The sequence below is a fragment of the Coturnix japonica genome, chromosome 2, assembly GCF_001577835.2.
Source record: "Coturnix japonica isolate 7356 chromosome 2, Coturnix japonica 2.1, whole genome shotgun sequence".
Taxonomy (NCBI): domain Eukaryota; kingdom Metazoa; phylum Chordata; class Aves; order Galliformes; family Phasianidae; genus Coturnix; species Coturnix japonica.
Window position 1 is genome coordinate 99,667,425 of NC_029517.1, and position 60,948 is coordinate 99,728,372.

Genomic DNA, 60,948 nt, shown 5'->3' on the forward strand with positions numbered 1-60,948 from the left:
AACATGAGATGTTTGGAATAAGAGGCTCTGTAACACTACTCATAGCACTTTGGTGTACTACAGCACCTTTTGAGACATTCACATTGACTTTCCATCATTATAAGTTATTGCATAATCGCATCTGGGGGGCTGTGAGCTACAATGGCCATTCAAATGACCTGGAAGGCTTCACCCAGCAGAAGAAACAAATGAAAATGCAGAGAGAAAGAGGCAGAACACAGAGGCTGTGTTGTTCCCAGCAGTCACATCACAGAAGTGCTAATTATGATAATTTGATGTTGTCCAGATTGTAGCACTCTGACAAGTTAATGAATATTAGCATAGTGACAAATTGGTTTTGTTTTTAATTAGGCCACACAGCGTTCTACTTTTCAGTGGAATAATTTTAGAGTATTTCAGAATGTTTGGTTGCTTTTGCTGTGGGTTTTCTCTTGTTGTTTTCTTTTTTTCATTTGAAGCAAATGATTACTTTGAGAGAACTTTCCCATTTTTCATCTGTCTATTTAAAAGCACTCGCAGTTAATTTTTGTTAACTAGTCCTGCTGTTCATAATCATGCCTAAATCACTCACATCACATCATTCTTTACATATCTGTAGATCATTCATAGCTCCAGATTGTGCAAAACACGGTTTTAAGAGTCAAGAAGGTACTCAGACTTGAAAGTGTAATTTCTGTATTTCCATACTGCAAAAATGCTGATGAATCAACAGCCTCACAGCTGTAGGAATAGATGGTGCTTTTCTCCCTGATTGCCTCCACTAGCATCCTCACAGAGGACTTAGGCACTCTTTCTTTGGAATTACTGAAACACTTTGCGTCTAGAGCCATATGTGTATTGATGCTCTGTTGCTACCAGATGCTTACAGAGTGGAAATTCTAATTACAGGATTGAACACAGCTTAAATGATGATAGTCTGTGAAATCAATAAATTATAACTAATATAACTCAGTTATTGCTGGCTCCACAAAGTTTTTAAAATGATTTTGATTTGGAGCAGAAAGAAATTAATGACTGCCTCACAGAAACAAGTGATATTACGTCAGAAAAGGGCATATAGACAGATTTATAATACATTCAAAGGCTAACACACAGTGTTCTTCTTTTAGGCATTGTTCAAGTATTCTTCCTTTCCATTTTGGCCTGCTTGGAGTAGAAATGACCAAAACAAAACAGTAGGAGACAAATGGCTAAATTTCTTGGAGGACACAGGCCTGAGTCATTAATTACAACCACTGTGATCAAGGCACATAAGGTGCTGAGTGCTCCTTGTAGTAGACATCCAGCACTCTGCTGGATGGTTTCCACTCAAAGCAGTGACTAGAGTAGAATCATTAAACTACTGAGGTTGGAAAAGGCCTTCAAGATCATCAAAGCTAACCACCAAAATAACCTATGTTATGATGGGAGTTGTCCCATCATAAAACCACATTATTTAGTCCCATGTTCACAAGTCCCTTAAACAATTCTAGAGATGCCACTACTTTCCTGGGCAGCTCATTCCATTGCTTGACCAATCTTTCTGTGAACAAATACTATTTTGCAAAATAGGTCCAATCTAAGCTTCCTTTAGTGAAGCTCAACACTATGATCTCTGCTGACAGTAAATAACTGTATATTATTGCCATGTTTGTGGGAAATAAAATTAATGCAGTTCAAATCCTAATCTACTTGAAGTTCTTTCATCTTTTCATAGCAAACAAAAATATGAATCCTCTCCCCCACTAGTGGGGAAAAGATTTTATATTTGATCTCATTAGATTTTTCCACTGCAGCTGATAAGTACTTTTTATGAAAGTTCTGAATTAATTACCTTGAAGGAAATAATTGCACCACCATCATCTGTGTTTAATATTAGCAAGGAAGAGAGGGAAAAAAAATCTTCTAATATAAGGCACAGAGATTAGATGGATAGATTGATCTTCAAATTAACAAGCTAGGAGCTAACAATCATTAAATACAAGACCAAATAATCTTCCTGCATTTTTGATATGATGATGATGATGATGGATCTATGTACCAAAACCTCAATGGACATTTGGATTCCCACAGGCACAGGCAAGAGCTTTTCAATGCCCCAGGCTGGTTCCCTGAATGCCTGCATGTGCCTCTAAGAACTGACACCAGCACAAGCTTTATAACATTCTGATCCTCTTTCAGATTATCTATTGCTTGGAGTAGCAAAACATAAAACAATTATCCCTCTGATGTTATTGCTGAATCAATTTTTCCTCATGGGTGTTTAATTCTTGATCATGAACATGCAGTAGAAGAATACAGTATATCCAGAAGTGTCAGCATTGAACTCCGTGCAATTCCTTTGGCTCACAATTTTATAAACAGATGAGTGCTTAGAACTACTGTCAATATCATAAATATTTAATTTACATATTGCTGACAGGTCGAAGAAACAAATTAAGAAGAGATTTAACACGTTAACAATAATCAGATACAACTGAATCTTCCCAGTACAATATAATAATTTAGTTTTGCAGAGATGCCTGCATATCTCATGTAATGTCTGCTGCACTTTATTGCTGTAGCAGCTGGAGCACTTCTTCAGAGCCTTGCAGAGCTGCAGTGCCAGAGCTGGAGAATTCATTGCAGCATTCAGCCCTGGTTGCACAATTGTGCTCCTGGACCCTGGTTTTAATTTAAGCCACTGGGGCACTTACCTAGAGATGCTCCTAGACCTCACAGCGATGGAGAAAATAGTGCAAAGTTAGATTACTAAATGCCTTGAGAGCTTCTCCTAAAACAAGGTCATTACCATTATTTTGATACTTATTTTTTTTCAATTGCCTATGAAAGGAAGACGGAAAGCTCATCATGCTTTTTAATTCCTGTAATACACAATTAGACTTTGCCCTATGCATTTCAGTTGCAACACTGTCTATATACTGCAGGATTCCACACTAAAAAAAAACACCACAGTTCAGAAAGGTGTATGTAATCTGTGTTTTTCTTCAGTGCCTGTGACCTTTAAAAATATTCAGGTTGGTGTCTGACTTAACATTTCAACAGCAAATATATTTTAATGCGCTGAGAACTGTTATCAAAGTTCACAAAACTGTTTGCATAGCTGAAAAAAAAAAAAAAAAAGAAAAAAAAAAGCAGCTAAAAGAACTGTAAAAAGAAAAAAAGAAAAAAGAAAAAAAGAAAAAGAGAAAGAAAAAAGCTTCAGGCTCCTTTCAAGTATAGAATAACCTGATGCCAGCAAATTTTATCATATACTCTGACACTGTACACATCTGAACACTCTCAGCTCCAGACCAACATTTATCAACAGTTCAGCTCAAAGTTCACGTATATAACCAGGAAAATTTTTGCTATTTTAGTGGAATTGGAACAAGTCTTTCCCACTTCAGTACAGCATTTTCCTGAAAACATGTCACAAAGCAGGATCAGATTTTACAGAAAGAACAGACCTCTCACAAGAAAAGGATTTGAAGACACCAGAAGAAGTTTACACCATCACCCTCCCTGTCTCCTGCCCTCAGACAACAGTATGTTTATTGCACTGATCTCAGTTGCGAAAATGCAAGTGGGAGATGGTACAAGATTAACAGAGAAGGTGTCTGGTGGTCTATCTATCCACAAGTGAACATGAAGGTATTAGACTTATTTTGAGCGTTCATGGATCATCAATGCACGTGGACTTGGGGAAACAAGCTGGCATGCCAGCAAGCCACTTCTTCCCCATGGGAGGCTATGAATTTACCCAAGTATTTTCTTTACAGTGGCATACTCTTTGTAGTTACAGCTAGGCAGAGAAGGTTTTTTTTCCTTGCAGGCAGCAGTATTTTCAAGCCCATAACATCCAGCTGGCATATACATATTCACTGAATGTTTAACTCTATGAGGCTTTAGTTTTTTCGGGTTTTTCAGGATCAGAGGAGGGAAATCTGCTTTTTTGTTACAGTTATTTTGTTTTTCAATTCCTATATCACTATTATTTTTTCTGTAGAGTGCATAGATTATTATTAAGACAAACTGCTTTAAAAATGCACTCAGCACAACGTGCTCTTTTCTATTTCATTTCCACTTCCCTTAGCCACCATCCTTACCAGACCATGGGGTTCTTGCTGATACAAGCAATCCTTTACATCCACTGGAGCTGTACTTGTGGCAAAGCTGTCAGATGAATCTATCAGCTTTAACTTTAGGGGGTAAAAGAATGAATAAATAAATAAATAATGTCTGTGCTTACAAAACGTTTATAGAATGCAAATTCTTCTTGATGTACAATCTGATGCGTTTGCTTGTATGTTGGACACTGCCAAGCCTGTGGATGCTCAGTCGGAACACCCCATATTTTCCAGCCTATTCAAGCTCAGGCACGGCCTGGGAGCTGCTCACTGAGGCACACGCAGCGTGCCAATGCTGAACATGTCTGTCCCTCAAGTGTCAGACGACTGCACCTGCACATTTGGTGCTACTGGCCATTGGACATTAGTAAGCTCCAGGTCTCAGACAGACCCAGAGGGGATGAACTCCTTTCAGTCACCCACACAGTGCAAAGCAAGACCACTCCTTCAGAAAATAGAATCACAGAATCTTAGCATATCCCAAGTTGGAAGGGACCCATAAGGAACCCAACTCCTGGCTCCACACAGCTACCCAAAAAGCACCTACGGTCTTCTCAGTGCAGAGCAGAGCAAGACAGTCACTTCCACCAACTGGCTAGGAAAGCTAAAGGTGTATGAGGAGAATGGTCTGTACTAAATCATCTCCATTTGGGGATTTGTTTCTCCCTTTGCCTAGAATAATGTATATATGTTATTAAAAATGAATAAATAATAAATAAAAATCACAAGCTCCTTCCTCTTTTGAGAGGAAAAGTTGATCTTTTTCCCTAAGTATAGTGGCAAGACATTGCTTTTATTTTTCCAGCTGGGCAACTGCTGTTTTCATGGCTGTTGTTTATCTTTTTCTGCTGTTACATTATTTAAACATTCTGTCGCAGACAGTGGCACTGAGGCTTCATATTTTAAAAATCAATAAAACAAAAGCCTTTCAAAATATTACTTGGCGGTGGGTAGGATTGTTTTACCATGACTGTACTGGATTTCACTTTTATAGCAGCCAACACTACTGGCACAGTGTTTATGCTCACAGACATTTGCAGTTAAGAGTGAGCTTCAAGAAAATAATGCTAATGAAATGTTGGCAATTATAATGCAAATTATTCAGTGTCCTGCTCTGCTTTGAAAATATATCTTGGAAAATTCAGAAGCAGCAACAGAGAATGCAAGGAAAATGAGATGATAGAATCCAATTCATCCTTGGACAGATAGTCCCCTATCCTGCTCTCTAGGAGAGCTAACAGGCAGCTTAAGACCAGTTTTTACTTATGGGTCAAATGGAGCTCTCCTTCTTTACATGAAACACTGTATTTCTAGTTAGAGATTTCAACTAGTAGCATATCTCAAGACCTAAAAACCAATAAATTTACATGGTTTTAAAGATGTTATGGTTCATTACAAGGTTTTACACAATGACCAACACAGCTGTGTTTTCACTCAGTCCAGGAAGATTTCAGAGCTAGAAAGGAAAACACCTCGAGTCTTTGCTTTCATCCTTACAAAAGGGCAGCGAATGTGTGATATCTTTCCAACTAAATGCTAACAGATCAAAGACAAAATGAAAAAGCTGTTCTCTGGAAGACTGATTTGAATGACTGTAGTCTTTCATGCACTACAAAATAATATTGCCACCTTGCCATGCGTTTTTGGAGGCTCCATGTCAATATCTGTCCTGAATACAATGCTACAAATATAAAGATAGCCCCTAAGGAGAACAAAAGGTCTGTGTTTACATGGCACTAATGATTTTGGAGATAAACAAAAATAACACCCCCCCTACATTTACAGTTCCTTAAGTGCAAAAGGTGATTAGAGGGCAGTACTCTGCCTTGGGATGCTACGAATGTGAAGAGTTGGGTTCAAAAGGGCACTGAATAAATTTGTGCAAAATAAATTAACCCTGGAAATTACTAGAGAAAGGTTTTATTCTAAACAAATACTAACTCCCTCAGGTTCCAGAAGTCCCCAAACTTTGCTGGATTCCACCAGCACACTTCAAGAAATTATCAGGACTATATTGCCCTCCCACTGAGTCTGCTATTCTGGAGCTGCCTGCTCTTACTGTGCCAAATGAACTTTTAGCCTCAGCATGTACAGAGCTTCTGCTGGTGCCATAGACAATATCCCTGTGTTACTATTCCAGTAACCTACTACTACACTGGGAAGGCTACTCAATACGGAAAGAGCATTGTGGGAGTAAAATTAGTCACTAAGGGAGCCATAAGACCACAGTTTAGTTATTACACCATAAATTGTCCAAGCAGGCAAGTCAAGTTCCACTGATAAAAAGCTTCACTTCCCAGAAAACACAAAACAAATCCTGCAACACATTTTTCCAAGGGTTGCTACTACCAGGAGCCCTTAGATAAATAATTCCCCAAATTATTCACAGCACAGTAATCTTCCCACAGTTATTGCTCAAAAGAATGGTCTCAAAATACCCACAGAGCTATTCAGTGAGTTACAAACATTTATTGATTTAACTTTCCAACAGACTCAAGTGTTATCTCGGTTGTTATCTAGCTTGAAGTTACATATTCCCTTCTCCAGTCCTGACAGAGAAGTAAAGGATTGCTGCCAAACTAGTTTATTGTTACACTCTTCCCCCCATGGCCATCAATACCACAGAGAATCGAACGTCATCCTTCTGCTCAGGGATTGATTTTACCCCATACTTTGCCATAAACATACTGAAATTGGCAGGTAACTTTCTGATGGAGACAGTTTCCTTCCAGATTAGTATTAAGAAAAAAAAAAGTCATCCTCTTCATCCTAATCCAATATATATGTATATTTATAACCAGCATTCTTCTGCAAACTGCATACATAAAATTTTTATGTGACAGAGCCAGTCGCAACATGGGGAGGTACAATCCAGCAATGCCACCAGATCATTTCCCATACAATTCATCCTACTAATTCCAGCTGATCAGCTCCTGTGTTTGATGCTGGAAGTCTCAATCATCGCCTTCATAACAAAAGCTATTGTCATGTACAACTGCTCTACATGACAAAAGTCAGACACAAATAGATCTCAATAGCAACATTACTTCCTCTGTACAGTGACAAGTCCAAGATGAGCAGATAGCGGGAAAACTTCCTCTGAAACAATTACAGACTCACTAAAATGATTTTGACACACTCACTGCCCATTGTACTCCTGTAGACACTGCAGAGTGCATAAATATAAAGCTGCTATCCGTGTCTGGTGATTACCTGCTATCTGCTTATTAAGCAAAATGATTATGATTCAATCATTGCTGTACTTATGTCACCTTGAACCTTTTACCAACCTCTGAAGTATTGTTGAGCAGAGAAAACTGAAATCTCTTCAAATCTCAATTTTCCTTTTTTCTTAAATAAAACAAAATAAAATAAAGTCAGTTTTGTTAGTGTGCCTTCATTTCATCTTTTAAACAGCTGGCACCTGCTCAATCACAAACACACCTTTCATCATTTAAAAAGCCCATAAGTATCATTGTACTCTCTCTACCGCATAGATGAAGAGCAGCCCAGCAAGCATTCGTTAAACCTATCCTTTGAAGTACCACAGTTCTGATGTCATGGACATTTCTTCGAACCTGACCTCATGAAAAAGATGATATGCTTTTCACTCTCATTTGCACCTAACTTGGAGCCTGTGTGAAACAAGGAAATGAGAAGTTATGCCTCTAAATTTTAAAATACACAGGTTTGGATTGTTGTCCTGTCTGTAACACCGGCTCCTTGCTGCTTTTTGATCACAGCCAATAACTGTACACGTTAAGAGAAAACCTTGTATTATCTAAGCAACAAGAAGGTATGGGCAGCATGCCACTAATTTGCATGCCACTGCCTGGCCCCAGTAATCTACTCTGCTCTCACTTCGCTCCTAACCACGACTCCTTTAGCACAGCCTGCCCTATGCAAATACCTAAGCATTTGTATGTACGTTTTTCAAGTCCCTGAATCTCTAGGTGAGAGTTAAGGGTGCAAAATCCCTCCTGCTGTAAGAAAAAAGCAGATCAAGGCCACCTGTTGAAACTAAACAAGAGCAAGTCTGTAGGGCCCAATGACATTTATCCCAGCGTCCCAAAGGAACTGGTTGATGTAGCTGTCAAACCACTCTATCGTATTTGAAAAGTTATGGCTGTAGAGTGGAAAAAAGGAAATATCACTCCCAGTTTTAAGGAAGAGAGAAAGGAAGATCCAGGGAGCTACATATCAATGAGTCTAACCTCTGTGCCCGGGAAGATCATAGAACAGATCCTCCTGTAAGCTACATTAAGGCACATGCAAAATAAAGTGATCCAAAGCAGTCAACGCAGCTTCACAAGAACAGATAGTATCTGGCCAGTCTGGTGGCTCTCTATGATTGAGCAACTGCTTCAATCAATAAGGAAGGACTAATCAATGTCATCTACATAAATTTCTGTTAGGTCTTTGATGTGGCTTCACACAACTTCCTTATCTCTGATTTAGAAAGATATGGGTGGATAATTCGGTGGATAAGGAATTGGCTGTATGATCACAACCAGAAATTTGTGGTCAGTGTCTCTGTCCAAGTGGAGGCCAGTCATGAATGGCATCTATACTGAGACTGATACTCTTTAACATATTTATCAGTATGATCAAGTGCACTCTCAGCAAGCTTACAGACACCAATCTGAGTGGAACAGTTGATACAGTGGAAGGAAAGGCTTTAAAAACAGGTCCACGAGAACCCATTGAGGCTTAACATAGCCAAGTGCAAGGTTGGGGCAATCCCAAAATGGTTTTAAACTAAACAAGAAGCAATTTGAAACAAATGTTCAGAGGAGATTGAAGGCTTTGCGATCGTTAATGGCTTTACGATCTCTCGCCTCCAACTGAAGCAGTAGTTAGACCAATTACCAAGTGACACCAAGGTGGTAGGGTGGTAAAATGGCGATTTATTGAAGCATACATGACCTTATATAACCTACGTCCATTTCGTCTACTCCCACTGTATTACACGTCAGTAAGATTCTTCCAGAATATGGGAGAGGGCCTGTCACGTCACATCTCGATAAGATCCCCGTATTTCGCCTAATACAACATTTCCCCCTTCCCATGCTAAGAAAGCTTAACCCGTTACAATACGCAACAATATAAACCTATAAACCTATAGACCTATAAACTTGTAACCTTATAAACCTATAAAAGTATTAAATCTATAAACTGTATATATTCTATTTGTGTATAAATCATTTTTCAGCCATATGTTGCAAGCAACCTAGCAAGCATTGAAACACACACGGCACACAAGCCATAAATGCGAGGAATATGAGAAGCCCTATCAGCACTACCTTAAGCAATTGCTTGAACCATGGTGCAATACCACCAAACCAACCCTCCAACCAGTTCCCAGAAGGCCCATCCTGGATGCCAATCCTCCTGGTGTGTTCTTTCAAGCACTCCAACTTCTTGTGCAACGACTCACTATGATCACTCAAGTTAAAACAACACATCCCTTCAAAGTCTTTGCAACCATGACCCTGTGCAAGAAGCAAGAAGTCAATCGCTGCTCTGTTTTGAAGCATAGCATGCCTAATACTGTCAATGTCTACGAGTGGTTCACTCAGCAGTGCAGAAGTCATATTGGCCTGTTTTACGAACCTTTCTATCTCTTTCAGTGCTTGCGCTGCGGCAACTCCTGGGGTAAAAATAGATGAAAAGATCCACGCTGTTGGTTCCCAAAGGCGAACTTTGTCACCGCAGTCCGACGCCAGCGCATGAATGCTCTGTTTCTTCTGAGATTTAGTCATGTTTCCGGTCAAGCGCACCCACTCGAGGGCATGTGGGGACAAGATAGTTAACCATCCCAGATAACAAGGCCCTCCCACTGCATTTGCTGGTATCCCTTGCCATGCACGGTCACCACAAATCAAGAATATACCTGGTGGCAGTGCCTTCGCAGTGGAGTTGTTCCAGATGTATTTTTCTGATCCCTGTCCTTTCGCCCTGGGTTCAAAACAGCAGCCTTTTGCATACTCGCTGCTGAGATCGCAATCTATTCCCCGTTGAGAGCCATCAGGCCTCGACACATTAATGATACCAGGGTTACTCACCCAATGTTCAGGCGGACAATAACTGCTATTTCCCCTTGGTGTGGATATATTTGGAAGGAAGCCACAATATGACCCTCCCCAAGTAAATTGCTCTGTATTGTGTGGATAAATGAGAGTGAATGGATCTGACCTATTTTTCTGTGCATTCCAATAAGGACCTTGAGGTGTGAGAAGGTCTAAAATATTTGAATGGCTCCTCTCGTGGTTAAGTCTTGCAAAGCCAATACATTTAGGAGACCACCAATAGCCTCCCTTTTTATCCCATGTGTCATTGGGTGCCTGTTGTGATCCCAATATCTGCAGCTCTTGGGGGTCCCAGGGGAGAGTGACATTCAGTGTGCAAATGACACATGCCGTCCTTTTGCTGGCAAGGATTACAGTGTTATTCCCTAAACCTCTGAGTGTGATGTTAATAGCTGTTGATGCACAGAATTTTCTGCATGGATCCTGGATGGAATTATATGGTCTTAAGTATCCCTGTAACTCAGAGGAGTTTCCCCATACAGGAATCCCAATTAAGCATGTTTGAAATGCTGAGGTAGTTGATTGCAGGCTAAGACAAAAATCTGTCCTGCCTGTTTGTTTCGCCCAAGTAACCCACAGATTCCCAGGTTGTTGGATCAAGTGAACACCCCCCACCGGCGACCAACATAAAGACAAAAGACATAGCAGCATCAATATGGTGTTTCTCGTTGGCAGCAGGGGTTGTTTCTCTGAGTTCTCCGAGTTCTTGGATTTCTTCGGTATCCAGAAGAAAGCTCTTCTTTTGCTCTCTGTCGATTCAGGATTCCTTGGGCGGCTGATCAAGAGGTCCATGATCAATGCCACTATGAGGTCTGCACCCTTGGCCCAGTTTAAAAGAGTGGGAAGGAGACCTGGGCCATTGGCACCCTCCCGTACCAGTTTCCCTGCGGTGAAACCTCATATTTTTGACACTGATGTGCATCATGTCCAGCCCAACCACACAATTGACAAGGCTCCCCCAGACCCTGTGACCCACTCTGCCCAGCTCTCTCAGGGCATTGTGCTTTAAAATGACCATGCTGCCCACACTTGAAACACGGACCTTTTCCCTTCTCATCCCCGGTGCGAGCTGCCATCATCACTGCAGATCTGATTGCAGAGCTAACCGAAGCAGCCATCCCTTGCACTGAAGCAGCCATTCCCTGCACGGCAGTTGCCAAGCTGTCATTATGTGAGGGCGTATTCTTCTGATGATCTAGCACATATTTAATAATCTCCCCTGGGGTGTTCAGAGTCCCAGGTGCTGCCCTAATTATCTGCTGAACGTCCAGGAGAGACTTTTGCTTGAGACAATCTATCACAACCAAAGGCTGGACCTCCCTGGGGAGGTCAGACCCTTCAATGGCATGAATCAAGCGATTTGCAAAATCAGAAAACGACTCAGAGGGCTCCTGTTTGATGTCAGACCACGGGAGCACAGGCTCCACAATCTTAGCCACCGTCCTCAGAGCCTGAAGGGCTGCCTTTGTAAGCGCAGCTAACTCCCCCGCTCTCAGCCCTCTTGCTTGACCCTCCGGGGACCCCACCATACCATCTGCTAGTCCCTGAAGGCGCAAGAGAGTAGTTCTTTCAACCCTAGCCACACGGCCTTGACCTGTACGTGCATTAGCCGGATGATTGTTATCACGAGTTGCTTCAGCTACAACAGCCTGAAGTAGTCTATTCCATTCATCATACCACAACGTGTACTGCACGGGCTCAAGAATCACCCTCATGAGACTGACCACATCATACGGCAGGAGTCTTGAGGCCATAAGAGCCTCAACTGCTGACATAGTCACCGGAGAACGCAGGCCCTTGTTCTTAACTAACTCTGCAAGGCGAGTAATCGCCTTGGAATCCAGAGGGGTCCAAGCCGGACCATGCTGCTTCACAACTATCGGCAGACGAAAAGCTGTTATTTCCGGGTCAGCTATCCAGAGGTCCTCCCTTGTTTGGGCCCAATCAGTGAGAGTGGGCGGGCTCCACGGGACGGGTGCCATGGGGCCACATCTCCCTTGGGTGGGCCTTTGGGCGTCCCACATTGAATCACCACCCCCACATTCACTTTCACTATCATACGGGGCGGCACGATCCATCCCTTTCTGGGCGTACACACAGCAACAAGCCGGACCCGACAGCAAGGAAGTACCACCCGCCCCTACACTTCTCACCAGTGGCACCACGCCTCCCCCTTTCAGCTCTGGTGGCACCACCACGCCTCCCCCCTTTGGCTCTCCCGCCCCCTCCTTGTCCTTGTTCTTATCAAGTATGCAAGCAACACCACATTCCTCAGGGGGCTTCCCCCTCCCTTCATCTCTGTAAGCGTCCAATGAAGGATACAAGGAGTCAGGATAGGGGGGTGGAGGCAGGGTGTCATCCTGTTCAGGGCGGTCTTCTGGAATGTCCCTCTTCTTCTCCGAAGGTGAAGCAACAGGTGTGGCCGGGGTAGCCGGCGCCATCTTGTCTTCCACTGAATCTGCAGGAGAGACAAGACCCCCCTCGCGGCCTCCCCCCGTTTCCAAACCCAGTATTTCTCTAGCATGTTGGTTCGCTAGCTTCTCCTCCCGCGCTGCTTTCAGCGCTTCTAGGATAAATCCCCATACTTTGAATTCCGACACTTTCCGAGTGGCCAGCGACCTCTGAGATAACGCGGCCGTAATTTCATCCCATCTGCCAGGATTGTATAAATCAGACAGGGTTGTTAAAAGCCCTTCCTTCTCCAACAGCAAGAGAACTGCTGTTACCTCCCTTTTGGAAGGAGCCTGTTTCCCACAGTGAAGTTTACAAGCGTGAAGAATTACCTTGATAACGGCTTCCATGTCGCCTCGGCTGAACGTAAGTCTCCTGGCCGTACCCTGGCGCTTCCCCGAAGATACCTGGGGGTTCCGAGATTCCGAGAGCTCTCTCTCCCACCTGTCAAAGAGTGATGCGCACTCCTCTTCGACCCTGGGCTTCCGCTACTCCGTGATAAGGATTCGCTACCGCAACGGGATCCTGCGGCCGTAACGCAGACAACTACTTTGCTTCAAGTGTCCCAAATCATGCCTAATTACGTCGATCACGTCGGTCGGTCACCATTTGAAGGCTTTACGATCGTTAATGGCTTTACGATCTCTCGCCTCCAACTGAAGCAGTAGTTAGACCAATTACCAAGTGACACCAAGGTGGTAGGGTGGTAAAATGGCGATTTATTGAAGCATACACGACCTTATATAACCTACGTCCATTTCGTCTACTCCCACTGTATTACACATCAGTAAGATTCTTCCAGAATATGGGGGAGGGCCTGTCACGTCACATCTCGATAAGATCCCCGTATTTCGCCTAATACAACAGGAGATTCTTCAGTGGGCTGTGAAACACTGGTACAGGATGCCCAGAGAAGCTGTGGATGTCCCATCCCTGGATGTATTCAAGGCCATGCTGGATGGGACTTTGAGCAACCTGATCTAGTGGATGGCATTCCTCACTCCATTTTTAAGGTTACTTCCAACACAAGCCATACTATGGTTCTATGAAACATCTTTCAAAGCTAAGTGCAACGATGATGCGAACAGCAGATGTGCCATTAAGTGCTGTGCTGCTAAAGACACACACAAAAGTATGAGATGCATCTCCTAGACAGACATCACAACCCATTACCCCCCCTTTGGTGAGCTGCTGGTCAAGCAGATGAGGATGTGCTGTGGAAACACTTCTGGCATATGTTCTGTTGTCAATTCAGTCATCAAACCCTGACCCAAACATTTCTGGCAGGCTCACTGTTGGCCAGCACTCAAGGTCTAAAGCACTGACACCCTATCAGCCACTGCTTTGTGCTTACACAGAAAGCTTGTGCTGTATACAGAGCATCATCTAAGTACTTCAGCTATAACAATGTAAAATTGGTTACAAATTCCTAGTACATCTTGTCTCTCACCTTTGAGGGACTCCTATGTATTCTAAGAGTTTTGCTATGCCTTCATTATGAAACCCTTTAAATCAATATCTCATTTAGTTGATGTTTTTAATCAAAATAATTCTGTTGACTACATGCTCTTTGCTGAATGCTACATACCAAGAACACAACCCTTCTACAGACAGCAGTCCACAGCCAGCAAGTGAAGAATATATGTACTCTCAAGTGGAAAGAACAGTAGAGAGCTGTGCTTTGGGCAACTGTAATTTGAAGGTGTCTTTGACGGCAGGAATGAAAACATACAAAGGACTGGTAACCTGTGCTCTTGCTTTAAATAAGCTTTAAATCACATAGGCAAAGTATTGCACAAAACATGGAGTGTAAATACTTGTTTGATGGTAGCTTGTTTTTGTTTGTTTGTTTTGTGTTGTTGTTGTTTTGCCAAATAATTTTTATAGTGATATATGTTCCTTCCATGGTAGTATTCTCATGTTAGCCTACTTCATTTTTAAAATTCAGATAGCAAAACATCATCATTAGTGTCTGGATAGGGAGCTAGGAGATATGGTTTAGGGGTTTTCTGTAGGTATGGTAAAGGGAAGATGGTTGGACTAGATGATCTTATAGGTCCTTTCCAACCTTGTGATTCTATGATTCTAAATTTATGTGCTGGATACATATTTAAACTTTCCATTAAGTACTTTTTGTTTTTCTTTTTAAAGGTAGAAACAAAGTGAGAGAGAGGAAACAATAGACAAAACTAATTTGTTTGGATATGCAGTTTCTTAGGCAGTTTATTCACGATTGTTCCTCTATCCTCAGTATGCTTAGATCAAGAAAAAGAGCAATATGTTATTCATATCAAAAAACACAATACCTGAGAGCAAACCAGAGAGTGCATCAGCACCCTTTTTTGTCTGATCTTAAGATGACTACCAAAGCAGCAGTCTTTCATCAAATCTCTGCCATCTTGCAAGTCTCTCTTCTTCTTTAGTATCTAAGTGCTCTAGGCTGACTGTCATTTACAAGTTTCAACTTCAGCTAAATCCATAGGAAAACCAAGCTTGAGAAGAACATAATTCAGGAAACAAAATTATGGAGCCTATTATATTAAAAGAGGTTGCTTTCTTACAGATAACTGATCCGCGTTCTTCTCTTATTTCAGCCAGCCTCCACAGAAAGGGAAGGTTTGGAGCACTCATTCATAATAACAAATGATTTTAAAAAATAGAACAACAACAAAACATGAATACACATTTTTCAAAAGGACTGGAACTCCAACAAATAACAGAGCACTTGAAATAAATATTATGCTGTAATAGAGATCATAGAGGAAAACGCTTCAACGAAGAGCCATAGAAAACCTCTGGGTCTGGGGTGTTTTTGTTTGTTTTTGTTTTTATAGAGAACCTAGATAAAAAGAATTAAAACAACCACTGTAGTTGCCCTGAAATAAGCAGATTTTACAGCACATATATGTATGTGGGGGCAAATGCAAATGAAGCCACCACTAAAAAGATGGCAGAGGATTCAATTCCCCTTCTGACCTGAGCTCCTACTTGCAACTGTCTGCCTTTGGATGGCTACTCCTCAAACAGTGAAAAACACCTGCTGTCTCCATAGATGTTAACCTGTCTATGGCCTAACAGCATCTCCGCTCCAACAGCTCTTGCAGAAAATCAGAGGATTTGAGATATTGTAAAGCCACCCATTTTCCTGGGCAGCCATAACTTCTTGCTTTTTGAAAGCCTGCTGCAAATATACCCCAGAAGGATGATTTAAACCAGGCACGGTAAAGCTGGCAGGAAATATATATATATACATATATATATACTTTTTTGCCTTATCTACGAAATTCAGCTCATGAAATGATGTAAATTCTTGAATCAGAAATACAACTGAGAAGCCAAGAAAATGTAACTTACAGAGTCAGTTTATGGGCAAAGACCTCCTCCTCTACAGAGAAGCAGCATTTAGCACCTATGACCTATCTGACCTTCACTGTTGGGTTTGCCTCGGGTAGTGAAGATTCCCAGCAAAGCTCAGGAGTTAAGCATCAAATCGTTATGCTTGAGCCTGAATCCTAGTCAGCCAAAATAGTGGAGAAGTTGCTGTTTCTTAACATAGTATGTGAAAAGAGCAGAAGGAGCTGTCAGCTACTCACAGGTAAAAGGGTGCTGTAACCAAAAATTATCACAAGTGTTCTTCCCTCCTGATACTGAGATCAGCCCCCTGCCTACCAAATCATTGCAAGAAATCCACATGTGTCACCACCCACAACTTCTGGGTGGTGAACCAATTCTGTTTATGCTGTAGTTTAAGTACCTAAAGAAGCAGGTTGTGTAATAATATGACTGTCTTGAATGTAATCACATTTATTTTATGCCTGCTTCCCAGAAAAAGAAAAAAATACTGCACACACTCAAGATATAATTATAAGTAGAAGTAATTAACATTTAAACCACCAAGGCTCTGCAGCTAGTACAGCACATATGGGATGACGGGCCTTCCTTCAGGTCAACAAGTGCAGTGTTGTTAGCACTGCATAGAGAAAAGGGCAACAGCCCCCACTGGGGCAGAGAGAAACTATTGTAATCTAAATAATTTGCAAAAGAAGATTGCATTTCATATCTGAACTCAAAGTAGAGATAAAAGTAGGCCATTGTGTCTAGGGCTGACATTTCAGATAATGCTTAGGCTAAGATAAGTATCCCAGTCCTCTCTGTTTATTACTGCTACCCAAGAGTCAATTCCTTCTCTCCATCCAGTGGTCTCCAGTTCTTCTCCCAGTTACAAAGCTGTTTAGGCTCCAAAAGATATATAAGTGATATGTATCTATGCACTCAATACTGCTCCTACTCATGTGGATGAAATGTTACAGTAAAGTTCAGAGAAGAAACAATAAACCACAACATTAAAAATCAAGACAATATTATATTAGCTATTCTGTGTTCACAAGAGCCACCTCCTATCCAGGTGTTAAGTGGATTAACTTATATTGCCCTATAAGATGAAATCAAGTTTGCCTGGTGGGATTTCATTTCCATTCTATTTATTACATTTCAGAGTTCCCATTAACTCTGAAGCATTTAAGCTATTTAAGGAACTTAGGTCTAAATAGAAAAATCAGCAAGCCTCAAAATAGTGGTTTGATTGCTCAGGTTGCAAATGTTAATGTTCAAATATCTCATCTGCTTAATTTGAAATACCAGTTTGAAACCGGGTATCCATTTCCGCAAGGCTAATGGGAGCACCAGCCTGACCTTCTTAGAAAGCTTCTGCTTTGCTACAGGAGCTTTGTTTTGTACAGATAATTCACTGAGATAGATATAAACTGAGATAGATAAAAAAGAGGACAGCAAAGCCTCTCGGTGAGGTCTTGCTGCATAGCTACATGCATGCAAGAAAAGTCCTTCAGTTCAGGAAAACAGATTGCTGTACTTTTAGGTCTTACCAAGCACAAACAGGAATTAACCTCTTAGCTCTGAAACAAGAGAAAACAGAAGAGCTTCGTCCTCTATGCTAGCAAAACTAGCAATACAAACACATACAAAATATATCCTAGTCTTGCATTCAATAACCTTCTGAAGCATGACAAGCTTTTGCAGGATTATACTAGTTTTCTTCATCAGGAACACAGATGGTGCTCATTTACTGTAATCAAGAATTGAGTTACAGGGGACTGTGTTCTGTGCTGTCAGCCTGCAAAGACCAAACAGAAGGAACAACTGAGATGGGGGAGAGCAAGCAGAACCCACTGTTGCACAGCTGCTATACTTGACGTGAAATGAGTCAGCATAGGAAAGGCGGTGACATCGAGGGCTGTATGATTAATAAGGTAGCACAAGACTATCTCAAATTTAAGCGCACACAGCTTACCAGTTTGGTAACTAAGGCTCTAGTTATTCACCCATTCATTAGTTGCATGCATGCTTCTCAAGCATGGGATTATTGTTGAGGAATATTTGTGTGAGGAAGTATCAGCTCCATTACCGATAACACATACAGCCCATGTCTCATTAAGAACTTCCCTCTAACGCACACGAGTTTCATGCCAGCACTTTCTAGATAATACATCAAATCTATGGTGCACTTAAGTGGTTTTTCTTTTGGCTGGGTTTTTGTTGTTGTTTTCCATCGTGACTTGAGGAAGAAAACAGACTTGTCAATACTTTTAAGTCCCACTGGAAAGAGAAGCTCTTGGTGTTTCTAGGTGATTTTACTCAAAATGGTCTTGAGAGGTGTCTAGTAGGGGCAGTTACTGCTAAAGAAGGGTAAGCAGGTATAGGAAAATATCATCACAAAAATAAATTACAACATCTGCTACTCTCTGCATCCACAAATTCAAGGACCCTCAGCTCACCATGGAAACCTGTTAAGCCCTGGGAAAAATACATGAGGAAACTCAGGGATGCCTTTGTCTCACGGAGCTACATCATCATTATGGACACAAAGGTCTAGTCTTAATCCCACACCTCAAGAGAGGTCACTGCAAGGATCCACCCTTAGGAACAAGATCGTAGAAATATGCTTTATAAGGGATGAAATCAGGAGTAATTCTTATATTGTGGGCAATCCAGCAGTGCAGCAAGACACAGCTGGTCTCTCACAGAGGCCCAAAGTGTGCTGGCATAGTGCTCAGTGTGGTGAGCCCAGGGATCCCCAGCAGTGCCACACACTACTCATGGTGCCCCATCAAAGAGCTGGGCCCTTCCAATGAGCGCTCTGCTGTTCAACAGAAAGCGGTGACTGCTTGTCCAAGAATAAAGGCTTCATGGCCTGCTAACTGGGAACCTTCCTCCTCTAACTAGAATAAAACCAGCTATTTTCATGACAAATCGCATCAGAACACAAATCAATTTGGTATGGCCTTTTTGTCTTATTTTAAATCCTACCCTAAAACAGCAGTGATTCCATAACTTTTCTAAGCATTGGTTTAATTAAGAAGTGTCATTATGTTATACCAGATAGGAACTCCCATTAATATTGTAACCTTCATTTTTTTTTCTCTTTCTTGTACAAAAAAATGATGCTGAGAAAAGCACCATCTGTCCCCTTAATGTTTACCAGACGCATTTCCATTCTGCCTTTTCAACATTTTTAGGGAAAGGACATGTTTTCTTCCATTGTAATGTTTATTGTAAGCAAATTCGAAACATGTGGAGAAGTTTAATGGTGACAGTGAGGGTAGTGAGGCACTGAAGCAAGTTACCTGGTATTGTGGCTCAAGCCCTGTGCTTGGAAACTTCAAGGCAAGGCTGAATAAGGTCCTGGACAACCTGACCTAGCTGTGTATGGTCCTGTTCATTGCAGGAGAGCTAGACTAGATGGCCCTTAGAGGTCCCTTCCAACTCTAAGGATTCTATGACCCCACTTTAAAGGCCTAAAGCTTTCTTTGGCAGTTACCAAATCTAAAGTACCATAGCTAGGAGATAATGAAATACACAGAAGAATTGCTACACAGTTGGGCAGTGTAGTCCCCAAAATACACACAAAGAGAAAAGTCAGCGCAAAAGGCTTTAACCTTTGATCATTGGTAAGGAGTCTGTATGAAAGCGAAACAGAATTGTTATACTTGGTGTTTCAGGTATATAAGGTGTCAGTTAAATTAGTTGAAGTCTGATACCAGGAATTCAACCAGCACATTGGGGCCTCAGAAAGACGGTTTTGTCCCTACAGAGCCCAACCAGCACATCCTGCCCCACATATATGAGATGATGTTCCCTCGGCCCACAGGCAAAAAGACAGGAAGACTATTATAAAGTTGTGAACAAGTCTCAGAAGCAACAGTTTATGAGGTCTGATTCTATTTCACTCCTGCCCCAGGCAATTTGGGTAGGAAATAGTTTGCTTGTCACTTCATAAAATTACATGTTTCATCTGCACTTTCTAATAGCTTTTCATAATAAGACATAACAGCTCCAAAGAAGAAACAACTCTCACCCCCAGAAAAGCTGTATGGAACTACAACAGGAAGAAACATGACTTCTGGCTTGCCTGGTATTTTTGCCTTAGGGGAGAGAATAGGTTTCCCTGTAATCACTTGGAAAAAAAGAAAGAGGAAGCTGTACATCTAAGTACAGAAGGAAGTATATTGACAGCAACAAGGTACACTAAAAACAGGCCATGTAAACCCCTCTTTTTCTTTTCTAGCCTCCTAGAAAGCAAAAAGGCTAAGTGGGGGCAGCAAGCAATTCTTCACCTTCCTAGGAGTCAGCATTTGCCTCAAGACATTGTATGGAAGTATGGTGAAATGCCTTTAGAAGAGCATGAACAGTACAGTGATGCCTCAGCACATATTCCAAGGGAGTTCATTGGTTGTTCCCCTTCCAAAGGGGAGAATCAATTTCAACTACAGAGGTGGAAAAAAGTCATTGATATCAATTCTTTACAACTTATTCCATACAACTTGCAAACAGTCACAGCGCAGCTTGAGCAATCATCCTCCATTTACTGGACATGATGGTCTTTAAGGTCTTTTCCAACCTGAGTAATTCTATGATCTTTTCTGGAATCCACTAACCTGATGAATATTCCCAGTTCAGTTATTTCTGTAGGATCCAAGGCAGTCACAAGGCAGAAGAAAATGGCTTGAGCTGGCACACCACGGGCATTTCAAATGAAATACAGCCCAAGGCACTGAGCAGAGTAGATAGTTTATTTTAACTAAGATTTAACTACTTAGTTTTACTACATATGTTATTAATATCAATAGCCACTACATAAGTGGTAGCAGAGCTCATTTCAGAATGTTTCTTGAGAACTGGTTTACCTTTCACTATTACTGACAAACAGCAAAAAGGGAACTGATGAGAAACAAAATACAAGGAATATTTTTAATTACTTCATTTCATAGTTTTCATTTAATTTGAGGATATGTTACTTAATTCTGCCTGGCTACAGAACCCCACACACACCAATTAGTTCTCAAGTATCACGCTGCTAATACCATGGATTCTGTAGCTTGTGAGCCACAACCACAGAGAATACAAAATACTTCTTTTACAAGCACTGTGAATAAAGGTCTTCAAGAACATGGTCTTCAAAATCATCATCTTCTGACATTCGTTCATCATGTCATCTTGGGGCAGGAGTTATAGAGAATTGTATTAAAAACCTCCTGGTTTCAAGTATCTTATGTATTTATTGTAACAGTATCTGCAGTATCTGAATCAATAAGTCATAACTTGCATTGCCGCAACCCCCAAACCAGTCTTCTTGACCAACATTACAGCTGAGCTGCATGTGTGGGGCTTTATTAAAACAGCTGATGACTGCATTCAAAAAGTTACTAAACTTTTAAGCTTCGTCTCTACACAAAATCCAGCCAAGGCAAACTAACTAAAGAGCCTTCAGGAAAAAGATCATGTATACACAAAGGACACCAAGATAACTCATGAAAAATGGAAACGCTCTTTGTTGCAGATTTAGTTTTCTCTCAGAGAGACTAATTGTGCTCATCTGGGAAAATCCGTGATATTAGCAGGTTAGGAAAACATGGTGCCAACATTTATAGGAAGTGCTTTTGAAAGTTCTCTTCAGTGCAGCAGCAGAGTCCACACGGAGCCAATCCTCCTGGTCAACACTTGTTTCTAGACCAGAATCTGGCTGATTCTTCATCCATCCTACATCCCTAATGGCTTGCAGGAGCAATAAACGTGTACTAAGCATATTAAGGCATACTCCATAGCTCAGCTCCAGATGTCAGTACTGTTCTTCCACATTTCCCTTCTCTCCCTCTCTTCTTTGAACGGTGCCAGGTTCAAGTTCTTTGTATAGTTGTTGCATACTGCAAATATGGACCAAATGTTTAGAGAAAATGATCTGAAAAGGTGTAATGTGAACAGCAGAAATTTTATCACTTTAGTAGTAAGCTAGTCATCTGGTCCATAAAAGCTCAACTTTGGTAATCTCTAAGCCTCCACTCACCAGAGCAAGAGAAGGAAGCCACCGGCACAATGTTTACTTCCCAAAACCAAGCTGTACCCACACTGTCACCACAGGGCCCTGAAGTACTAAATCAGCCACCATAGCATTTACCTACAAGCCATATGCCAGATTTTGGGAGAAGATGAATAATTTAAGTGAGCTGCTAACAGATGGATAACTCTGCTAAGATAGACTGTTCAGTATTAAAAGCTAAAGCTAATTGGAACTTACCAGACTAAAAACTGACATAGTATGAAGTTTCATAACTTAGTTGAAATGTCAAGGCTTTCGAAGTTTAAAACCTATAGGACAACTCTATGGTTTCTGACTGTGAATCCAAGGCCTTCCAGTGCCTACAGTTTTAGGCCTGTCAAAGGACAGAAGGTGGAGAGCCTAAGAACAGGTAGGTTATTGTACCCACAAGTTGCTGCTATCCCAAGGCTCTTCAAGACCTACAGAATGTGGTAACACATTCTTGACTCCTGAAGAAATCCCAACTCCAGCATAGGAATTTCACAGTCCTGGTTCAGATTACAGACTGCACACAAAGCTCTTCCACAGCCAGCCAAGCCCTTCCGCTTCCTACTGTACAATTGATGCCACAGGTTCACTGAAATCACAACTCTTAGGACACGCAAATCAGGGCTGGAAGTGTCAGAGCTCACAGGTTTCACAGGTACCAGGGTATCCATACTTCATCAGGCAGGCTGTAAATGAAACATCACTTTTTAAATGTCTCCCATCAAAAAAATTCTCAGAAAAATGAGGGAAAGTATTCAGCTGAGACAGGGGAGATTTAGGTTAGGTATTATATTAGGAGCAAGTTTTTCATTCAGAGGGTGATGACACACTGGAATGGGTTGCCCAAGGAGGTTGTGGATGCCCCATTCCTGGAGGAATTCAAGGCCAGGCTGGATGTGGCTCTGGGCAGCCTGGTCCAGTGGTTCATGACCCTGCACATGGCAGGAGAATTAAAACTAGATGATCATTGTGGTTCTTTTCAGCCCAGGCCATTCTATGAAAGTGCCAGGTATCACACACTGACTGAATATTTGAGTCATAGAATGGCTTAGGTTGGAGAGTATGAAACAGATTGTCTAGTTCCAGCCCCCTGCCACATGTAGCGTTGCCAACTACTAGACCAAACTGCCCGGGATCTCATCCAGAGTGGCCTTGAATGCCTCCAGAGATGGGTGCATCCACAACTTCACTGGGCAGCCTGTGCCAGCGAGTAAAAAATTTCTTCCTAGCATCTAAACTATGCTGTAATGAGGTCTCCCCAGAACTTTCTCTTCTCCAAGCTAAGTAAGCCCACTCCCTCAGCTTCTCTTCCTAGGAGAGGTACTTCAGCCTTCTTATCATTGTGGCCCACTTCTAGACTTGTACATGATGACAACCACACACTCAACAAACTTCTGCTTTTGCAGGCATGGATATATCCCCTCCCCATCCATGCTCCTTCACTTTGTGCACGACATTACAGCTGTAACCACAGAATTAACTTTTACAGCATCGTCAAAAGAAGTCTTGGGTTCTACTTACATCAGCAAGAAGTGTAACACAAGGATCTTATTTATATTGGCACTAAGAACCCAGACCTCCACTCCGCATGCATTCCAAGAGCCTCATTTCAAACCAATTCTTACCTGGTCCAGATGACTGAAAACTTGCCAAGTAATCAATGCATCCTGCAGTTTAGCTTTCTCAGAGAGCCACATTCATGCCCCAAACACCCATGTGGTGCCAACTCAAGTGTAAAATCAGGGAAGACTGATTTTCAAGAGCACTGACCCACACTCTTTCAGCAGTTTTCTGGACAACCAGTATTCCTAATCACTGTGTGAACATGCAGTACTGAAATAAGATTCATCCAAAGAACCCTGAAATCAGCTGAGTTCTATTCAGACCTTATCATCAGTCCTTATGACAGTAACTTCAGTTATCAACGCCTACATTTCTTATGTATATAAGTAAGCAGTAATCATCCATCTATATAATTCACTTTTAACCCAATAAATCATTATAAATTGCCATCCAGAGAAGCACTCACTCTCTCACCCTTGGTTGCTGGTCAAATTTTAGTTACCTACAGTAAAAATCCAGACCGAGAAAGAAATTTCCTCAATTTGTTTTCCACTGAAGAATCCTATGTTTCCTCAGAAACTTGTACCACATGGCTTTAAGTCACATTCTCTTATTTCTTTCCATTCTACAAGTGAATCATGTGAATGTTAACTGCTTAGTGTTTCAAGTGCCTAGAGCCAAGTTCCTGCATAAGCAACAACACTGTTTTTGTATGCCAAATCAATAATGTTTAATTCGCCAACACTTGCATCATCCACGCCACCTACTAGAAACTTAAAATAAAAACTTGGCAGGCAAATAATTTTACTTAATGTCCAATGAAATACAATGGATTTTAGAATGACATCAAAACTCTAGTTATTGAAAGTATTTGTAAATGCTAACAAAAACACTCAGTGAAATTCCAAGTTCAACTGTTACTGACCATTTTTATTAAAGAGCAAAATCACTGACCTTAAGTCTATAATTCTAACATTGAAGTTCTTTTGCCACATCAGTTTTCATTAGATGAGTTTCCTCCTCTCATCTCCCAGCCCATCTTTTACACTTGAAAAATCCCCCAATCAAAACCGCCCCCAAATATTTGCTCTTATTTACAATATTAACACTATTTTGAGACTCAGTATTTATATAAGGACTGTTAATCATCAGTTTTCATGCTGTCACATTCCCTACAGAACACCAAATCAAAACTCTTTTTATTTCACTGGAGATGACATAAAGGGACCTATATTTGCTTTTCCCAGAAAGTCAAAACACTGATAACCCATTCAAAGAACAGGACATATTTTCTAGGTTAACTGACATGGAATGAAAATAATAATATTCTTTATTATGAGAATAAATACATAAAACAAATGCAATATATTAGCCATATTTACTCAGATATATTCAGAATATAACAAGATAGACATATTCATTTGAACTAGCTGAACAAATTTTTACTAAGCCAACAACACTGGAGGAAAGCTGGAAAGCTTACACACTAGTAGGAGGCGAAGAACATAGATTTCACTATTTTCTTGGTATTAAAAGACAAACATACTCCAGATAGAAGCACAATCTGTAATGCACTGATGCAAGTGCTTAGCTCCGTGCAGTGGCTGTTTGAGGTTGTTCTGACTGCAATTGTTTCCCAAGGTACTCCCTGAAACAAGAAAAAGAAGTTTGAGAAACACTCTAGGAAGGAAGGAGTAGGATGGTAGCGGGGATTACAAAAAGAAAAAACAATTTATATTTAGCATTATTTATATTTAGAGATTTAAATGCATTTTATGCGCTACATTTTGAGCTTTGAATCAAATAGCTTCAGTTGACTATTTAATAAGACTACCTAAGCTTTTTAGGTACATATCATCTAACTCTCTGAAAATAAGGTATGAATTGAACATCACCAAAACTGTCAAGAAAAAGAAAAGGCCCAAGCTTCATGCTTAGTCCTGGGAACTGTTACAGAACACCTGCTAAGCCCACAGATTTTTTTCTTGCTAAGTATGCATACTAAAGTTCATTGCAAACTATTTTAAAAGGATATCTTCCTGTAAACCAGTGACCTAAGAACAGAGAATGCTGGTAGAAATATTGACAGTTTAACCCACAGGCAAGCAAAATCTTCACACAGATGAAAAGACGCTGAGGAGTTTTTCCTCATTGAAAAATATTTTCTTCATCTTGTTTTGAAATCCATTAAATCAATTATTTTGTATGTGCACTCCCAACAATTAAACAAACTCTGACCACTCCTCTCAGCAACAATAAACAAATCCTAAGGAAAACACTGAGCAATTTCATTTAAGTCTTCCCATCTTTCACTGTTTAGCCTACACAAGATAAGCATTAGAAGCAATTCAGAAAACTGTTATTCAAAACCAAGTTCACAAAATATTTAAACCCATAAGAAAAAAAAGAACAGTTTTTACTGAGTATTCTAAAAGCTACCTTTCAGTCTAATGTCTTCTTGAACTGCTATTCCCTATGCATAATAATTTCTACTGCGGAATTGAGCTTGGCAGTTTTAAGACTAAATGGCTAGAAAAGCAAAATTCAATGAAGTACAATCCTAGCTTCAAATTTAACTAGCAATAAAAAAAAAATAATAATTTCTATGCTTGAGCCACGCATCACAATTTAGCATCTTCAAAGTTCCATCAGCTGTTTCTGCAGGATCACAGTATTTTAATGACTTTATCATACTATGTAGTTTTCCATCCTCAAAACAGATACTCCTGATGGCAAAGAAAGAAATCATGACAGAATAGTTCAGGTTGGAAAGGATCACTGCACTCAAAACTGTACTACTAAAGTAATTGAAATATGGCAGCCAACAAAAAACTACAGCCAGCAACTATGAAAGGGCTTCAGAAATCAGATTTCTATCAGCTCTTTCTTCCCCCTGGTCCCCACCCCATACACATCTATGTGCATGTACAAGTTCTAGTATGTCTTTGCTCATACTCAAGCCCTGAAAGCAAAATGCACAGATCTGCCTACAGCACAAGCCTGCCAAGTTATCTATTCTTGAAACACATGTGGATCACTTAGAACATGAATTTCCTGTGAAATTATTCAGAAGCATAAAAATCAATCAAACAATCCTTCACAATACAAATTGCATGATTTATATTGTCTCAGAATTATAGTTGATGCATACTAAAACCCAACCACAGTACACTGTATTCAGCAATAAAATCTCTGTTCAAAAGGCAGAGAAGCATGGTTTAAGCATTCAGACATATTCACCTTCCACCTGCTGTTATAAGCACCAGTTACTCTTCAAGTTGATGATGATTTCTGAAACGCATTTTATTGGTTAACCTAGGAAAAGCTCCTGAAATGGGCTATACCTGGTGATGGGTAGATTGATAAGACACTCTCAGTAAAGATTTAGGCAGCTATGACACTTTCCTGTGAAGCCTTAGGAGGATGAGATGTTACTCTGCCAGGCCTCAGATCATCTCTCACAGACCTTCCACTAAAACTCAAGCTACTCTAGCTTCAGCAGCCACCTGTTTTCCCTGTTAAAATAAAACATGAAGACTCAAGGTGTTTTAAGTGTTCATAGTTGATCACATCATAAAATCAAACACTACTGTAAGCTTCAGTCTTCATCTGAGCTGAGCATGGGTATCCATCTTCATGCTGCTACCCACAAAGCATCTTAGATGTGATTCATCCCACACTGTTATTCAGCTAAAATTTTAAAACACAGGCTGAGGTTTTAGAATTAAATCTTTACACCACAGAATTAAAATTATCCTTAATAACGCAAGCATTCCACACACCATAAAATCACGCAGGATAAAAGATGAATAGATCTTGTCAGCCAGGTAACAAATAGCTCCACAAAATATTTAAAAGAAACATCTGGCTCAGACTAGAAGGTACATACTGCAGTGGAAAGCAATTAGGAATAGCAGTTCTTTATAAAAATAAGCTGCAAACTCACAAATAGGACCACAAATAGGATCTATTTTAAATACAATTTGCCATTTCTTTTTTCCTAATTGCAGGAAAAGACCAACTTCACAGTGATAGAAGCATAACAGACAGTCTTTCAGATGATTAAATTCAGAAGCAAAAGTAGAAACAGTGTGACATACAAATACGGGTACCCACTTATAGGGGTTCATGCATGCCTGGATCAGCTCAATTATACAGACTAAGACAAAACACATTCTGCTACCATTTGACATAGACAAGTTTTGGGCCTTTCTTACCTATTGTCTTCCACTACACAAATTCATAAATAATAGTTTTTCCTTTCTAATCTGGCCAAGCTGATCTTCCTTAACCAACACACATGGGGTTGACGTGCTGAAGGTATACAAAAGTATACTTTACATACACAGTATTCCTATTGACACAAACCCAATCAATAATTCTTCCTACTTGTAAGCCACCTTTTGACTTGAGTAGGCATTGTATTGTTGTAGAGAATACTTCAAGCCAGAAGTAGAAAAGATTCTCTGGTTACACGTACAGCACCTGTCCAGCCATTACATAACATTGATTTGTCTTTCAAATCATTTAAAGGGATGAAAGGAAATGAAATTCTGCATACCAGTAATACTGAGCATGTCTAGATAGTATGTAATGCTTTATACTTTAACTGCTGGCCAGAAAGGAAAGGAAAATAACCACACACCTACTGGTGCTTCCTTGAGATATTATCCAGAAAATTCTACACTCTTAGGAAAAGGCACAAGGATTTGATCCAACACGTAAACCATCAGATTTACTAAGCACAGGGTACAGAGATAACCGAATTCACACAACACCCTACTTCAAATACTTAAGGTAATTTTCAGATTTAGTAAAGAACCTGTCAACAACAACCTATGATACATGGAAAATTTTTAAGGTACTAACACCTGATTCCTAGAGGTCATGTGCTAAAGGAATAAGCTCTGTAGTTCAATGAGTACTTCTTATAGAGTTACGCTTCTATTTCTAGTCTAGTTAGATCTACCTTTGCCTTAAGGAACAAAATGACACAATGGAAAACCTGAGGACTCTGTTTCAGCAGGTACAGAAAAAGTAGATGAAATGCAGCAAAAATGAAGGGCAAAATTTGCCCATTCTGTTGCATGTGCCAATATTTGTTTTAAATCTTGCCTCCAATTAATTTGAATTAAGAACAAAGTTATCTCAAAAAAAAAAAAAAAATCAAACGTTTACAGATTCCATACAATGGCAAGAGATGGAACAAAGCCAAACTGTTAAGCAGACAGGTTATACATTTTAAGTGTTTCTTTTTTCTGCCCTAAACGGAGACTCTAATGTAATATATGTAATTTAATAATATCTGTTGGCAACCTAAAATGCAACAACTGATTATGGAAAACATAATTCACTGTAAGGATGACAGGCTTCTTTATGATGTGAAATGCAAGATTAACGTATCTTCAGACTGTACTGAGTTATTTCAAGAGCATTGCAGGAAGCTCACTTTGACTCAGCAGTTTCCTTTCAGAGAGGTTTTGCTTGTTTTTCAGAAGAAAGATGCCAGAGTTTTGCAACCTCACATTCAGGCTACAATGAAACAGAAGATCAATGAGCCTCTATTAAACATTTTTAGACTTCCTGAGGGAATTCAATTCAACAATACTCCTTCCCATTAGGGAAACAAGATAAAGTCATTTTTCATTTATGTGATTTGTTATGAGCTAACACTCACTCAGAGACATTCGGTGAATTAAAAAGAACTAGATTAAATCATGCAGTTTGGTTCAGAAGTGGCTCTGTATTGTGATTCACTTGGCACAATGAGCTATAAGCAAAATGCTTTCAATATTTAAGAGCTTCAGCCTTGTACGTAACACCTCAAAACTGCCATAGATCACTTAACTGAATTTTATAATCAAAAGTTGTGAGGACATGACATCTTTAAAGTAACACCAATCAGAACTGAAACTATCAGAAATTTCTTTGGTGACATTGTTCTTCTTATTATTCAGGACAGAGCTTGGAAGTGAATCATTTCTTTAAAGAGATAAAACACCAGCTATCCTGCTCAGTTAACACTTGTCTCATTAACAGAAACTCTAGAAATTAAGTATTTTACAAATGGTGCAGATCTCATAAGAAAAAAAAATACACAGTGTAAAATCCCAGAGAGCACAAGCACAACACAAGCTACAGTCCTTAACAATATTGACCAAAACTATACAAGGACACATTTATGTCCACATAAAAGGACAGAGCACTAATGCTATGTCTCAAATGTGCCTACAATTAATTGGATTATTGTTCAGTTTGACTCATTATAGCTCAAGTTTTTGTATTAGTTAAGTTCTAGGTAGTTAACAACTGAGAAGGAATAGTATTAATAATGAAGTCCAAGAAACTAGATAAACGTTAGATTTCACACCTGATGTGTCAAGCATTACATCTCCCTTGAGGGGTTTGGGGTAGACTTTATATCTGCCAGTTTACTACCTTGGTACAAGAGCCAGTAAGGGTCAGAAGCTCCGGAGATGCATAGGCTTTGGATAATAGCATCCAACCAAATAGAAGAATAATAAGAAGCGCTGATCGTTCAATATTAACCCTAGAACAACAGCTTCTAAATAAATCACATCACAAATTTTAGGCTGTTTGTGTTTGTTTGTTTGTTTTAAATGTCTCTCAGCACAACTAGTCATTTTAAAAGATGAAGAGCAAGTAATTGTGCCTGGTAAACTCTCTCTGAAAAAAGCTTATCTAAAGCTTTTTTGAAATCATTGCTTTGTTAAATAGGCAGTTTATTAATTCTATTTCCAATAGATGTGCATCAATCATGCGTCCTAATTCCCATTGTTAATATCCTCCAACTCATACTCTGAACACTGATGCCTATTCACTGAACTGTTTTTTATTCTAAAAGCCTACTCATTTGAAGGTCTCCAGCTCACAGCCCACACAGGTGAAAGGACACTGCAGAAATGAGGCATCACACCTGAGCCCAGAGGTAACATTCACAATCCCTCACTAAAAGTAACTCACTACTAAGCCTTAAGCAGAAAGACACAACAACACGGTCTAGTACTTCATTCAATGTGAGCAAACACCAAAGATGCTGCAAGTTCAGTCATTATCCTGACTGAGCCAGAGGAAAAGTGAACTTGCAGCCAGATCCACCGTGGTTTTAGCACTTTAATGAAAACTGAAAATCTTTGATCTACAGAGGTTAAGCCACCATATTTTATGATACACTTCCATGAAAAAAAGAGCACAAATAATACACCTCCGCACATCCCAGCTGACAATAATTCTGTAAGACAGTTACTCCCTTGTCATAGGAAGCATATCCATGTTACCATAATTTGTCACCCTTCCACCTTTCCTTCTGCAGAGATAGAGAACACAATTCATCACAAACCTGCACAGGTTCCTTAAAACAGGATACTTAAGGACTGTCATTTTAGAACTTAATATTTGATAGTTTTTGATGCACAATTGAAAAGATCGCTCCAATTAGTGTTAGATCACCAAAATCAATTCACATTAATAAAACAGTCACGTTGGGCACTACCCTCCTGAATACTATCAAAGCCAAGGATGCTTCTCACACATACACACAAAAGGTACAGCAGGAGAAAAAAGACAGTAGAAAAAAAATCCTACAGTATCATCTCCATGCCAAACTCCGTCATCTGCCAATAACAGGTTTTCAATCGTCAGTAGTGCCAGGACTAACATGCACTTAGTTCAAGTGAAATTAAACCATGGTATAAGTTACCATTTAAAGACATCAAGTAACGCTAAAAAAAGGTATGTTATCTTCCTGCTTCAAACGCGTGATCATTTAACATGCAAATATAAATGGAATAACTCTATTAAATTACTTCACCTGAAAAAAAAAACAAAAACCAACCTGTCAGCAGTTGCTGTCTTTGCCAAGCTAGTTTTGCCATTAAACAGAATGCCTGACAGTCTGATTTCCTCCCCATTTATCCCTGACTTAAAATCCCCTACAGAAAAGACAGCTGAGCAGCCTGTAATGAACCACTCCAATTACTTAGAAATTAATCATCTCCTAGTTGACTTAATAGCAGTCTAAGGATACAGGGCTGTTTTAAACAGATCGTCACTTCAGCTACTCCGTGGCAGTCCTTCACTACAGTTACAGAAGTTTTCCTCACTCTTATGTTCTAGGTACAGTACTCACACTAGCAGAGAAAGCCTTTATTTGCTTGTCCTCTGCTAGGCTCCAGGATGTAGGAAGAGCCTCATTGCTTCTGTCACACACGTACAACAGACAGTAATGCAGGGTTTTACCGCACCAATCAAACTCAAAGAGAAAATACTTGCCTCAGGTGAAATAGATGGAATTCCAAAATACAAGGAATAAAGGGGAAATCATTTATTTCTCCATCTCTGAAGATCAAGGTAAGCAAAATGTTGACTTTGCCAAATTACGGCAAAACAATGCTAAACAAGTAGACCTTGAACTGCACTATGCAGTACCTAAAAAGGGACTGTCTTCTCCCCACACAAGCTATGAAACTGAAGAGCAGCTCATACATATCAAAAGCCAGATCTACACAAAGACAGATTTAGCTTCTTACATGTAGCTTGTGCTAAAAAAAAAAAAAAAAAAAAAAACCAAAAAAAAAACCACATCACTTACCTGAAGTCCATTACAAGAGAACACTTATTTTGCAGTTATGAGGACTGACAAGGACAATAGGTCCCAAAGACTCTCCTTCCAATAAGTATTAATGAAAAATCCCTACAGAGCTGGCAATACAAGTCCGAAAAATGCACTAACTTTTTATTGACACCTCTGTAGATCTGAAACTAGATTTAACTGCAATTTCTCTCTCCATTCTCAAGTCCAAAGCTTCAGAAGCTGTGAAAGAAAAGCAGGGGTTGATATGTTCACACTATAGAAAGAAACAAGGCAAACTCAGAAGAGCAGATTTGATATATTTAAAATATATCATGATATGATATATTTTCAGCTCAGACATGAGCTGAAAATGAGAAAAGTCAGGCTAGGGTCCCAGAAAAACTTGTACTGCCAGTGAGGAACATGCTGGAGAAGATTACTATTTTTCACAGATATCACAGTCACAGTCTCGTGCGGGTTGGAAAGGACCTTAGAGATCATTGAGTTCAACCCCCGGGGTTCGAGCCCCTGTGTAGCAGAGCGGCACTTCTACCACTTGTGCCACAGGGGGGATTCGAACCTAGGCCTCCAGTGTTGCGGTGTTGCAAAGCGGCGTTCTTACCACTGCGCCACCGGAGGCGCCCAAATTGGAGGCGCCAATTTATTACCAAATTTTTAAGACATTAAAACACACAACAAATAAGACCTTTCCCCTTATTTAAGAGAAATTCAGTAATTAGGTCTCTATTACGTAACAGAGAATTTATAATACCATGAACATGTAATAGTTGATTTTTGTGTGTGTGTGTGTGTGTGTGTTGTTTTGATATCACCAAACTGAGAAGCAAGGTGGAGTGCAATACACAAGTCCTGTCCCTTAATTAGGTTGTGCCTCACCACACATTAGTCTGTAACTACACACATACAGAAAATGAGTATTATTTATCAAAGTCCTCCGTACAGGTAGAGAGCATTCACTCTATATAATTTTAATGTATGTTTCTCTGTTAGATAAGTCTTTCCGCAGTACGAACGAGGAAGTATGACAATGTGAATGTAATAATAAGTATGTGAGTTAGAAAACCAAGTACTTTAGAAAGAAAGGCAGAAAATTACCATTATTTAATAGGAAAAGATGCATGGTGGGGAAGGGAATCAGGAGGCTTTTGTCACCCTTCACAGCTTGTTTTCTACAGAGAATAGGTCACTTAAAGAATCTGCCACTTTCCCCTACTCCCCTACCACTCTCACTGAAAACCAAACTGTATAAGCAGTAAAAACAACAAAAAACCAACTATCTGACAGAAGTTACAGGTACTACAAAGAACTAACATTTTAGTCTTAAAAAGATAAAATTAGACAGCATACCTAATCTATATGACAGGTTATATTGAAGCTATGTGAACACTCAAGTGTTTCACACTAACAGCACTTCAAAACTTCATCTATAAAAGTCCTATTCTCCCTCTAATGCAATTGCAGTCTGACCCACCAGCCATTTCTACAGCAGAGTTCAAGATTTTTGGAGGTTATTAGAGATCTAGTCAAAAAAACAAAGAAAGGAAAAGCCTCACTTTAAATGCCATTCTGGGCAAGTGATGAAAGAGAAACAAGAGAGTGATTTTCAACTTCATCTAATCAAGCAACCCGCAAGTTTTTGCTGCTCCAGAAGACTCGAGAAAAATTTAAAGAACACTCCTCAAAATGGAAACAGGAAAATAGTAGTGTGGTGGAAAAAATTAGAGCAATGAACAGTGCAAGAGACCAGTCAGACATGCAGTCTTGTCAAACAACTGCTACTATAGTATTTGCAATACCAACTCATACCTCAGCCTACCATTTAACTCAGCCAAGACTAATGAGTTTGTTAGGATGCGCATACATATTGTTACCACTTTCATGACTTCACAGTTTTGCAAGCCTGAATCGCAGCTCATAATAAGTATCAAACAGTTCATGTAAGCGTGTTACTAGATCACTTCATTTCCATACAGTCAAGCTACTCAATTCAACTGCCATAAAAGCACAGATAACATAACTATAACCTTAAACATGAGCATCATAGAACCACAGAATACCCTGAGCTAGAATGGACCCACAAGGACTAGGTCCTTCCCTTAGCTCCACATAGGATGTATTAGGTTGTCCTGCATCAAAAAGCATGATCCCAATACTTCCTAAAATCAGGCAGCCTGGCGCTGTAACCTCCTTGGAAAGCCTGTTTCAATGTCCAACCACACACTCAGTGAGAAGCATATCACTTTACCATTTAAGGAGTTCAGCTTTACCATAGGAAAGCTTGATTCCTGCCCCACGCAAGCACATTAAGATACTGGTATCCCTTTCTAGCCCAACATTTCTTACTGTTAAAAAAAGCTTTACATACCAGTTGTGAACCATCAGTTTCTGCACAGCCAGCAGTGCATTATAACGAACTTGTTGGTCCTCGTGATGCATATGGTTCATTACTAGCTGTTTGCCACCAAGTTGTTCAATCACTCTGAAAGAGAAAAAAGTTTTTTCCCCACATTACTTCAGCTTCTGGGTAGCTATCCTACCCATCTACTAGATAGTCAAGGCATCCAAATTTAATCAGCTATTATAGGTATTTTATTAAAGTATTTATTTCCTAACACACTGTAGCAATCAGATCAATACAACAGGAAAGGCATTACAACAAGGGTGTGATGACAACAGAACCAGGAAAATGGAAAGATGCGATAAGTGAAGTGAAGAAGATTGCTCACCTGTATCAGAAGATTCCAGGTTCACAGGGGAAAGCTCCACCAAGGAGGGATCTCCAGAAAGAAATCCTTCCCCAATGGCAGTCAGCTCTTAAATAGGGGCTAAGAGAGGTACCAGCCAGGCTCCACCCCTTCCAGTCACACAGCTGAATTGCCTTCACCTGTGCTCCCAGGGCTGACCAGGTCCTTTCCCTGGGTGCTCAGTGGTTCAGGCCCTGACTCAACAGTTCCCATATACATATACTTATTATCTGACACATCACTAATACAAATTTCTCACACTACCTAATGAACAAGTTGCTTTTTAAAATTTATTAAAGGATTCACATCAGAAGAAAGATTGCTATTCACTACCTACTTCCCTAATTTTTAACCATCAAGCAATGATCCTTTTCACAGAAAGGGTCGCTTACTTTTCTCAACTTGCTAAAGAACTCAATATTGCCTTGAGAAGACAGTTTCTTTTATTTTATTATATGAAGTGGAAGGTTAGACAGAACTTGAACTCTGAGTCTGTGCTATATGCAGAAGGTAAACTCATGATATGTCAGGATCTAATTAACTGCTGAAACCTTCAAAGGCTTAAGGATGATCCATTTAAGAGATGAGGAACACTTAGAGAAAAAAAAAATCTGTAAGACATTTGAATTCTCCTTCTAAACCAATGGACACCATCCCTTCTCAGAGCAAATCATACAAGTGAAAAAACATTGCGAAACGCCAGCCAAAAGCATGGGAGCAGTAAATAGCTTCAGATGAAAAACCATTATGTTAAGAAATGGACTTGTGAGAACAGACACACAGCCATTAAGTTTTTTAATCCTTTAGTCCTATAATTTCTTAAGTCATACTTTAGAATAAACCAGACTCTACAATGAATTTCCTTAAAAGAAACATCCTGAGAAACTTTAGTTTGTCCTTCAGAACAGAAAATTGTTAAAAGTCAGGGTTGTGTGTGGAAACAAAATATTTATATATTTTATACATAAGAATTTCATTAAAAAGAAAGAATGTGGGTTAGAATTGGGGACACTTGTTACTTGACAGCAATAATTCCTTTTGAAGGACAATACACTTCTGAATAGTTTTAACAGCCAAGGAGGATAGGGTATAGCAGCTTAGCAGAGGTGCAGTTCCAGCTAGAGGCAGGGAAAATAATAGCAGTCATAGAAGGGCTTGGGTTTGAAAAGACATTGAAGATCATCCAGTTCCAACCCTCCTGCTGTGGGGCCATGGTTACCACAACCAGATCAGGCTGCCCATGACTCCATCCAACTTGGCCTTGAACACCACTAGGGATGAGGCATCCACAACTTCTCTGGGCAACCTGTTCCAGTGCCTTGCCACCCTCTGAGTAATTTTTGTAGCCCTCCAGCTGTGCAATTCATCCCAGTATGTTTCCTTGACAGCAATTAGTCATAGTTTTCTTGTTGCACCACAGTTCTCAACTCCTCCCACTTATTTCCCCTAGTACATGCATTAGTGTAGAGGCACATAAGCTGGGCTATCAGCTATATTATCTTCTTGGAGAAAGCCCCCAGATTCCCCTGGAAACAGTAAGATTTCTCCTGCTGTTTTCTTCAGTATCAGCATTCCCTGGTCCTACTCTGTCATTCAGAAATACATCTCCTTACCACATCACATCTAGTTTAAAACTCAGCTAATCAGTCTAGACAGGTTGCTGCCCAGAACACTCTTATCCCTCCTGGTCAGATGTGTTTCATCTGATGTCAATATACCTGGCCTATTAAAGATGCACCCAAGATCATAGTACCAAAACCCTGAGTGTGACACCATCCACACAGCCATTCATTCGACTGGTCCATTCTTCTCCTTCTGCCCAGGTCCTAGTCACCAGCCAGGAGAATGTGATGTGCCATGCCCTGTTTGCTCATTCTAGTCACTCACACTTCCTATATATGTGTGTGTGTCAGGGGGTGGGGAGGGTTGTTATGCCACTGCTCCTGCCCTCATCTACACCTCCTCATATGCTGTTACAAGGACTGGGGGCTCCTGACAGTTGTCTCCTCGTCCTGAGGTTTCCTCAATTTCAGGAGTCCTGCTTCCACACCACAACCTCCCAATCCACAGAACCCACCTGAAGTGGAGCTGACTGCCTTGGATACAGGTTCTGTTTGTCCATTCATTTGACCTCATAGGTTCAGTCCAGCAAATGCACAGCCATACTGGGCCAATTATTATGCCATACTTGACTGCATATGGGCAATGTGTTTAAGGATTACAACAACCATCTGATAAAATTGCTTCTAAGGGCAGCTTGAAGCAGAAGTATTCTCTATTAATCCTTCAGCTTTGCTTCCTTAAAGGCAGCAGCATGGGCTTCCACACGAAAAGATACATTGCCTCTACCTGAAATACTACTTGTCATAAATCTCTTTGGAATACACAGGAGCTATTTGGAAAATATATAGCACTGCTGTACAAGCTGTACAAGCTGTATACTCAGCACCTCTGGTCTTTCTTAGTAGACCTGCAAGAGACAGTTAATTTACTCCAACAATCTGGAAATACCTTCAGTTCAAATTGCTTACAAGATTTATGTGGCCTGGGAGTCTTTCTAAAGTGAGAAGTCCTTCTGGCAAACAAAGTTATGATCTGCTATCTTGACATTAGAAGAATCATGCCCAGCAGTACACAAAAGACATATTCATGACATTTCTAGCCAGCTTAGAAAGCCACATCCAACCTTCCAGTTAAACTCTATAGAGAAACCAGAAACAAACTGCTTCTTTGCTGCAATAATTGTCACGTGTCCCTTTTGGTGACTAACTGACAAGCAAAAAACCAAGAGGCTCCTTTCTGCTTCAGTAGTCTCTTTTCTTTACAGATACAATTATTCAGCTGGTAACTTATTTGCTTGTAGTTTTTAATGTAAAACAAAGGAAAACAGTCACGTCTGCACATTCTGGTATGCTTATGATACATACCATTTTCAATTAAAATTTGAAATTTGAGTAGCAAAAAGAAAACATCAGAGCGATAACTGAATCTGTACTAACACTTCCTAAATATAAGCTGTGACAAAAGTCTCCGCAGCTTTAAACAAAAGTACCTAATCATCACTGAAATAGCCTATCACAACTTTAAGTTAAATAGTTAAAAATGGCAAAAATGATACAGTGATTGAATTATTACTAGCTATTTTAATTTCTTCCTATGAAGGTCTTCTGATTTAGACTGAAAAAGCTATTCTAGACTGCTTTGGACATAGGTTCCTCTCACTTTTAAGGGACACTAGAATATATTGAGGCAGAGATCTAGCTTGGATTTTCCAATCTGTGACACCTTCCCAGTAAACTACCCTTAACAAACACCTATGATCCCTAGGTACCATACCTCAACATAAGAGAAAAAGAAATCCAGTCAAGTATATACTGTGTCCCAGTGTCAAGAAACAGACTGACAAACACAACAATACATACCAGCATTTCTCTTACCGTTTTCCACGGGGATAGTGCCGCACGTACTCCCCTACATCATGAGCAGCTACAGCAAGTACTTGTGGGTCATCAGAAACCTCCAAAAGTTTTGTCAGGATTCTAGGATAAGAAACAAAGAAGTCCCAGATTTTTGTTGTATGTTTTTTTTTTTCTTATTGTTGTTATTTTGTGTATTTGTGTAGCTTTTCTTGGTTTTTATTTTTGTTATTTTATCAGCTTAGAACCAAGTTTGCAACCACACAGACAAAAACAAAACACACAAGGCAGCCACTGCTGCTTTTGTTACTCAGCAAACTCCAGTCACACACGCATGCTGTTCCCCAGCTCCTGCACCCAGGATCCTGCACCATGGATTTAGAAGCGTACAATATTCCATTGCTAATGACAAAGCAAGGGGCTACATCCGGAGTGCTACTGTTAGCCTCTGTGAGGAGGAATCTAGGAATGTGCTCTCAAAGAGGAACTGAGGCACATCTAAAGCTCAGAATCAGCTTGCTCATCATGTCCTCCAACATAACATACACTTCACTTGATCTCCTGCTTTCTGTTAGGTTCTGCACTTACTAGTAGATACCAAATAGGAAGAACAACACATTATCACTTAATGACAACCCAATTAGATAACCAACAGCTCCCACAGCAATTTAAAACCCAGACTTCTTTTGAGTGCATGATTCCAGAAGTCAGCAAACAAGAACTTGACTTCACTAAGAAAGATAAGCTTAAGATTCAGCTTAATCTAAAAATTTTCTATTCGACTGACTCAAAATAAACTGGAACAAACAGAAACACAGAATAATTAAGGTTGGAAAAGACAACTAAGGTCATCTGGTCCAACCATCAACCCACTAAGCACTATGCCCTCAAATCCAGTATATCGTACAGTAAGTTTAATTTTCCTTGAAGTAGTATCACGGTATTGAACACTAATTCAAGAGAAGTGTGTTCCCTCAAACCAGTGATAACACAGTTGTCAACAGACAATTAAGGCATATAGCTGCTTTCCAAATACATGCATTACAAGATTCAAATGTATGCATTTACATTTAAGAAAAAATACTTCTAGCTTAACCATGGTCAAAACATTTTGATCAGTAAAACACTAACAATTCAGCATATGAAATAAGTTTTTAAAAGTACCAAACATACAGTACAAAGTAAGAAAAAAAAAGACCAAAAACGACCATCCATTCCAACAAAAGCAGGATCATAGAATCATAGAATTACTCAGGTTGGAAAAGACCTCAAAGATCATCAAGTCCAACCATAGCCTAACCATACCCTAACTCTAACAACCCTCTGCTAAATCGTATCTCTGAGTACCACATCCAAACGGCTCTTAAACACACCCAGAGACAGTGACTCCACCACCTCCCTGGGCAGCCTATTCCAGTGTTTAACTATCCCTTCTGTAAAGAAGTATTTTCTAACGTCCAACTTAAACTGACCTTGGCACAACTTGAGGTCATTTCCTCTCATCCTGTCACCTGTCACCAGTGAGAAGAGACCAGCCCCGCTCTTGCTGTAAGCACCCTTCAGATACTGGAAGAAATGGATGCCCTTACTTGCTCTTGTTCTAGACACTTGTGTTGAAATAAAGTGGATGCAAATTCATCTGACTTTTGAATTAAAGAATTACATGATTCAAGAACTGAAAACTTACTTGAGTAGTTCATAATTCTTCTCATTTAATCTTACAGCATTCTCCCGCCAGAATTTCTCAGACTTGTGTACAGGACTCCATTCCAGCCTTCCTGACTTGAGCTCAGAACTGTACTCATCGAAGGAGCTGCAGCACAAAAAACCCAAATGAAATATTGGCTACACTTCCATGGAGTCTGAACTGTGTGCCAAAGCCTGCCTCCTGAAAGTTGGAGCACAATTTGTTGTAACACATTTGACACGTCTAAAGACTGCTCTGTAGAGAGCATTAGAACTGCTCCTTGCCTTTTGGGGATTCTCTATCTGTTTTGCATGGATTCTACATTTAATTTCTCCAATCAAGGATCCCTGTCCTCGTCTTTCACACAACAGAACTTTTGATATAAACTACAGTACAGTTCAACTTCTACTAAGGAACAAGAACTACGTCAGCACTATCAAAATCCTGAGTTGATGTGTATAGCAAAACACTAATTAAGCAGTCTTTAGCAAAACTGGGGAAGTTAATCAGTTACGAAGATTACATATCCAGAAGTAATGACTGTGTTCAGCCAATACTTATTTGAATAGGAAACTTATATGTAACCAGAATCCCTATACATACCTTATTGGCCATCATTTAAGTGCTGTAATTACATATACTATAAAACTTTAAAAAAGAAAAGAAAGGTTTTTAAACCAAGATTTGTTGGATTGTGCTTTTGAAAAACGTTCACACTTCAAAACATACCTAAGGTCCTGCACGCTCTCACCGAGCTTGTCCAGTAGAAACTTGATGTCTTCACTTATGTCTTCATCATCATATTTCTGCTGATCCAAATTCTCTAGCTGCTTTAAAACTTTGCACTGAATCATGGCAAGAGCATACTCTTGGCGAGTTTCTCTCTCAGTAGATTTCTCCAGCAAATTCTAGCAACATAAAAGGTTGATTTTTATTTTGGTTTTAAACAACAGACTATTGTGGAAGACTAGTATCACTAAGAAATCCTGGTTGGCATACTTTAATAAATGACTATTAGGCAAGATTGAGCACTTCCTGCAATACTGTCTTTAAAGAAGTACAACTACCAAATAGTAGCTGCTCTACATCTATATTTAGCAGTGCAAGCTGCCTAGGACCAAACATACAATGTAGGAGTATTCATATTTCTTACCACTAAGAACCCTGCATTCAAGCTTGGGTCACTTTGACCACTGTCCTCCCAGATGGTATGCTACCTTAAACGTAGAGAAGCAATAATTTACCTGCTTTGATCATTTTCTACGTCAAATAGGACTGAGCAGAAGACCATTCAAAGAAAAAGTAAAGGTCACAACAGAATATCCTAAATCCTAGAGCCTCTGCTGTAAACAACTGCTTTCATCTGTGATTATCATGTTCACTTTCCACATAGCAACAGTATAAAGCAAAAAAGCCTTCAAAATCCTGTAGCCATCTAACTCAAGAGCTAGCATCTAGATTAGATCAGCTTCTTTTGAATTTGGGAACATTCCAACTAGCTAGTTTTATACAAAGATAGGCTTATTGCTGGAATTAAAACCACAGAATGTAATAGTCAAGTTCCAATGTTATTTATTCACTCCGTTTTTGGCCAACAAGATTTAGATTATATTCTTCTGAGCTAGCCACCTACACATTCTACTACAACATGAAGTCCATAGAAAAAAAAATAGGTCCTTAAGCAAAGGACATATGTTCATATAAATAAGTCTTAATATCTACCTGAAATATGTCATGCAATCACACCAGAAGGAATTGGACTGCACTCCTGTTCATGTCACAGAACCTCTATTCTTACATTATTACTAAGATAGAACGCTGTAAATGGATGTTAAAAAATTCCCACTTAAAATTAAGTCAAATTACAGCTTTTAAAGTTAATTCTACACAGCCATTAATGTGGGGGAAAAAAAAAAAATAAATGCACTTCTATTTCAGTAAGTGAAGATAATTTACAGAAAGAAATGCTGAATTACCTACTTAGGGTTGTAAGTGCTGACAAAATAACAAATCACAGATCTTAAAAGATCACAAAACCTAAAAAGTTCAAGGAATAGGTAGGAAAAAGTGTCCTAAAAAGACTCTTTGTTATTTATGAGACAGAAATACACAGAAAGCTACTCAAAATACTATTACGTAAGTCATACCAAATAGAGGATAACAAGCATTTCACAGTGAAATTTAAGTTAACTTAGAGTAACTAAGCAGTGAGGGAGAAAGGATGACCCAGGGAACTACAGGCCAGTGAGCCTCACCTCTGGGCCTGGGAAGGTCATGGAGCAGATCCTCCCAGTTACCATGTTAAAGCACATACAAGATGAAGAAGTGATCCAAGACAGACAGCATGGCTTCACCAAGGGCAGATCTTGCCTGACCAATCTGGTAGCCTTCTATGATGGAGCAACAGCACCAGTAGACAGGGGAAGGGCAACAGATGTCATCTACCTTTGACATGGTCCCTCACTACAACCTTCTCTCTAAATCAGAGAGGTACAGATTGGAAAGACAAAATGCTTGATGGACTAAGAACTAGTGGACTGGTTGCAGTCAAAGGCTTGTAATCATTATTTCTATGTCCAGGTGGAAGCTGGTCACAGGTGGTATCCTCTAAGGGTATGTCTTGGGACCAGTACTCTTCAGCATCTTTATCACTGACATAGACAATGGAATAGAAAGTACACCCTCAGCATGTTTCCAGATGACACCAAGCTAAGCACTGCAGACAATACACGGGAAGGAAAGAAAGCCATCCAGAGGGACCTGGACAGGCTGGAGAAGTGGGAACATGTAAACCTAATGAGGTTCAACCATGTCCAAGTACAAGTTGTTGCACTTGGGCCAGGGCAATCCCAGGTATTTATACAAACTGGGAGAAGAACCTCTTGAGAGCAGCCCTGCAGAGGAGGACTTGGGGGGTCCTGGTGGATGAGAAGCTGGACATGAACCAGCAGTGGTGCACTCGCAGCCCAGAAGACCAACACTGTTCTGGGCTGCATTAAAAGAGGAGAGGCCAGCAAGGAGAGGAAGGTGATTGTCTCCCTCTACGCAGCTCTTGTGAGGCCTCATCTGCAGCACTGTGTTGTTTAGCTTGAAGAAGAGAAGGCTCTGGGAGGACCTTATTGTGGCCTTCCAATTCTTGAAGGAAGCGTATAAACAGGAGGGGAAATGACTATTTACATGGGTGGATAGTGATAGGACAAGGGGGAATGGTCTTAAACTGAGACAGGGGAAGCTTAGGTTAGATATTAGGAAGGAGTCTTTCACTCAGAAGATGGTGACAGACTGGAACAGGTTGCCCAACCCAAATTTGCTTTCAACAGCTACTACTGTAACTCAACCAGCATCCAGAGAAATTAACAGTATCCAAGATCTACATCTCCAACTCAAGACACAAGGATTAATAGTTTTTATAAGTAGTCCAGTACCACACACAATACACTTGAGAAATATATACATAAAACCATGTGTACATGCACAGTTAGCAACTATAAACACAAACTTGTATTCTCACAATGAAAACAAAGCCTCAATGCTTAGTTACTCCAAATTAACTTAAATAAGACCTGAGAACTTCAGGTAGAATAGACACAACTGAGCACTCTTACACAAATATCCTCATCAGAATGACCACAAATACATTTTTGGACTCATAGATAAAATCTGAGTCGATCAGCCAAAGAGATACCTGGTTAAAATAATATTTCAATTCATGTTTTAATTTCAGTATTTTCATTACAATTAATTCTAGTTGATCCATAAAGTAAAACATACTGTTAGCAAATTCCAGCCATTTAGACAAGCATTAGTAGATAAAACCCTAAACTAAAGATGGCACAAACTACTTGCGCCTACACTAACTGAGTATTTGTCAAACTTTATTTTTGTGGGTTTTTTTAAGACAACACTGAATAGTAAACATCTATTACCTGAAATAGCATATCTACTACCTGAAGCAAAGCTCAGCTCATATAAAAAGGGATAATTAAGTATTCAGTCCAAGACACCTGATAATGCCTAACAAAAACAGCAATGCATCATAAGCATCTGAGATCTAATCAATAGAGAGATGAGTACAGTGCAATTGCAGTCCGACACTCACCCGAAATGCTGCAAGGATGATTCTAGTTACTTTCTCTTTGACTGATTCCTGAAGAATATCTGACAGCACTGGAACAATGTTATACCGACGCAGATATTCACACATTTGAGGGCTAAATGCCAGCAGCCACACACAGAAAATCATCTGATACTGGAGCTGAAAGCCGCATTTGTTGCTCAAGACACCCATGATACTGAAAAATTAACAGCATACATTTGATTTTTAAATAATGAATACATACACTGTGCTTTTACACTGACCTCGTTCTGACCCCTCCCAGCCCTTGTGCACTCCCAGCTCCTCACTGGCAGGGCAGAATGAGAGGCAGAAAAAAAACTGACTTAGTGCAAGTATTGTTCAGCAAAAGCTAAAACATCTGCACATTATCAGCATTACACCCCTCCCAAATCCAAAACACCAAACTACACCAAGTAGTAGGAATAATTTTAACTCTCTTCCCAGTTAAAACCAGAATACAAGTCAATGTCAAATAAAGGCTAGCCAAGTTAAAAAGTATATATGTGCACAAGACTGTCATCAAAATTGAGACAAATTCAAATTTGTCGAAATGCAGACTTACTGTAACTTGAACAGTTTATGCCTGTGCCTGGCATTATCCCATGTCAGGTGTAGTACCAGCATTTACCCTTGAGATATTCCTCATTTCAACCGCTACCTTCAGTATTCTCTAATTCAGAGTACAAGGTTATTCTTTCTTAAAATATAAATTCTACAGCCACTATCTCCAACAGACATGGTAGAAAAGCTGTGTAGACAGCTTTAAAAGATGAGTGACAGCCTCATGCAGATCTTTATGAAGAGAATTTGTATTAAAAGATCTGGGTAAAGCCATGTTAATTATTTTCTCCTTTCACTAATATTTTGAGACTAAACGACTCCAAAATGAAGAGCTAAAATGAGCAGAAATTCATTTCTTCAGTCCTTGTTCTATCAAGTAAAAAACAAAGAACCAAAGCTGAAGGCAAACACCTATAATCTGCTTTAGATACTTACCTGAACAGTTCTTCATGAAAAGCAAAATAGCATAAAAGACTCACACTGGTACCTATATCTGCAAGCTTCATTACTGTCAAACAGAAAAATTAATGTTCACTTTCAAATAGACTTTGTACTCAAACAGAGGAGCTGCCTTTTGTATGAGAGTTCCATTCCAAAAATAGGTCACTGGAGACCTATCACAAGGTCAAGTATATCCATATGAAGTGAAAAAAAAAACGCTTACCAGTTTACCCCATCTGCTTCTACCCAGGCAAAGCGATATTCGTTGACTCTAAGCATCAGCTGCAGGCATCCAGCAACACACTGTACGTACTGGGAACTCTAGGGGATAAGAAGAGCACATCACTTCTTAAAGGAGAGGTTGTGTTAAAGCTTTGTTTTCCAAATCAAGCTCTGCTAGATACATCAATGCACTTTTCTTCAGGAACATTTCAGAGTTAAGACAACTCACTCGTAAATATTTTTAAAGTTTCTATTTAAAAATAAAATAAAATGAAAACAGCAGTTGAGAAGCAAAATACAAACAGAAAAGAGTTTCGAGCAGGAAAGAAGTGGCATGCAAGCAATACCTTTTTATCATTACAGAAAGATATTTTAATAGCCCATCTGAACATGCATTCCTTTAGCATGTATGGAGGCTACGTTCTGTCTGACTATAGAGTCAAAGCCATTTGATCCGCAGAATCAATTGCTACCCTATTGAGTAAACTTTGGAAAATACAACAAACTTTTTAATCAAGCCTAGTTAAGTGTGCTAGAAGTCTTTGTAGCCAAAGGTTTCTTCTCACATTCAATTCCTAACTACATTCATCATAATGAGATGTATATTTATACAGAAAAAATACCATTAGGAAGATGAGCATGCAAAACCATCATCAAACTTCAGCCTTACACTTTAATTTTTTCTCTATTCATTAAAATCTTAGCACATTATACTTTGCTAAGAGAAGAAAAACAAGACTAAAACTTTCCCATCAGGAAAAGGTTGTGAGATGCATCACTGAACTCTACTTTCAACCAGATTCCTATGCAAACCATCAGAGACCAAATGTTTAAGCAGATTTTCATCACTAAAAGTATGCATTTTTTGTGTGGTAACATAAGATCAACTGAAATTCAGAAATGGGTTTTGATCAACATGAAGGCGGCTCCCAAGGTATTACAGAACTGGTATTTTATTCTCTCTATGCTCAGTTTCTGGTATTACCTTCACTAATACTCAGATATGCTATAAATATATATATATTTTTTCCCTATAAGCCTTCTTCTTTACTAAGTGTCTTGAAAGTCTCACAGTAGGAAAGTTACACAATAGAAGGTCAAGCCTAGATAAGATAAGAAACAATAAAGAGAACTTGACGTCTGATGAGTAGCTCAGAATGAATTAATCTCTATCAAGATCTTTGTGTAAAAACTGAGTCTGGATATCTAGATTCAAAACAAATACTTATTTCACTGGATAGGTAAGTATTCACTCATGTAAATAAAGCAACTATAAACACACAAACATTCTGTCCACCTGAAATAATCAATTTATCTACATTACTAACCTACGTATTACCAAGCTTTTTAGGGTGCTTATCATAAAAGCATTCTCTTCCAACACTGTTATAATTGAAATTTCACAATGAATCTCAGACTGCATTCCCTACCTAAAAATGCTATAACTGCATCCCTAATTTACTTTGAAATAAATCAGAACCTGCTTGAAAATCTTGCACAAGCTATATCTGAAATCAGTAAGTAATGAAGTCAAAAGCAAACTTGCCCAACTTAATTATCCTAAGGTTCTGCTGCTTTGAGACCCTACAGTGGTACATCTATTCAGCGCTAAAGCACAACCAATACAGATTGCAAGCCAAGGGAATAGCTTACAGCTCTATAATGGATGGTATGGCATGCAATAGAACTATTTACTGTCATACAGCCAGATGACAGAACCTAACAAAGCCTATCAGTATGGCACATGGAGCTACACACAAACACTGACACACTTCAAATTCCACGCTCAGGCTGTAATTTCCCCACCATCCATGGTGATATATAGCAGTCTTTCATCTTTACTGTTTTAAATTCTGCTCAGGCAGTAATTTAAAAGGCTTTTCTCTATAGGAGGCTAACACTTCAAAGCTATGACTATTTTTCTAAAAGAAACTAATTCCAGGTTCATATTTAAGTCTTCTGGAAGACTATGAACACTTTCGGGTTGCAAGAGAAGAAAAAAAACCCACAATGAATTCTACTTCACATTCGAGAGCCACAATAAACTGTCTGTGTCACAAGTCAAAAATCAAGTGTTACGATCACTTATATTTGCTATATTGCCGAAGTTTATCTCTAAGCCCAACACTCATTATAGCTATACTTCTGAGAAAATGATAATCTACCCGCCCCTGAATTCAGCCTATTCAAATATGAACAGCATTACAGCTTCAAAAGCGCTCTTTGCAATTTCATGCTACAGAGATTTAAGGGACAATGTTTGCTATAATATCCGATATGCCTTTTCAAGTTCTGCACATTACAAGAGTCATAAGCTTCATACTTTATCTTCTACTATTGAGACAGTTTAGTGCTAAACAGCATTGTGCAAATGTTAAATTAATTGCCCATCCCTTCTTCAAGTTACAACAATGAGGAGGTTAGATACATCCGCAGTTTTTAACAACCCAATCCAACTTGTAAAATATACACTTCCACTGCCGGTATTTTCTGTGAAAACAATGTTTTCCAAAACGATTTTCTTCCTTGGCGCCATCACCTGGCACTCTGTAACACAGTTCCAACTCCATTTTTTTTTGTTGACCCCAGAACACTTCTGCACCTTAATCTGAGGAGTGGATATTGTTCGCCTAAAATGCCAAATGAACAAATCTTAAAGAAATACTCACATCACTTGTGGAGACTGCTCCTGCTTCCACCCCTGTACCACGTAGCTTCTAGCAAAAAAATACAAAAGTTGAAATTCAGAGCTGACCTTCATACTTACAGAAGGGTCGTTCCCAACACTCATTCAATTCTCCCATCCCTCTAGTTATAAAAAGCTAAAGAATATTAGATACTTTTAAGTAATAATATTAGATACTTACTGAATTACGTTTTTCTATTCTTTGTAACTCACTTCTGTTACAAAAATACCTTAGAGAATGACAAATCACGAGGTTCTGATAAGGCGAAGAGCTGGGTAAATCTCAAAATATAAATTCAAAAAAGAAAGATTCATATCTAAAGGACAAGCCAGCAGTAATCTGTTCACGTTACGCTAATGCCATACCAATACTGTCCAAATAAATAAATAAAAATTTATTTAGCTTCAAGTGAAAAATGAAAAGTTAAAAAGATCTAGTATACTAAACTGGAAAAAACATTTCCACGTTCACTTTCCGCTGCCATGGGATTTTTAGTCGTAGTAGCTAGCTATGAGAAGCAAAACAATACCAAAAGACAGAAGAAAAAAAGAAATTTCATGCTTTCTTCTTAGTGTCCAAGAGAGAATGAACACCAACCAACCAAAAAGATGTTTATTCTTAATTCCAAAATTTAAATAGAAATCTGAAAGTCATTCTAACATTTAAACAGAAGCAGGCTTTTACCTGTGAACTGAGCTGAGTTTTAATCCAGTTGAAATAGTAATTCAAGTCACTGCCTTCCATAAGTTCTCTCCCCCAAGCAGCCAGTTTGGCAATAATTCTTGCTGCCTGAAAGAGAATACAATAAAAAGGTTTTCAGACACAACAGTTTCAGGATTTAATCTTAGAGGGTGTCTGGAAATCAAGTTTAAACAAAAGATGGCCCCCTAGAGAAACCTCCTTGTTTCCTATGTAAGAGGAATAGAGATTCCAAGTAACTTGGTTTATTCTGCTTTATTTTGCACATGCTACCTAGTAAGTGGTATATTCTCAGAAAGTTATCAGATAGCTGTAGTTGATAATGCTCACAAAAAGCTATAGAGAAGAATGGGTTTATCAACAGGCTAGTGTCAGTTAGAAATCCATCAGCCCTATGACACTTAATGGTCTAAACCATACACGAGTGCGCTTATTTCTGCACTGGCATAAGCCATAATTGCTTGAGAGTTGCAAGCTATTCAAGTTGCTCGGGTTTTTTTTCCCCTTCAGCTGAAGCAAGCCATTTTCAAGATGGAAGAAAATTTCAGCCCAGAAAAAGAAGAGCAGAAAACCAACATGAAAATTAATAATGAAGCTGAGGCAAAAATGTTGCCAGGCTCAGAGTTTTCATGAAGTCTGTGGTGCAAGAACACATACAATGAACCAAAAAACTGCACTCCTATACCAGCCTTTCCAAATAATTTCAAACCAACTCTACACTGCAGAAATATTTGAGCCTATTTCAAAGATCACAGTGACCATGGAACATTTATATATAAAGAATCAGTCTAAATAAGTTACTGAAGCAAGGGTCAGTGCCTTCATAAAGCTCCATAATGCAGCAGAAAGACCACTTCATGCACCTTTGCACTGTACTGTATACAGACACATGCAGCACTATCACTGCTTGCTAGAAGAAATACAAATGAGAGTACAATGTTCTCTGTCCTGAAATATGTCAAACAAACTTCTGAACACAGTTAAGTAACTTGAAAAACCCTTATGTTCTGAATCATGAGACACTAGATCTCCAGTTTGCCACGCTTCTGAGACCCTTAAAACCATAATTCATTGTCTTCTGTTGTTTTGTCTCCCTTCTACCTCTCCCCTTCATTTAATGAACAGTGTTATCACAAACTACAATTTTTCTCACTTTCACCCTTCTAATACCTCCTCATCTCGCTGGGGAAGACCAGAAAAGTGACTGAGTAGGGGTCTTTCCACCAGCAAGGGTAAACTCACCATAACAGTAAAACCACTGTTTCTTCACCGGTATGTTTACAAACCACTGTAAACAGACATCAAGCAGCATTATTATAACTTGCTAGAATAATTTGCAGTGAGATAAAGATATTTCCCACCACTGGATTAGAACTTGAATTCTAATATTCATACAGCACAACAACTATTAAATGACAGTTGTCACAAAGGTTGTCTTATTGTGCCTCACTATAAATCCCTTTCTCTTCCAAGTATTGAAAACCTGCTCTAGTCTCCCAGAAAAAGACATCAACAAACAACACAGCTTTTCCTTCTAAAAAGTAGTCAAGTGTAGCTTATGCCAAGATGACGCAATTAGATTGCAAGAGGAAAACTTTGCAGTCTAAACAGCCGATTAAACTTCAGACACCAAAACCTCCAAAAGAAAGTCAAAACCAGCATTTTACTGTAACAATTACCAAGATTTATTGAAATCTTACCATATGAACAGTGAAAAGATCCTGTCGATTCAACATTGGCAGAAAGTAGGACCATGCAGTGTTTTTACCACGTTTTGCATAATCAAAGAAGATACAAACACGCTGATGATTTTCCTGTAGAAATTAAGAGAGTTGGATAATTGATAAGCTAATATACATTACCAGCCTTGGAACATTTTCAGTTCAATAGTTACTTGAAAATACAATCCATTTCAACACTAACCAAGTTAGAGATGCAGGGAGGGTACAATTGAACTTGGAAATCCTAGCTGTTTTTCAGTGTTCCAATACTTGATGCAGTAAAAAAATACACCAGAATAAGAGAGTGAGAGACTAGTTAAAGGCTGCTATTTACACAGAGGAACACCGCTCCTCTTCAATAAAATCTATACAAAGTTTCCTACACGTTGTTACTTTCATACAAAAGCTGGTTCAGCTGTCACCTCAGGAACCCTGAGCATCAAGAAGGCATAAACACTACAATCTGTTCTGGAGAGCTTCTAGGCTAAATTACAAGATACCACAAGTACCTGAAACAGTGCATCATGCACAGCTGCTTCTAGCATTTTCTCTAATAACAGTTACGCAAAGCACCTACGACCTTAAAGAAGATCAGCAAAGACATGAAATCTAAAGGAGAAAGGGAAGCTTTATTTCCTAGTTGTTTTAAACACATACTTTCAGAAAATACAATAATTGGATTCCTGTTCTTCCTCAGCATTTCCACAACCTTTCTAGCTTATGGATAATATGCTGTTATTCTAAAGAGATGCTTTCTCTTTGAAGTCAAGCTACTACTAACAAGTATAAACCTCTCTATCAAGGAAGGTAAACCTGCTCAAAACACTATAATAAGGCAACTTGCATGACTACAATACCTGAGTCTCCACTTCCCCATGAAATTTATCAAACCCCAATAACTGAAGGCCCTTCCCCAATGGTTAACCTAGAAACAACACTGCGGACCATACGTGATCCAAATACTGGCATCTTATCAAGTGTCAGAATTTCAGCTAACTCTTCCCTGAAGGTAGCAAAGGTACTGCACTGGGCTGCATAGTATCATAGTATCATAGTCTCGTGTGGGTTGGAAGGGACCTTAGAGATCATCGAGTCCAACCCCCCAGGATTCGAGCCTCCTGTGTAGCAGAGCGGCACTTCTACCACTTGCGCCACAGGGGGATTCGAACCCAGGGCCTCCGGTGTTGCAATGCGGCATTCCTACCACTTGCACCACCGGGGCACACATATTTTCATTTTCCTCACTTAATGGGTAGGACTAGGTATCATTGGTTATCTGATGCTCATAACTCTGACCACAACTCGTTATTCAAATGTTTAGCATTCTACCAGGCACATATCAAAAGCCACAGAAAACGAACTTACTGTCTTCTGTTAAAAACTATGGTATGGAAAAAAAACAAAACCAAACACAACCCTAGCATCTCAGAGATAGTGTCTTAATGAACAGCCTCAGCTCCATGATGACCAGTGTAATGAAAAATGTGTTTAATAAAATAAATCACCAAACATTCGCACTTGCGCTACATGAAGTCCAGCTAAAAATCAATAAAAATGAGTTCATTTTATAACAGCTATGGAGAAGACAGGATTGAAAGGAAGAAAGCACAACAACTTCAACGTGTTCTCAGTATAAAAAAAATAAGTCTCCAGTTCTAACTATGCAAAATTTCAGAACATATTGTTCTAATGTATAACATATGTTGGAAATCCAAAGCTGCAAGAACTACATCTTCTTGCAAAGGGTGGCTACAATGATACCTTCATAGGAAAAGCTTCAACAAGTTCATGTTAGTTGCCATATCCTACCCACACACTGGGAAATGGCTGAGGTCACAAATTGTTCCTGAATATCCAAGTTTTGCATCAAACAGGATTGAGAACTGACAGAAAAACATATAGGCATATTTATTTTTAAAACATGAACGCATATACGCAAGACTAAATTACCCATGCAACTTTAGCTCCAACATTTAACTTCTTTCTGAAGACACAACCTGAAAGTTTCATAGAATATGAAACCTATACAAGCTTGATGGAGACTTCAGAAAGCACTCTAACATTCATTTAAAGACTTAAAAAAAAAACACAGGTTATTGACCTACTTGTAGCATATCATCAACCATAGTCAGGATGTACTGAACTGTCTGTTCCTTGGAGATATGAGTCATCAAGTTTATAAATGTTTTAGCACACTAGAAAATAAGAGATATTATTATTAGTATTCATCATCATTTCTTTTGGTAACGTAAAGTTGTTAACTAATGAGATCACGTAAAGTCTTACATAGGCACTGAGCATCCCAACATCTTAATTGCCATAGAGATACCATTTGGCATTACATTACAAAAAAATTCTGTCATATGGAACTCTGAACTGCTGCATTGTAATTAGCGTGGCATATGACCTTCACCATATATGTTTCCATCACTATGCAGATTATTACCTATTACACAGTTGTCAAACACTACAACTTGGGGAAAAAAGAAAAAAAAAGAAGAAAAAAAAAAGAAAAAAAAAAACCAACACAGAATAGTCTAAAAATTAAGGTAGAAAAAAAACTCAGAAAGCTGAATGTCTTCAGTGCAACTTCCAGTTTTCACCCTCTCTCCTGCCTGGCCCAATCCTCTCAATGTTTGCTAGAATCTCTGACTTTAAGGTTGAAATTCTACGGTTTGAAATATCATTAAAGGATCATAGGGCACTTTTTATATAGGTTTTCTACTTCTTCCATAACATCTTAACTGTATTGTCAACTTTAAAATAAAGTTTCCTTCAATCCTCCTCCCCTAAAGAGGTAGTATTAAAAGAAAGTTACTTGATTGCCTTCTGTTTGCAGCAGCTCCTGTTTCTCTTCTGGATTCCTTTTCTGTTCAAATCTTTGAATAAATTCACAGTCTTCACCTGAGATCATCTGCCCTCTGAAAAGCAAAATACAGAACCATTATTATCACTTAAGCAAGTTATTTCAAAACATCCCACTTTCAACTTGGTTTCTCAACAGTACCGCATTACTAATCCTACATTCTACAGCAGAAAACAAAGAGGTCCTTTCTGCAACTAGTATCACATACAATGAACAGCCTCTCCATATCCTTATTACTTATTTTTTAAATTGAGGGCTAGTAGGCGACTAGTTTTACTAGTTAATACCAAGACTGATTCAGGAAAGAAGAAAATTGTACACATTACCATCATCTCCATAAAAAATAGGGGCTATGTTAAGTATTAGACACTGCTTTGTGCCAGTGTTTCCAAGATTCATCTCTTCTTCCCATTTCCACTGACTCAGCTGCCTCTTCCACTTTTCAAAGCCACGCAGCATAGATCCTTTTAAATTCATCTTTTCAACATTCCAGGTTGGTTTCTAGATGTTCTTCAACTAAATATTCATTAAAATCTTGGTAAACGCACAGAAAAATTTCACTTTTTTTTGTTTTACCTGGATTTATAAACTACAGAAACATAAATAAGACCCACACCGTTCTCTCAATTTTATTTTTCCTTTAATGAGGTTAGCCTCATTACAAAAACACCTTCTACCTACCCATTACCTCTCCCATTAAAAAATAGCTGGAGCAATTGAAAAAGAAGGACCAACCCTTTGCCATAAATACTGGTCATAACTACCACAAACTAGCAACCACAAATGTTTCAATCAATGCTGACCAATCTAGGGACACCCAGGTAATAGTGATATACAGTAACCAAATGAGCTATTTGTTTGAAAGAATATTGCCACTTAGGAAGCCTGAAGGAAACTGGAGTTGAATCCTTCATTTTTAGCTTTAATGACTGAAAAAGCTGTAGCTTGAGAGGAGCATTGTTTATAGGCAGGCTGTTAGAAAAGGCCTGCCAAACTTCAAGGAAGAAAGCTTTCAAATTTTTGCTTTCATCTCCCATTAGACTGCAAGGTTGGGGTGAAGTAGATACGGTGATATGTAAAAGAAAGAAGCACCACTTGCAAGACCACAGCTTTTAAAATTGCTTGGTCCGTCAAGATGATTCACAGACTCATGATTTCTTCACATCCCTCCCCAACCCCCAACAATTGTTATTAGGCATTTTCTCCAGCAGCTTTTCTTCCTTTTTTCATTTGCATGATGCTGGACTCTTGTACATCTGCTACAAATGCCTCTCTCACTTTCAGAACCACCTACCACGACATCGAGGCATTTCATCCTTTCATCCAGTCATCTACATTACTTCACATGCACCAAAAGGGGCAATCACTGGATTCAACTGCTGGACAACTAATATTGAGACACAGAAAACCTACAGTGCAGTAAGGTGCAATTTCTGAAGAGTTCACTTCTCCCATAAATCATTCACTACCTTTAACAAGCAAAACTGCATTTCCTTCAACACAAGGTACCCCATATAAAGACAGTGATATGAGGCAAATGCTGAAAGCAACCACACACTATACAACAGTGGTGAACCATATCTTCAATCAAACAACAACATCTCTAACCTCCTTAAGTTCCAAAAAATCAAAAGGCACACAACTAATTGCCCTCAACCACATTCATTTTCCAAAACAATTTTATTGTTCCAAGGCTTGTTTATTTCTTCTCCCAAAGATGTTTGATCTGTGGTAAATTCCAGCTTGGTTTTCTGAGTTTCAGTAATAGAATTAAAAGATTTCCACAGCCCAATTTTGGAAAATTAGTGGGAAACATAAGTACAGCATTTAGGTATGATGACTATGTGTGTGTGTGTATAACACGTGTGATAATAGCATACACAGAAAACATCAAAAATCAGCAGCTATGTTAGTGTAGTTTGACATCTAGTTTACAGTTATAACCTTCAGATGAAATGCACAATATGCTGGTTAATCTTTAGCTTGAGTTGACTCCAAAACAAGAAGTCAGACTACAGCAGCCTAGCTGTTAGCAAGCCATTTTACTTCTGCACTAAGGAGCTTTCTGCACTGCAGAAAAGAACTACAAAAGCCATTCCTTCATGATCAAGTTTGTTTGTTTCCAGATTGCTGTAGTGAGCGGTGCTGCCTTTAAATGTGTTTGATGTGTTAACATCAGAAAAACATACATTTACACAGATGCTTAAACCACTAACTGCACAGACCATCAGAACAGCAGCTCAGCAGCTAACAAAGACTTTCAAGTGTCCTTGAAAACCACCAGCTTCCTTCTACTCCAGAGGACAGAACAAATCACTCTGACCTGCTTCTAGCAGGTCATTGGAAGCAAGCAGATTCCAGTCAAAGTGTGCCTGGTTCGAGAAATACCGGTCCATATAGCTGCAACATCTGACTTCTCAAAGTAATCCCCCATAAAGCATCAGCCAGCCTCATAGACACTCTCATGCCTGAACCTGGCTGAAGTAGAAGGGACATGTTCAAAACCAGAAATAATTGTTTCCTCTCTAGAAGTTCCAAAACTTTATCTAATATTTCCCATAACTAATGATAAGGAAACTCCTCAGCCAAAGAACTAGTCTTCACAACATTCTTCAGTCCCTCTAGAGTCCCTCTAGAGTCACTTACGCCCATCCTTGGAGCTATCTTTGTCAACCAGACAGGCTGTTACCAGTAAATATAAAGCTCAAAGATTATATTTATATTTAACAGAATAATAAACAAGACACAACCTCATTGACTTATAGAGGACATCAAGCACTGAGCAGTCTCGCAGTACAATCACTAGCCAGGCAGCCAGGAGCAGTACATTACCCTCCCAATCCATCAGTAACAAAATAGTTAGCACATTCTTCTTTTGTAGAGTCCATAGCAAAACAAAATCAAATTCTACATTTATGAACTGAGAAAGAACCGTCAGCTCTACCTACTGGTCAAAAGAAGTTATACAGGAAATTGCTGACAAATAAACAACACTACCCAGTCTTTATACATAGTCACAGAAAAGAGGATCCCAAGAGCAAAGGCAAATTATAAATGGTTGTAAATTATAAATGGACCACGCTAAACACAGTCAAGCAATTAATACTATATGTATGCAAAAATGCAACTCCATACCACATGGAACCATCTCCTAAACTGACAAAAGCAACAGCTCAATCTTAACAGCCCAATAACAGTCAACAGATCAACAGCAAACTTCTGTACTCCCACTATCATCCTGAGTAACTACAAATTAGCCAACAGAACAAAACAGTTTCCAGACTTTCTCAGAGAACATTTTCTGTGAGACAGACAGTAAAGGCCATGTAGACTTGACAGCAAGTGCTAGGTAGCTGCCACTCTCAAGTTACAACACCAACCTTGCTAGTTTTTGCCTGCACAGTCATTGGAATATCACAGTATGAGCTAAATCAGGAACAAATCCATCTGAAAAACAACCCAGAAAAAGTACATTTCCACAACAGATCAGTTCCCTAATCCAGTTTACCATGCAGACATATAAAGAGCAGGAACAACAAAAAATAAAATTAAATTAAAAATTAAAAAATCACAAATAGAACCAGCAATACTGGGCTACCCAACAAAGCACTCAAGTCAGCTGTTATGAATTCATGAGTTTCTGGGCTACCCAGCACAAGCACTTCTCATCTTGCACATGCAGTTTTACAGTGCTATTTCTTTTTTTCAGTGTATAGTATATACTTACACAAGAATCACAGCCATCTGGAAAAAGACCCGCCTTTTTCTGAAGTGATGCAGTGATAATCAGAAAGCATAAGGAGCACGGTCTGTACCTCTGGTAATATTTCCACCACTTGAGTTAGAAACCAGCTAATAATTAAGTAATTTCCTATTATACCTGGATACTCAAGAGATGACACTACTTCACACTTCGTTAATATTCCTCCCAGTCAAGAATATCAGACAAGACTAATGCAGGGATACAAGAATTCTGCATTTTCCTTCAGGTTACAGAGATGAGAGAACAAGCAAAATTCCATTTCTTTACCTCATTCTCTGCCTCACAAACAAATCCGTTTCCACCCCCTTGTTCCACTGTCCTCTTTATTTCTCTGTTTCCACTGCTGTTACTTATTTCCATTGCTATTACTTCCAAAGTAAATTCTGACCTAATGTGAAACGGCAGCACAGCTCTCTTCATAAGGAAGTATTTGCTTCCAACCATTCCTTGATTTACTTGCTTGTTTTCCTGGACTTCTTTGAGTTGTTCCACTTGTTTTCTAATGGCACCACGACAGACTGTCCTGCACTGTAATGTTCCAGTATACCCCAAAATCCCAAGAAGTCTAACACATAAGTCATAAATTAGCCAGTGACTTCGGAAAAGACTTTACTTACTGGAGGTAGGATTGCCAGTTAACTTTGTTTGCCCGAACTTCTGCAGCTTTGGCAGCGATGATATTTGTTGGGACAGCAGCATCTACAGCACCTCGGATATCCATCTTAGTGGATATTTAGAACGCACCTAGAAATAAAAGCCATAATTGAGACCTTCTGTTTAAGTATTAAAGAGCAGAGTATCTGTCCAGTGCTTTCAAGTGAAAAATAAGGTAACAAATCTGTTTGCAAGTCCTCCATTCCCTAAAATCATATTCAGCACTTTCTGAGAAATGAAAGTTTGGCACAGCACCTACCACAGTGAGTTCCCTGAAGCAAATAACAGTACACCATACACTGAATCCTAACCACAAACGAGGTTGTTAGGATTCAGTCATTATTAAATTTCTTCCAGTCTTGTTAATTCTCAAAGAACCAAGTGAAACCATCTTTTCTACACAGCTCAAGTAGCCCTACATATAACAGAAGCCACCTGCAAATTAGGACTGATGGTAGGGCTGACAATTCCATGCATGAGCACACCACCCTCCCCACCATACTCTAGGACTGATCTACTTTGGCTACTTACAACTATTAGACCAGTTAAATAAAAATAGTATAGAAGCACAGTAAGTACACTAACAGAAAAAAAACAAGCCCTATATGAAGTAAGAACCACCTTAAGGAGGCTAAAATAGTGACCTTCACCACTTCTGCTTTCTCCTTCCCTTATGATTTAATCTCCAGCTGACCGTGATGCCAAAACAAGAAGTGTGTTTGCTTAGGGCCCGGCTGGAGCAGGAATCTGTTACAACCCAAACCGGACCAGGCCTCCCATCCCAACCTGTTTGTGGACCTTTCTATTTCCCTTACAGAAGTTAAGAGCAAACTGTCTGCCTCACCCTTGACAGGCAGAGCACCTTAACATCACTGAATGAAAACATGATGCTAACAAGAGCAAAATGAAATAAAATAAAGCAATGAAATTGATTTCCCTTCCAACTACCTCTGTGATCGGACGCCCACAAAGACGACAACGTTCACTCTGCCCCTCAGCGACTACAGGAGCCGTCCCATCACTAACTCGTGCCGTGGGGCTGCCACGAGTGGGCTCGGGGCGGGCTGGGAGGCCGTGAGGCGGAGTAAGAAGGCGCTGCCACCCCCTGAGAGAACCGGAGCGCTCACAGCTCCGCAACAGAGCCCGTATCCCAGCAACCCTCACCCGGGAGCCCCGCACACCCCCCCGCTGAGCGGCACGGCCCGGACAGCGCACACTTACCCCAGTGAGGCCGGCGGCAGCGCGGAGCGATGGAACAACGCTGGGCAGCAAAGCGCCCGCCGCCACGTGACGCCGCTCAGCTGACGGCGACGGCGGCCGCCGAGAGCCAAACGACCTCGGATTGCGCACAGAGGGTTCACACATACACAGAATTACCAGGGTTGGAAAAGACCTAGAAGATCAGCTAGTCCAACCATTACCAATACTTCCTGGCTAAATCATATCCCTCAGCACCACATCCAAGTGTTTCTTGAACACTGCCATGGTCGGTGACTCCACCACCTCCCTGGGCAGTGCATTCCAATGCCTGACTACCCTTTCCGAGAAGTAATACTTCCTAATGTCCAGCCTGAATCTCCCCTGGCGCAGCTTAAAACCATTCCCTCTGGTCCTATCACTGATTACACGAGAGAAGAGGCCAACCCCCAGCTCACTACAACCCCCTTCAGGAAGGTTATAGAGAGCAATAAGGTCTCCCCTGAGCCTTCCTCTTCTCCAGCTGAACATTCCCAGCTTCAGCCTCTCCTCATAAGGCCTGTGCTCCAGACCCCTCACCAGCTTTGTAGCCCTCCTCTGAACACGTTCCAGGGCCTCAATGTCTTTCTTGCATTGAGGGGCCCAAAACTGAACACAGTACTCGAGGTGCGGCCGCACCAATGCCAAGTACAGGGGGACAATTACCTCCCTGTTCCTGCTAGTAACACTGTTTTTGATGCAAGCCCATGGCATGGGTTGGATGGGTTGTCTGCTGCTGGCGGAGGCAGGGCTGAGAGGCACGGATAGGCCTTGCTATAACCAGTTCCTCTTTTATGAGAGCTCTGCTCTTTGTGACAGCGACAGGGCCCGAGGGAATGGCATGGAGCTGTGCCAAGGGAGGGGCAGCCGGGGGGTCTCTGGTGCTTCACCGGCTGTTGAGAGGCTACAGTAAAGAAATATTTTCCTATAGCTTTTCTGTGTCCTTGGAATGTCATAATGGCTGGGAGTATGCATCTACTGAATTAGCAGAAAGAGAAGTGCAAAAAGAGAAGTAATTGCGATATAAATTAATGATATTAATTTAGTAATAGGAATTCCAGGGCATTTTTAAGGAACTACAAATAGTAAACATGACGTTTATACCAGGCAAGTTAATAGAGTCTATTAGCGAAATTTCACCATGAAGAAGGGCCTTCATGGCACAAAAAAGCATCTGGCTGGAGTCTGCTGTTCAGAAATATTTGAGAAAGGAAGTAGGCAGTGAAGTGAAAACCTTTCAAATGATAGTGCTGCTCCTTTGGCAGGTACACAGTTTAACCTTGTACCACCTTGTCACAGGATACTGGGTTACTACAGGTTTGCGTGCTTTCATCCCTCATCTGCCAAACACCTTGGCACATCTGAGAATTTCAGCCAGTATGAGTCTAATGAGGCATTTTGTGTTAAGGAACTTCACTGCCCTGCAAGAGTAGGCTTTTAGAAATAAAACCATTCTATAATAATTACAGGAGCATGTCTCAAGCATTTGTCAGTTACTGTGGTCCTTAAAGACAGCAAGATGCTATCTGAGCAAACTGTAAAACCCCACTCCATGCCATCAGCTTTGGAGAGCACCCCATAGTGTTTTATCCATGCTGCTTGATTCTCTGAACTGGATGCTGCTAAAGCTTATGACTGAAGAAGTGCTATGTTCCACCTTGTTCATAAGCATCCAGCCTTTAGGATTCTGGTACTGCAAAACTAATCTCACCTAACTAATTTTTATCACATCCACTAAACGCTAATGCTGCTATATTTAGGTGACCTTACTCATGTGTGAAGCACAGAGAAGAATTAAGTTTGACCATGCAGGAATAAAAGTCACCGATTGGATCACAGAGAATACATTTAAAGGAAAAAAAAAAACATGTTAAATAGTTTAATACTATGAAAAATGGATGCAGATGAGTCATCCTCACAGTAAGACTGCAAATAGTAGAATCGTGAGAG

At 39.7% G+C, this 60,948-nt stretch overlaps 3 protein-coding genes across 4 annotated transcripts; all 3 read right to left on the reverse strand.

Annotated features, from left to right (window-relative positions):
- Window positions 1–8,975: 8,975 nt before the first annotated feature.
- LOC107310204 lies at window positions 8,976–11,091 on the reverse strand. Its single transcript, XM_015855648.2, has one exon. It carries the CDS (start codon window positions 10,967–10,969, stop codon window positions 9,290–9,292), a length of 1,680 nt encoding a protein of 559 aa, XP_015711134.1. The 5' UTR covers window positions 10,970–11,091; the 3' UTR covers window positions 8,976–9,289.
- On the reverse strand, window positions 10,979–14,616 carry LOC107310203. The gene has a single exon (XM_015855647.2). It carries the CDS (start codon window positions 12,976–12,978, stop codon window positions 11,008–11,010), a length of 1,971 nt encoding a protein of 656 aa, XP_015711133.1. The 5' UTR covers window positions 12,979–14,616; the 3' UTR covers window positions 10,979–11,007.
- A 9,863-nt stretch (window positions 14,617–24,479) lies between these two features.
- ATP6V1H (ATPase H+ transporting V1 subunit H) lies at window positions 24,480–59,094 on the reverse strand. Of its 2 annotated transcripts, none has more exons than XM_015855596.2 (14): window positions 58,984–59,094; window positions 57,726–57,852; window positions 53,298–53,400; window positions 52,585–52,674; window positions 50,459–50,572; window positions 48,744–48,848; window positions 48,042–48,089; window positions 45,374–45,471; window positions 44,131–44,323; window positions 40,761–40,939; window positions 40,032–40,157; window positions 38,366–38,467; window positions 34,550–34,663; window positions 24,480–25,218 (listed from the first exon to the last, which is right to left on the reverse strand). In XM_015855596.2, the coding sequence occupies exons 2-14, from the start codon at window positions 57,827–57,829 to the stop codon at window positions 25,158–25,160; spliced, it is 1,437 nt and encodes a 478-aa protein (XP_015711082.1). In that variant the 5' UTR covers window positions 57,830–57,852; window positions 58,984–59,094; the 3' UTR covers window positions 24,480–25,157. The 2 variants fall into 2 exon arrangements, with proteins under 2 accessions (XP_015711082.1, XP_015711083.1); XM_015855597.2 differs by lacking the exon at window positions 58,984–59,094 and adding an exon at window positions 58,711–58,862.
- Window positions 59,095–60,948: the final 1,854 nt, after the last annotated feature.

What these genes read in the sequence shown, in the direction of transcription:
- ATP6V1H (XM_015855596.2), bottom strand. Translation starts at nt 57,829, where the DNA reads ATGGATATCCGAGGTGCTGTAGATGCTGCTGTCCCAACAAATATCATC. An exon ending in AAACTCAGCTCAGTTCACAG is followed by an intron (nt 48,090 to 48,743) that starts GTAAAAGCCTGC and finishes TTTTTTTGCTAG; the next exon opens with AAGCTACGTGGTACAGGGGT. An exon ending in GAGCAGTCTCCACAAGTGAT is followed by an intron (nt 45,472 to 48,041) that starts GTGAGTATTTCT and finishes CTTATCCCCTAG; the next exon opens with AGTTCCCAGTACGTACAGTG.
- LOC107310203 (XM_015855647.2), bottom strand. Translation starts at nt 12,978, where the DNA reads ATGGAAGCCGTTATCAAGGTAATTCTTCACGCTTGTAAACTTCACTGT.
- LOC107310204 (XM_015855648.2), bottom strand. Translation starts at nt 10,969, where the DNA reads ATGGACCTCTTGATCAGCCGCCCAAGGAATCCTGAATCGACAGAGAGC.